The sequence below is a fragment of the Arvicanthis niloticus genome, unplaced genomic scaffold (assembly GCF_011762505.2).
Source record: "Arvicanthis niloticus isolate mArvNil1 unplaced genomic scaffold, mArvNil1.pat.X pat_scaffold_468_arrow_ctg1, whole genome shotgun sequence".
Lineage (NCBI taxonomy): Eukaryota > Metazoa > Chordata > Mammalia > Rodentia > Muridae > Arvicanthis > Arvicanthis niloticus.
The window spans coordinates 1-71,764 of record NW_023046104.1 but is presented as its reverse complement, the minus strand read 5'-3'; the positions used below and the strand labels follow the sequence as shown (position 1 = coordinate 71,764).

The following is a 71,764-nucleotide window of genomic DNA, read 5'->3' as shown; positions in this document are numbered from 1 at the left end:
AGCACCCACGTGGCAGCTCAGAGTTGTCTGTAACTCCAGTTCCAGGGGATCCCACACCCTCACACAGACACATATGCAAACAAATAAAATAAAAATGAATATAATAATTTCAACACCCCCCCACAGAGAAAATCTTTTTTGAAAATTTGAGAAGGAGGGGGAGAAGAGAGAGAGAGAGAGAAGAGAGAGAGAGAGAGAGAGAGAAGAACAAAATAAAACCCAAACAATTCTTTTGAGAGTGTGTGTGCATTCAGCCATGCACACACGCATGAAGGGCTACACTATGGCCAGCTCATCCCTGGGTCTCCTGTCTTCTTCTCAGCCCTGGGTTGCAGATGGACGTCTGTGTCTTGGCTTTCATGTGGGTGCTGGGGACCTAAACTCAGGTCATAATGCTTGCACAGCCAGCAACTTTTACTCACTGAGCCGTCTGCCCAGCCTCCTTTTCCTGGACACACTTAATTCTTTTAATTTAGTTGAATTGGGAGAGGTGATAATTTGTAAGTTTATGTCTGTTTTTGTGTTTTCAACAAAGTGTTCCTGCTGAACTAATGTTCAGAGAGGGTTCAAGGATACTTACTGATCTGTTGTTCACGTAAGGACAAAGCACAGTCTATTGGTTTTGTAATGCTGGAGGTCAAGCCAGTGCCCTGTTCTTCCACACACCTTACTGAAATCTACATCTCACCCTTGGGCATCTTTCTGAGGAACCACGTGACCACCTTTCCACACTCCTATCCTGATTTCCCTTTCCTACCGCAGGAGCAACAGTACCTTATAGAGCATTTGCTCCAGCTCTCTCAGCTTCTGTCGGAGAACCTTAATGTCTGTCTTGAAGCCTTCTACTTCCAGGATTCGTCGATGCTCCAAGGCCTGATAGCGTTTTGTCATTATCTGTAAGCGCTTGCCCATCTTGTTGGAACGGTCCTAAAAATGGATGAGGAAGAGTGCATGAAGAGGAGGCTCTCCTCAGCAGCCTGCAGGGTCTACTCAGCCCAAGTGTCAAACACCACACACCTTGAAGATCTCTCTCCTCACTCCTTCCTCCTCCCGAATTCGAGCAAGTTCCTCTTCTAGGGAAATGCACTGTTCTTGGTACATGTTGGAGAGCTTTTTCTCTTGCATTAGCTTATCCTTAAGAGACTGTAGGCCAAAGGGATGAAAAGTTTCAATGTTCAGTCCTATAATCAAATTTGTAATTCAAAAGAGCACTGGGGTAAAGAAGGGAGGAAAAGATTTTCAGAGCAAATCTGCAGAAACAGATGTGAGCCCCAGAGTCCTGCTATAGCTATAGTTTCCTGTCTGTCCTTTCTCCAAATTACATAAGCAGATAGTCTTTAAAATGCAATGATCCAGGTGTCGAGTAGGATTACTATTACTGTAATGAAACACCATGCCCAAAGCAACTGGGGAAGGCAAGGGTTTATCTGGCTTACATGTCCACATCCTGTCTGTCAACGAGGGATGTCAGAACAGGACATTATGTATTTTAGCTCTTTATTTATTTATTTATTTATTTTTATTTTATTTATTTTTTTTTTTTTTTTTGGTTTTTCGAGACAGGGTTTCTCTGTGTAGCCCTGGCTGTCCTGGAACTCACTCTGTAGACCAGGCTGGCCTCGAACTCAGAAATCCGCCTGCCTCTGCCTCCCAAGTGCTGGAACTAAAGGTGTGCGCCACCACTGCCCAGCCCAAAAGCACCAGACTTAAGAGGATGTCCCTAGGTCCTTTTCTGAAGCAGAATTCCAACAAGTAATACAATCCTTATATAAGTTTCTTATTGATATAAAATTACATGAATTTCCTTGTTCACTAAAATATAAACAAAAAAAAAAAAAAAAAAAAAAAAAAGACTAATTTACAGTGCTATACCCACAGTCTATTCCATAAGTTGAATCAGGAAATGAATGAATGAATGACATGTGATATTTTGTCTTCTTTTTCAGACAGAGTCTTACTCCACAGTCTGGTCTTGAATTCTGTCTAGCTTAGTATCGCAAATTCTCAATTACCATCATGATCAGGTACTCTTGGTTATGTATTTCATGACATTATTGCTAGTTAGCTTCATCAACTGAATGAATCTTTACATAACAATGTATAGGCTCTTTGAAATTCTCCGAGTCTCTAACAGACTCTCAAACTCAACATGCAGCAAGGAGGACCTTGAATTTTCAATCACCTGTCTCTAATCTCTCAAATGCTGGGATTACAGGCATGAGTCATCACACCTGGTTTTACGCAGTGCTAAAGATCAAATCCAGGGCCTCAGTATTTTATGCACGAATTCTATCAACTGAGCTTTAACTTAACTCCAAGGAATTCTGAATTTCTCAACTGTTCCAGGAAAAGAATGACATTACCTTAATATATTCATTTTGAGCGTGATGACTCTCATGTAAAATGGGAACAACTTTTCCAAGTTTGTCTTCTTTCCTCTTACACTGCACTCTACATTGCTTAATCTTTGACAGCAGGTGATCCTTCTCAAGCATCCAGACCTTCTCTTTATTTTGGTTCTCAAATTTTAGTTGTAGAAAGTCCTTGGTGCTCTCATAGAGCAGTTCTTGGGTGTGATGGAGACTATGAAAGAAAGAAGAGTTGTGAGCATGGGTGCACTGCACGGCTCAGTCACTGCACAGATCAATCCAAGGCCATTCCAAAGAAGACTGCAGTTCTTTAAAAACTGTACTTTTTTTTTTTTTTTTTTTTTTGAGACAGGGTTTCTCTGTGTAGCCCTGGCTGTCCTCGAACTCAGAGATCCACCTGCCTCTGCCTCCCAAGTGCTGGGGTTAAAGGCATGCGCCACCACCACCTGGCAAAATTGTACAATATGAACTTTGAAATACTAGCAGTTTTTAAAACATACATACAGTTTGATCACTGACACCCTTACATGCTTTATTAGGTGAAGTGTCTGGTATATATTATGCTCCCTGGTTCAGATTCATCTTTATAAAAACTTGCTTGAGTGTTAATTTGAGAATTCAGCTTAAAAAGATGGTTATTTACATACTGGAAAACTGATAAAAAATATAAAAAATTTGGGCTGGAGAGATGGCTCAGTGAGTGACTGAGACTACATACTGCTCTGACCTCTTGTGGATGTTATAGGCAATTGCACTCATAAATACACAGACTCATAGATACGCATACAGTTAAAAACTAAAATAAATCTTATTTTGCTTATTTTTGAATCACATTTTATGAGCTGAGAATATAGCTTTGTGGTTTAGTGCTTGCTTTGCATATGTGAAGCCCCTCATTTAATACCCAATATTCTCCCAAAAATAAATAAACAGCCAGGCATTGTGGTGTGTGTCTTTAATCCCAGCACTTGGGAGGCAGACAGATCTCTATGAGTTCAAGGCCATCCAAGAGTAAGACCCTGTCTCAAAAATACCCCAAACCCAAAAATGAATAAATGAATAAAATTAGGGCTGGGAATATAACTCAATTGGTACAGTGTTTGCCCAGAACATACAAGGTCCTGAGTTCAATCCTCAGCACTTCATAAATGGGCTATAGAGGAGTGTTCCTGTAAGCCTCGCACTTGGACGGTAGAGACCGGAGTCTAAGTTGTTCAAGGTAATCCTTGGTTACATAGGGATTTTGAGACCAGCCTGGCTAGAGACTCTGTCTCAAAAATAAACAAATTTGGGGCTGAAGAGGTGGCTCAATGGTTAAAACCATTTGCTAATTTTCTAGAGGACCCAGGTTCAATTCCCAGCACCCAAATGGAAGTTCACAACCATCTGTAACTCCAGTTCCATGGAATCTGACATTCCTTCTGGCCTCCTCAGGCACCAGGCATGCAAAGTGATACACTGACAAACATGCAGCCAAAACATGCATACACAAAAAAAATAAATCATAAATATTAAAAAAAATAAAAAAGCTCAGAAGGTAAAGTGCTTGCTGTGTAAGCATGAAGACTTGAGTTTTCCTCCAGAAGCCAATAAAAACCTAATAACTTTAGCAGGGGAGATGAAGACAAGCAACCCCGGGGGGCGGGCTTCCTGGCCAGCAGCTGAACTTAATCACCCTGCTCCAGGGCAATGAGACACAGGGGTCTCAGAAGACAAGAATCAGCACCCAAGGGTGACCATTGGCTTCATACAACATACACATATATCCCTATACACTTATATACACACCCACATTTTAAAGAGGAGACTAGCATGGTGATGGGTGCCCTTAATTGGGAAGGCAGAAACAGGAGCCCTGTGTTTTCAAGGCCAACCTCCACTAAATAGAGAGTGCTAAGCCAGGCAGAACTACATAGTGAGAACCTGTCTGAAAAGTAAAAATAAAATAAAAATGAATTAAGCATGTTTAACGGGGAAAAGAGATGGTTAGGAACAACTTAACAAAGCTCGTCAAGCCAGGGGATGGTGGCGCATGCCTTTGATCCTAGCACTTGGAAGGCAGAAGCAGGCGGATCTCTGAGTTCCAGACAATGGTCTACAGAGCAAATTCCAGGACAGTCAAGGCTACAGAGGGAAACTATCGAAAACAAACAAACAAACAAACCCAAACCCACATCTTGTGCCTATGCTACACATAGGGTGAGACTGAGGCCAAACAGAAGGAAGCTAGGGAACAGAGACATGAGAATGCCACATGGTGGGAGGGAGGCTGTCATAAAGACATACTAGTCTTTATGGAAATGTGGATTTGGTCTGAGTAAGTCTTCAGCTCAAGACTTGCTGTGCCTAGTCATGTCCCTGCTAAAACCAACTGTTCCTTAAATCATTAGTCTGACCAAAGCACAAACTAAACTAAAGCAACACAGGAGAGGCTGAGGCAGTAGGTGCCCAGACTTGAACTGGGTTCTTACACAAAAGTAGTGAGTGACTGCTCTTAACCATTGAGCCATCTCTCCATCCCTATAACCATCAATCTTATTTTTATTTCTGATGAACCCAGAACTCAATACACGCTAGGCCAGGCCACTACGACTGAACTCACACTGAAGACAACGTTGCCACTGAACTCAGAGATCACAAGCCTCTGCCTCCCAAGTGCTGGGATTAGAGGTGTGTGCCACCGTCACCTGGCTAAGATTTTTTTAAATGTGTACCTGTGTGAGTTTATCTGTATGATGTACTTGTTGAACACCTCTGGAGATCAGAGGTGCCAGATCCCCTAGGAACTGGAGTTACAGATTGTGTGAGCCACCTAATGTATGTGCTGGGAACTGAACCCAGATCCTCTGTAAGAGCAGTGCTTACAACAGCTGAGTCATCTCTTAAGCCATTCAGAAAAACAAGATGCCTGTTAGCTCGGTATTTCTTGAGTCCCCACCTCTTGGTCAGCTCCTTGATTTTCTCTTGATGTCTCTGGTGCTGAACTTGGATCTCCTCAATTTGGATCCGTCTGTCCTCCATGAGCCCTTCAACTTGTTCTCTAGAAAGCTTTGTCTGCTCTCCCAGCTGCGCCTGAAGTGCTTCCACCTACATGGGCCGAGAGGAGTGAGTTACCATTCCTGCTTCTATGACTTCGGATCTTGGATCTCTGAAGTGAGCCCTTCCTAGACACAAAGGAAAACCGGGGTGGTGGTGGTGGTGGTGGTGGTGGTGGTGGTGATATGTGGACCAAAAAAGACAAATCTCAGTTCTGATCTATTTGTGTATGTATGTTGTACATGCTTGTGTTCTGTTCATACCTGTGTGTGTACATGTGAATGGAAGTAAAGTGTCTCCTCCAGTTACTCTCCACCTTATTTCTTAAAACATGGATTCTCACAGAACTAGAGCTCACCAATTGCCCGAGCTGAATGCCCAGTGAGCTCCAGGGATCTGCCTTTCTTCACTCCCCCAGGACAGGGTATACACATGTGTTGCCAGCCCGGATTTTCCTAGATTCGTTCTCATTCATTCTCTCTCTCTCTCTCTCTCTCTCTCTCTCTCTTTTAAAAAGTATGCAAATGAAATAAATGTGTGTGTGTGTGAATGTTTTGCCTAGGCATATGTTAGCCTCGGGTGTGCCTGGTGCCTGCCATGGAGGTCAGAAGAGGGCATCAGAGTGACAGGAGGTTGTCAGTTGTCATGTGGGTGCTCAGAATTGAACCTGGGTCTTGTGCAAGAGCAGCCAGTGTTCCTAACTGCTGAGCCACTGCTCCAGCCCCACCTTGGCTCTTTGCTGTGAGTGCTAGGGACTTGGGCTCAGGCCCTCACACTTCTTGACATGCACTTCAGCAGCCGAACCATCTCACTAACTCTTAGTCCTTTTTATTTAATGCCTTATAAATGGTATTAATCTGCACAAGCACCAACAATTTGTTCACACCCAGCTGGTCTCTACATCACACACAGTGAAAGCTGTAGCCTACTTCTCCCAACCCCAGTATTCTTACTTCATTGTCTCCTTCTGGACTTAGAGGACTCTCTCCCTTTTAAGATGCCCTACTTAGTTGGGCAGTGGTGGCACATGTCTCTAATCCCAGCACTTTGGAGGCAGAGGCAGGTGGATCTCTGTGAGTTTGAGGTAAGCTTGTTCTACAGAGAGAGTTCCAGGACAGCCAGGGCCACACAGAGAAACCCTGTCTCAAGACAAGACAAGAAAAGACAAGACAAGATGTCCTAGTTACACAGACACACAGTGACAAAATGGGTGTGATGTAATTTCCTTCTTGGGGTCTGGCTGTATTGACTTTTGAGAATTGGCCAAAGGTAGAAATAATGTTTAAGTTAATGGACTGCTCCCCCAATAGGGACAGGAACTTTCCTAATGACATACATGTCCTAGTAGTAAGATAATGGTTTATTATTTTCCTAGATTTTAGAATACATGCACTAAATAAATGAACATAACCCCAATGCTGACTTGTCAAACAGACACATGTCCCTGTGCTATTCTCTCTATGGTCCTCGAGCTGATCACAAAGTAAATTCTAGCCAGGCACGGTGGCCTCAGCACTCAAGAGGCAGAAGCAGGAGGATCTCTGTGAGTTCCTGACTAGCCAGGGCTATATGATGAAACCTTGTTGCAAAACAAAAAACAAAACAAATGGTAATTCTTATTTTAGAATGGTTTGTTAGATAGGACTTAGCATATGAACTAAAAAGGTTGCTGGAAGCATTCTAGAATGTTCAAATAAAAAATAATGATTTTAAAGTAAAGTATAAGTGCTAAGAGGTTATTTATCCTCTCTTGAGAAATCCACATCTATGGCAGGGCATGCATTACTGTTTTCCCTTGCCTCCTTCCAAATATACAACCACATACAACGCACCCATATGAACACACACACACACACACACACACACACCACCACCACCACCACCACCACCACCACCACCACCACCACCAAAATCCTACACTAAACAAAATTTCATTCCCTGTATACTTCCAGATCTGTACAGTGATGGGCTACCTGCAGCAGTATAGTGGACTACTGAACTATAGTTTTCCAGTCTTGTGATGATATTCCTAAGAATATTTTAAGTCTAAGAATAAATGAGAAAACCATCTTGGGAAAGCTGGTCTCTGCACACTCAGCTCAACCATAAATTCCTAGTGTAAACTGTCTGGACCAGTCATAAATTCTATACACTGTGTCTATGACCTAAAGGTTATGAGAACTGCCTGACCACTTAACTGCTATCTCTCTGCTTCTGTAAACAATACTTTCATGTCCACACTGCCTTTTTGTATATGTGCACAATTGCTTTTAAAAACTCCAACAAATTGGAAGCAGTGAGTAAAGCTTCCATATGACTTAGTCAGGTATCTTGAGAGTCTTGTTCTTCACGTACCCCAGAACAGCAGAAATAAAGCTTCCACATGACTTAGTCAGGCATCTTGGGAGTCTTGTTCTTCATGTACCCCAGAACAGCAGACTCCCTCCTCCCATCTCATATCTCTTAGAGGGGAGGAGATAGATAGACAGAGTTTGCTAGGTAGCCATACTTGGTCTGCTGTTCCCTACATAGAGCCCAGCAGACCTTAAATTTATGTCAATCTTCCTGCCTCAGGCTCCTACGTGTTGGGATTACAGGAGTGTGCCACTATGTAGGACTTTCTCTCCTACATTAATGTTCAGACTTAAATCTGTATTAAAACTACCTCTAAACCAGGTGTGGTGGCACATGTCTTTAATCCCAGAGGCAGGTGGATCTCAGAGTGTGAAGCCAGCCTGGTCTACACAGTGACCACCCAGGGCTGTGCAAAGACCTTGTCTCAAAACAAAAGAAAGCGAAACTCAAAACAAAAACAACGAAAAAAACCATCTCTAACTTTGCTAGAAAAGAAAGTGCTTAAATATTAAGAATGATCTCAATTGTCTTGGCTTCATCATGCCTGAATGCAATCCAGGTGCAAAGGGATAGTTCTCATATAATAACAGTAAGGATACATTACACACTGCTCAATGTGTGGAGAGAAACCGCCTTGGTCTGTCAAGTTTAGGGTGTCACCTGCAGGAGGAGTGTCTCTATGTCCCTCTGGTAGCGCTCAGCAATGTCCTCCTTGTCCTTTATTCTTACTCGTCTTTTGCTTACTCCAGGATCTAAAATAGGAAACAAAGTTCATCAAAAACTCCACTTAGCTCTTCTTTCTGCTTCTGCTACTCAAGCACCAGCATAGACCTTGAGGGAGTTTCGTTTCCTTTACCTGCAAGAGAAGGAAAAGAACACACCAGAGACCTACAGTGCTTGATTCCCAGACAGAAGTTTCTTATGGGAATTTTGCAGTTGCAAATTTTGGAGTTGCAAATAGTTCCTCAATAAAAACTCAAATTTAAACACTTAGGTTTTGACATACTACACGATTTTCCGAAGGAAGAGTAACAAGCAACAAAAAGTGAATATGTTTGCTAGAGCCTGGGTAGGGCATGGAGGAGCAGTTGGGAGGATGGCTAATGGTGCAGGGGTGTGGCTAGAGCCTGGGTAGGGCATGGAGGAGCAGTTGGGAGGATGGCTGATGGTGCAGGGGTGTGGCTAGAGCCTGGCGAGGGCATGGAGGAGCAGTTGGGAGGATGGCTGATGGTGCAGGGGTGTGGCTAGAGCCTGGGAAGGGCATGAAGGAGGAACGGTGTGGGGAGAATGGCTGATGGTGTAGAGGCACCTAACTTGCTGGAAAAACGTCTAATGGTTTCTAGCACAGTAGCATAACTATGGCAAACAACTGAATATGTAAAAATAGCTAGCAGTACACAGTGCTTATACAAGGTGATGGCTATCTACCAGTTACCCTGTCATTAGTACACTGTCTCAACAAGGTGAAGACACCAGACACAGATCTCTGGCGCTGACACACATCCGTACATACATGCTTCCATATGAACAACACAACAACAAACCTCCCTGCATTAAACAATAGTTCACTCCTTCCATAGTTGTAGAAGTGTATGGTAGTAGCCTGCCAGAGACATTGTTATGAATGCCAGTCACTCTCTCTGTCACTCCACAGTGGGATTTTCAACTCAACGTCAGAGAAAACGTCTAGCATGGTGTTTACCTGCTTTGGCAGCTGAAGGCTCACACACATCCACAGCCTGGATAGTCTTCTGGAGAATGCTGACCTAAAGAACGAGGTGTAAAAGTGGGTTCAGTGTCTGTGAAACTGCAGGTTTTAGCCTTAGCTTTACAGATCTAACATTTTTAAGTTAAACAGGTCAAAACTAATATATGATCATGTAAACACATCACATGGATTTGAAAGGTAGCATGGTCAAAGTAACATTTTTCTTTCTTTTTTTTTTTTTTTTTGCTAAAATCCAATGTCAACACAAAATAATTACCAATAAATAAATTCACACTGCAACTTAACAAAATATATTTTTAAAAGTGCTTTTGAGCAGGGTGTGGTGGTGTATATCTTTAATCCCAGCATTTGGATAGCAGTCACTATGAGTTTGAGGTCAGCCTGGTCTATATATCGACTTCCAGGCCAGCCAAGGGGTACAAAGGGAGTCCTTGTCTGAAAATATACCCCTTCCTCAAAAAAGTAAAGTGCCCTTTGATAAGAACATTAGGAAAATAGTAAAAAATATGCACATTAGGTATATACCATAATGCTACAGATGAACTTTATACAACTTTATACAGATGAAAGCAGCCACGCAAGGAGGTGTGCCCTCAGATTCCAAGTATGAGGCCACACTGGGTCACCTGCTGGTCAGATTTGCTGGGGCTACATATTTAGACTGTGTGTGTGTGTGTGTGTGTGTGTGATGTTGTTTTGTTTGTTTTAACACAAAAAGTAAAAATTTGACCCACATCTTTACTTATTTTATGTGTGTTTTGCCTTCATACATGCATGTGTACATGTTCATGCCTGGTATACTCAGATCCTCTAGAATTGGAGTTATAGATGGTTGTGAGCCACCATGTGGGTGCTGGAAACTTCACCCAGGTCCTCTGCAAGAATAAGTGCTTTTAACAACTGGGCCATCTCTCAAGCCCCCAAGGTCTACATCTTTAGTCCCAGTACTTAGGAGGCTGAGGCAGGTGGATCTTTGTGAGCCTGAGACCAGCCTGGTCTACAAAGGGAGTTCCAGGACAGCCAGGGCTACACAGTGAGACAGTGTCTCAAAAAATAAACCCATAAAATGTAACAAAACAAACCAAACAAACAAACAAAACCCAAACCTAAAATAGGGGGCTGGAGAGATGCTCCAGTGGTTAAAAGCTTTGATTGTTCTTCCAGAGGTCCTGGGTTCAATTCTCAGTACCCACATGGCAGCTCAAAACTGTCTAATAAGTCCAAGATCTGACACTTTTACATAAATATAAATGCAGGCAAACACCACTGCACATAAAATAAACATAAATTATTTTTAAAAATTGGAATATGCTGGAAGTGGTGGTGCACGCCTTCAGTCCCAGCACTCATGAGACAGAGGCAGGGAGATTTTCTTTTTTTTTTTTTTTTTTTTTTGATTTTTTTGAGACAGGGTCTCTCTGTGTAGCCATGGCTGTCCTGGAACTCACTCTGTAGACCAGGCTGGCCTCGAACTCAGAAATCCACCTGCCTCTGCCTCCCAAGTGCTGGGATTAAGGGCCTGCGCCACCACTGCCCGGCATGGCAGGCAGATTTCTTGAGGTCAAGGTCAGCCTAGTCTACAAAGCAAGTTCGAAGACAACCAGATCTACACGGAGAAACCTGTTTCCAAAAAAACAAAAAGAAAAGAAATAAAAAATTAAAATAGTACATACATACTCGTAAATATTTTACTAGGAAAAAAGATATATATTTATACTATTCTATAATACATATATGTTATATAAATATTGTATTATTTATGATTCCTCTCTGGGGATAGATTAGGGGAACTATCAGTTTTATATAATGGACTTCTGTCTGTGTGGGGTTTTGTTGTTGTTGTTTTGGTTCTTTTGAGACCAGATCTCATAGAACGCAGGCTGGCCATGAGCTCCTGATATTTCCATCTCCACCTCCCAAGCGCTGGGATTAAAGTGTGTCTCACCATCTGTGTGTTTTTGATAAAGACCATTATTAATTTATAATAAGTATAAAAATATTTGAAAAGAAATTAAGTATTGAAGTGTCTCCTTCACAAAGACTAGCTTTGCTTTCCTCTCTAATCTCCGCAAAGGCACCTGCGGGTCTCAGCTTTAGTTTGCCCTTGTTCTCTCTGGTACAGTCCTGGGGATGAACAAGAGCCTCGCGCTTGCACAGCAAGGACTCTGCCAGTGAGCTGTGGCCAAACCCTAGGCTTTAGGTTTCTTTCTTCCTTACCAAAAAAACCCAAAGTACACTTATTCACCAACAATGATATAATTTGGCATTAAAACATATAATGAAATCAAATCAACATTTTTCTCCGTGTTTTCAAATTCCTGGCAAGTTACTCTCAAGTTATTCCTGAGAGTCGGGACTCATCAGTATCTATAGGGATTCTGAGTTTTCAGAATTATGACACTTTGAATATACTTCTAATAATGTTTACAATCTATTTTCAATAGCAAAAAGTTTAGTAGCATTTACAAAGAACTACACACAAAAGCATAATATAAAATTAAGGTCTCCTAGTAATGTGACAGTCCCCTCCCCTGCAAAAATGACTATTGAAGACTTATTTGCACTGAAAATGTGTTATACCTTGACAGAACATTCAGATTTTTTTTAAATTTTATGTGTACAGGTGTTTTGCCTGTGTACATGTCTAAGAGTGTATCTGATTCCCTGGAACGAAGTTACAGATGGTTGTGAGCTGCTATGTGGGTGCTTAGAACCAAACCCAGGTCCTCTGGAAGAACAGAATGTGTTCTTAACTGCTAGACCATCTCTCCAGTCCCTTGTCATTTTCTTCATATTAAAAGAAAAAAATCTTCAAAAGGTTTTTGCAGAGAAGAGCTTTAAACCTCCAGCAGATACTGGCTGGCTCACTGCTCTCCGTGACATGTCTGTGGCAAGTAGAGATGTTCTGACTAAGGACCCTCACCTGTGTCTTGCAAAGGTCACACTCATTATACCACAGCAGAAATACTTACTTTGTGGGGAGGCTCCTTATGAAAATAGGTCACTTCACCAGTGTCTGGTCCCACAAGAGCTAACAGATTCTGAATCTTTTTCTTGTCTTCCAGTTCCCTGCAATTCTCATTAAAAAAAATAATAATAAAAAAAGATAAACATTATACACCCCAGTAAGTAACTGTTTCTATTTAAAAGGTTTCCCTTCTGACCAGTTGTGGTAGAGCACGCCTTTAGTGGCAGCACAAAGGAGGCAGAGGCAGGAAGATCTCTGGGAGTTCAATGCCAGCCTGGTCTACACACTGAGTTCTAAACTAGCCAGAACTATACAGTAGTCTAAAACAAAACAACAAAATAGGATTCAAAAGATTTCTTTCCTTTTTTTTAAAAAAAAAAAATTTATTTATTTTATGTATGTAAGAACACTGTCACTGTCTTCAGACACACCAGAAGAGGGCATCGGATCCCATTACAGATGGTTATGAGCCACCATGTGGTTGCTGGGAATTGAACTCAGGACCTCTGGAAGAGCAGTCTGTGCTCTTAATCACTGAGTCATCTCTACAGCTCCAAAAGATTTCTTGATTTTTAATTTTTTTTGAGACAGTCTCACATATCCCAGGTCATCCTTGAGCTTGTCGTGGAGTCAAGGATAACTCAGATCCTTGATTGTGCTGTCTGCCTTAGAGATAACAGGCCTATGCCACCATACCCAGTTTACACAGTGCTAGGAACAAACCAAGAGCTTTGTGCACCCAATGTAAACATTCTACAACTGAGCTATATCCCCAGCTTCCCATGTTTAAAAATGACTATACCCACAAGTTAAAAATGAAAAAAGATCTATACCTCAGCTCCAGCTATTGAAAGATTAAGTATTCCAATTCAGGAATTCAAAGACAGGGCCAGGGAATAATTTCTTAGCTGTTTCTAGAAGAGTACATTAATTGGTCTTCCTTTTCAGCACTGATTGGAAATACAGCCTGCACATGGCTCACAGTCCACTCTCCCTTGAGAACTGCTCAAGAGAAAAGAAACTTGCTTCCCTGCTTGTGCCTCCCATTCCTCAGGGACAGCCTGCCTTCAGTGCCTTCAGTGGGGCTGGGAGGGGGAATAAAAATCCATTCTTTTTGCCTCAGTTCAGATGGCTCTGAAAAGCCATTCAGCTTCAGAGCCCCTGTGGTATCAACGGGGACCTGCTGTAACCAAATCACAAAGTTCTCCATCTGCCCAGCCAGTCTCCAGTCTCCCCTTGTTTCCTCAGAGGCAGATCTCTCTTGTTCCTCTCCTGCTAGCATACTCCCAGCAAACATCCTGGAAAAAAATCCCACAGTGCAGTTTGTTTCCCAAGGTGTTTCCCAAGGCACGAAACCTAACAGCTAATGTCAGGAACAGTTCAAGGAAGCAAACTCTGAACAGGGATTTTTCAGAGCTAATGACACAGATGATTATAGAACAGCCTGTTCCTAAGAGCAGGGAAGGGGAGGAATTAATGGGTATTGGCTAAACAATTAGAATAATCAAGAAGGAAAATAGGTGGCCACCCTCCTCCAAAACAAACAAACAAACAAACAAACACCATAAAGATAACTCCACAATCTGTGCCCAGCAAGATGACTCAGTGAATTAATGTGCTCATTGTACAAAACTTGGCACTGGTTCATTCCCCGAAACCCATGGTAGAAGAAAAGAAATGATTCCTAAAAGTTGTCCAGAAGAGTCTTATCTTTTAGGACAAGACCCTGTTTTTCCACAAGTGCCTCATTAAAGGGTCTATGGCTATCTATATCTTCTAGTAGTCACACTAGGGAAAATACAAGACTCATGTACTTCAAGGCCTGCTGGGTACAGAGCCTCAGGAGATGCTGTTACCTGGTAACCTAAAGCACTATCATGGCACCAGGTGTATGGGGACCATCCTAGTAATCAAATTTTGGCCCAGATCTAGTTCACAGTGAGTCTACTAGATTTTCAGACTCATTTCCCAGTTTCCAATGTCTAATTAGAAGGCACACACTTGGTAGTTGGCACAACTTCCAAATTAGGGAATTGGGGTTTTTTGGTTGTTTGGTTTTGTTTTGTTTTTTTTTTTTCAGAGGTATGCCAATGGGAAACTTCTCAAACTAGCCTTCCCTACTTGGTCAAAAAGACAGAGGATAAAAGACTCTGGAGGAAGTGCACACAAATTCTTTTCTTCATTCATTACATAACCTATACAAAAGCAAATGGATTCTGGACAACTCCAAAGGAGGTTTCAATGCCAGATGAGTTTTTGCTAGAGCAGATTAATTGGGTCTCAGGTACATGGACTAATGAGGGAAATGCCTTAGTTTCGATCCCCTCCCCCAACCACGAAGAAGAGGATGACTGTAGATAAATTTCATCATTTAAGTGTAACTCAGAGTTTTCATTTTAACATTTCCCTTCTATTCAATACCTGATTCTTTTCTTTTTTAAAAATATTTTTATTAGTGCTTTGTATACATGTGTGCATATTTACAATGTCCTCAGAGGCTAGAACATGACATGAAGTCCCCTGGAGCTGGAGGTAAAGGTGGTTATGAGCTGCAGAATATGGATGCTGGGGACCAAACTCAGGTCCCTTGCAAGAGCAATACACACTCTTAACCACTGAGACAGTACCTGATTCTTAGTCGGTCATTTTCTGAGTAGAGTCGTAAAACATGTTCCCTTTCCTGGAAGAGGCAGACCTGCATATCACTTAGGGCTTTCTGCAGTTCAGCAATCTCTTCCTCCCTTTGCTGCAAGTTCCACTCAAGTTTATGCTGGGAAAAAAAATAGAGTAGTTGAAAACATTAGGTCTCAAAGGAAACTTCTTAGTGGATATGAAGGAGTTGGTTGAAATTTGATCAAACTGTGAGCCCCAAGACTGTGTTATTTACTGATAATAAAAACAAAAATAAAACCAAAACTGTTCCTAGTTGTAGTGTGGCTCAGCCCTTAGCACATACCTTTAATCCCAAACAATGAAGGCAAAGTTAGTTTGTAGAAGGAAGCAGCTGTGTTTGAAAATGTCTGATTGAATGGTGGACAAAATGACAGATTAGAGACGAATCAGAGAAATATGAGACAGAACAGAGTGTGCCCAGCTCTCGAGGAGAAAGAGGAAAAGGGAAGCCATTTAAGAGGCAGTGAAGCAAAGGAGAGGAGAGCAGTTTTACTGGAGAATTTTACAGAGACAGGTTTGCAGAGAGAACAAGCTAGACACAGATGAGAACAGAATGAGCCAGAGAATGAGAAGGAACTACAAGATTAGAACAGATTGCCAGAGTTAGTTTGAAGCCAAGCAGAGCAATTAAGGAGAGGTAGAGAGAAAGAAGACAGGTTGAATCAGTCAGCTTGGAAAGGAGTTTGAGATAGAACAGCTAAGTTGAGCCAGCCAGCCAGAGAAGAACTAGAAAAGGTTAGCTTATTCAGCAGCAAGTCTCAAAGGCTGAAAACATTCTAGGCTTAGACTAGATTGTACAGAGGCTAGAAGCTTCCAGGACTAGGCCTAGGTTAGCAGAAGGAAGCAGTAAGTTTCCAATACAACTATTAATACAGGAGAATAAAGATACTTTTACAGGTTCGTGTAGGAATATACCTGATAGTTTCACCAATAGAGAAATTAAGTAGCAGTATTTGTACACACATTTGAGCTAAAAAGCAAAAGGATGAGATGGGGGTATATCTCAGTGACAGAGCATCAGGTAAGTAGGATTCACCCTAGGTTCGATATCTATCACTAAAAGAAGGGAAGATGGAAGGGAAGGAGGGCAAAATGAAAAAGACAAGGTACAGGATTTGTGTGATTGGGAATTTCAAACATTAATGACTATGCCCTTAAGTTTTCTTTCATACCCTAATAGCATCAGCATTGAGAATGCCACGTGCTTCCTTCCTTCCCCACCCCCCTCTCTCTCTCTCTCTCTCTCTCTCTCTCTCTGTGTGTGTGTGTGTGTGTGTGTGTGTGTGTGTGTGTGTGACTCAGAAGTTGTCTTCCTCCCTTGCTTCACCAACTTATTGTTTGGGACAGGGTCTCTCCTTAAACTGAGAGTTCAGCATAGCCGTTCATCAAGGCTTGGTCAGTTGAGCTCCAGGATCCATGGGAATTTTCTCTCAATCTCTCTCTGTATGTCTCTGTCTCTCTCTTACCTGCTACTTCGCAAGCTTCTCTGTAGAGCTCTAACTTCTTCAGCAGGTCTTCATTCTCTGCCTCACAGCTGGCCATCTTCTTCTGATAATACTCCAGAAGCTCCTGAGACGGGCAAAGGACAGCCAGACGATCCTCCAGTGAAGGCAGGGGAGTTGACTCCACTGAGTCTGCCATTTTCTTCCACCTGTTGGTATCTGGCAAAGCCAAAGCCAGCACCACGTTTGGAGGCAATTGTTGTATTCTATGTGAAATTAGAACAGGCAATATAGTAAGTCCTCTGAACACTTGTAAAACATAATTTTTTAAATAAAAGAGGTGTTATAGGTGTTTTGTTTTGATACAGGGTCTTTCTATGTAGCCCTGGCTGGTCTAGACCTGGCTATGTAGACCAGGTTGGCTTTGGAATTCACAAAGACAGACCTGTATCTATCTTCCAAGTGCTGGGATTACAGCCATCAGTCACCAAATCTAGTGGTGTTAAGTGCTCATATGCACTGAAAGTTTGAGTCAACTGGTTAGTGAAAATTTTTATGAATTGTTTTTTAAGTACCAATGATTTAAAACTATATCTAAATAAAAATCTGAGACTAAAAAGAACATTTAAAAAAACAATATAAATGGATACTACGTAGTACTGTTGCAGGATCTTTGATCACACTGTGAACCCTGAGACTGTGCTATTTACTGGAAAAACCTGTTTTTAGTTGTGGTTTGTCTCAGCCTTAGCATACCTTTAATTCAAGAGCTTTTGCTTAAATATTATAAACAGGAACAAATAAAGTCAACCATAGGGCAAGAGGCAGAGTAAGCAACCAGAAGACAGGAGTGAACATAGGATTATTAAGAAAACTCCAGAGACTAAGAGGGAGTCAGGAAGATGGATGGAAAGACACACAGGAAGTAGAAGAGAAGGGCATCAGTTTGAAGGAGCTTTTTGAAATGTAGTGAGATGGGGGATTGCTTCTGGGTCGTCAGTTGGGTACTTTCTCTGCCTCTCTGAGCTAGCAGGCTTTCATTCCAACATCTGGTTCATGAGCCTTCATTGGTAGAATCAAATAATTGAGATTTTATTAAAAAAAAAAAGAACATAGTAACCCATTAGAAAATCTAGTATAAGACAGATACATAGCACGGGAAACAAACATGTCTCCAGAAGCTACCTAAGCTCTAGCTTCTGAAACTGAACTGCAGATATTAGGACAAGATGGCATAAATGATAAAAGTATCCCAGTGCTCAGGAGGTGAAGGAGGGTCAGAAATCCAAGGTCATCCTTGGCTATACTGAGTTCCAGGCCAACCCAGAATGCAAAAGAAAAAAAGGAATGACTGGAAAGGAAAGTTTAGTTTCTTTGTTCTTAATGATCAAGAGACTTGGGGGGTTGGAGAGATGGCTCAGCAGTAAGACCTCTGCTATTCCAGAGGTACTGAGTTCAATTCCCACCACCACATGGAGGCTCTATAGTGGGATTTGATGCTCTCTTCTGGCACAAAGGCATACTGCAATGGTACACCATTAAAATAATAAAATAACAATCAAGAGACTTAAGCTAACACAGTAAGAGCTAGAAAACAAATAGTGAGGCATGTATATCTGAGGACAAGGCTAACCTGGTCTATATAGTAAGTTCTAGGCAAGCCAGGGCTACATATAATGTGACTTTGCCTTAAAAGAAAATCAAGCACCAAGTACCACTCCCTTAAAAAAGAACCAACCAAAATTTTTTTAAAAAAGAAACGGTGCAGAAGTCCCCATATGAAAACCAATCCAATTTGGCATTCTAAAATTTACAATATATGGGGCTAGAGAAATGGCTCAGCAGTTAAGAGCACTGGCTGTTTTTCCAGAGGACCCAGGAATTCCAGCAACCACATGGTAGCTCATGACCATCATCTGTAACTCCAGTTCCAAAAATCAATTGTTCGAGAGGTGCACAAACCACATGCAAGCAAAATATCTATGCAAATAAAAAACTCTGCATGACAAAATAGACATTAGAGTGCAGAAACTTTGCACGAGAGTTACAGCTAGTGAATGTGGATAATATACATGTTCATATCTAAGTAAGCAAGTGTGTGCAATAAACACTTAATAATAAAATAAATAAAGCAGGGGTGTAGTGCACAGTAGAGCGGAAACCTAACACTTCCCTCAGTTATTGACAGCTTTTAGGGACTAGACCTGCAGCCCAGGAGCAGAGCAGACGCTTGGCATGTATAAGCCCAACACCCCAGCATAACACATCCCTAGCATCCTACACAAAAGCCCATGATAGAAATAATATTTTTATTTTCAGAGTGAAAAAGAGGCCAGTAAATATAAGAGCAACTTGAGCTTGAGAGTTGGCTCAGCGGTTGGGAGCACTGGCTACTCTGTCCCAGAGTACATGGGATCTATTCCCAGTATCCACATGGCTGCTCACAACACAACTGTACTCTAGTTTCTTAGGATCCAAAACCTTCACACAGACACATATGCAAACAAAACATCAATGCACATAAAATAAAAAATAAGTTATTAAAAAATAAGAGTAACTCTTACATTCTGCAGGAGGGGAGCTTTGGCTGTGAGGGATGAGGCTTTGTGGTAATCCATCTCATATTTACTTATTGGTACCCTCCCATATGACCAAAGACCCACCATCACTGGGACCCCTCACACTGAATGAATTCTGGTAGTTCCACAGAGAGGCCATTTTTAAAAATTTGTTTGTTTTGTTTGAGACAGGGTCTCTCTATGTAGCTATGGCTGTCCTAGAATTCAATATGCTGACCAGACTGGCTTCAAACTTAGAGATCCACTTGCCTCTACCACCTGGGGTTAAAGATGCTTACCACCACCATTGGTAAGCTATTTTAAGGTCTAGATTCTGAGACAGGTGGTGGTGGCACACACCTTTAATCCAAGCACTTGGGGCCAGTGGCAGGTAGATAGATATCTTGAGGCCAGCCTGGTCTACAGAGTGAGTTCCAGAACTGTCAGATTGTTAGGGCTACACAGAGAAAATATCTTGAAAAAACAAAACTAAAATACACACACACATCACCTCCCACAAAAAAAAACTAGATTCTGAATAAGAATTGAGAATTGAGATTTAGAAAGTATGCTGTCCCCTTAGCTCCTATACCAACTGGATAAAACCTACAGAAGTACTGATTAATTAACAACTCATAAATAGGCAAATATCTTACTTTCTGCAGACAGGTGTATGTGTCGGGGTAAAGTTCATTCTGTCTTATTCACACCTATCAAATATACAAAATGATGATGAGGGCCATGAAGAGTTAAAATAAGTAAATAAATATAGGCTATACAGAGCAGTTACCGCCTCAGTTACCATATTTGACTCCTGAAGAGAGTGTGGCATTTAGACCAACATTGGATGTTTCTTAATTGCTTATCCAACTTGTAGTAAAGAAAAACTTTTTTTTTTAAGTGGGGGAAAGGTTTAACTTGTTTTTATGTGTATGAGGCAAACATTTACCACTGAGCTACATCCCTTAATAATGTTTTTTGGTTTTATGTTTTTCTGAGACAGGGTTTCTTTTTATGTAGCCTTGACCTAAAACTAACTCTGTAAACCAGGCTGGCCTTGAACCACATCCCAGCTGGGTGTTTGGTTGTTTGTTTGTTTGGGACACGGTTTCATGTAACGTATGACCTTAAATTCCCTATGTATCTGAGAATGACTTTGAACCTGTGATCCTTATGCCTCCAACCCAGAGTGCATGTGCCACCAAACACAATTTGTGTAGTTCTTCGGATCAACTTCGGTGTTTTGTGTATACTGAGCAAACAACTACGCTGTACCTCCAGTCCTCCCCACCCATACCCTAACAGGATCTTATAGTCCAGGCTGGTTTCAAATTCACTATGTTGCTTAAACTGCACTGAACTTCTTATCCTCCTGCCTCCAACTTCAAAGCCCCATGCCTAGTACACTCAAGCTCACTAAAACTGTTTGTGTTACAAGATCTTGCTATGTAGTCTAGGCTTGCCTAGAACTGGCCTGTCTCACTCAGCCTGCCTGCAGTGACTACAGGCTTCTATCACTGTATCCATCCAGTTTCTAATCAGCAAAACAGGGGCTGCAGAGACAGCTTAGCAAGCTTGGCAACCTGAGTACAATCCCTGGAACCCACCCAAAGTTGTCCTCTGACCACTACATAAACACACATAAACACAATAATAAATTAAAAAACAAACTTTTAAAAATAAGCAACATAGTCCATGGAAATAAGGTAGGCTATCACACCAAATTTAGAATGAACAGAGAGCCAAAAATACTTTATTTGACTTGCTTTTTCTATTCTTGTTTGTTTGTTTGTTTTGTTTTGTTTTTCAAGACAGGGTTTCTATGTGTAGCCCTGGCTGTCCTGGAACTCACTCTGTAGACCAGGCTGGCCTGGAACTCAGAAATCCACCTGCCTCTGCCTCCCAAGTGCTGGGATTAAAGGTGTGTGCCACCACTGCCTGGCTTTTCTACTCTTTTTATCTTTAACAAAGATCACCCAGGATATGTGAGGCCCTGGGTTCTAATCCCCTAGTGCCAGGAAAACAAAACAAAAAGTTATAAAATATATATTTGGGCTGGAGAGGTGGCTCAGTGGTTAAGAGCACTGACTGCTCTGTCAGAGGTCTTGAGTTCAATTCCCGGCAACCACGTGATGGCTCACAACCATCTATAATGGGAGCCGATGCTGTTTTCTGGTGTGTCTGAAGACAGCTGCAGTGTAATCATATAAATAAAAAAATAGATAAATCATATATATATATATATATATATATTAAAATAGCAAAAGAAAAAATTCTGTAACATTATAATCGCCATCATCTCAACTAACAACATCTAACTAGGGAGAAAGATCATCTTGGTTTTTGATTTAAAAAAATGTGTGTGTGTGTGTGTGTGTGTGTGCATGTATATATGTGTGTGTCTAAAGAGTCAGCTTTCTCTCCCTACTCCCTGGAATCTCCAGGAGGGTCACCTCAAGTTGTCAGGCTTGGCAACACCTCAGCCTACTGAGCCATCTTATACTGTTTTTATAATTGGCTCTAATAATTTTGAAGAATATATGTGTATGGGTGTTTTCCCTGCATGCCTATTGTGAGCTGCCATGTGGGTGCTAGGACTCAAACCCAGGTCCCTTGGAAGAGCTGCCAGTGTTCTTAAGCACCGAACTATCTCTCTAGCCCCTGTCTAATGATTTTTTTTTTTTAAAAGAGAAAGATTAGGCCAGTTCTTTTCTTGAGTCTCCTATCCAGCCTGAGTTCCAGGACAACCAGGGTTATATGGTGATAGATACCTTGTTCAAAAAAAAACCCAAAACCAAAAACAACCAAAAACAAAACAATTATAAAACAATCAGTAGCTACTTATAGACAGTAACATTAATAAAGTCTAGAATTCAAAATTTTCTATTCTAGAGCCAAGCCTCTCCCCTGATTTTTTTTTTTTTTTTTTTTTTTTTTTTTTTTTTTTTTTTTTTTTTTTTTTTTTGGTTTTTAAAGACAGGGTTTCTCTGTGTAGTTCCGGCTGTCCTGGAACTCACTCTGTAGACCAGGCTGGCCTTGAACTATCCACCTGCCTCTGCCTCCCAAGTGCTGGGATTAAGGCATGTGCCCACCACTGGCCAGGCCCCTGACTTATTTTTATGTCTTTCCCCAAACACATCCTGTTTTCTATAAAATCTTCTTTTTGTTTGTTTTCGAGACAGGATCGAACTCTCCATTTTTGGCTGGCCAGGAACTATGCAAACCAGGCTGGTCTAGAACTTACAGAGATTGCCTGCCTCTGCCTCTTGAGCACTGGGATTAAAAGCTTATACACCATGCCAGACACATAATGTTCTTGGTTCTATGCCTTTGTTCATGAGCTTCCTAGCAGTTTAATTAAGACTCCTTCTACTACTCTAGTAAATTCACTTAATCAAGTCTATTCTGCATGTAAAATTCATCTTAAATTCTATTTCCTTCATCTCTTTCTTGAGTTTTTTTTTTTTTTTTTTTTTTCCAAAATGATTTAGAAAGCCAGTTGTGGTGTCTTCTGCCAGTTAAAAACTAGCATTGGGCAGACCACCCAAAATTGAGGGCAGCCTAGGGTACAGAGTTAAGCTCCTGGAACAGAGCGAGGTCTTGTCTCAAATAAACAACAACAAAACCCACAAAATGATTATGCACTTGTACTCCCAGCACTTGTATGACTGAGACGAGGCATACTGCCAAGAGACCAGTCTGGTACATACAGTGAATTGCAAACCCACCTGGGCTGCAGAGTAAGATTCCCGTCCTCAAAAAGCAAAACGAATAATTAAAATTAAAAAAAAAAAAAAAATCCTCCACAGGAAAGTGACTGTATTTGCAGTTTTACTATGATAACCAATCTTCCAGGCAGACAGAAGCCATCTTAACACTACCTTCCAAGGCAGGAATGCCTGTGTATATAAAAGGTTTCTGTTTTGTACGTGTAAGAGATCGAATTCAAGGCCATGGGCATGCTAAGCAAACACTCTACATAATGGCCACAACTCCGTCCCTAAAATGTCGTGTTTATCTGCATACATAACCACTTTCTGAAGTATTTGTATTATCCCTTATTTTACAAACGAGGAAATCGAAGGAACCGGAACTCTGTTCATCTCCAGGACCTTTGGATCCTATTGCAACTTCACACAGTTCTTGACCAGATCTTAGATCAGTCATTCTTATAGCTCTCCGAGTCCCAGAAACTTCTCTTTTTGCAGACAATTTTTCCTTGACTGGTCCTAAATCTCCTATGGGCCCCAGGTTTAGTCTTCTGTAGCTTCCGTCCGCACTGATTATGAAGGCTTTTATCTCACCAGATTTACTTCCCAATCTCTGTCCTAAAACCCTTTCACCCTTTCCCTGAAATCCACACTCACCAAGCGCTAACCCCAGGCGTCCGGCAACGCAACCGAAAAACAACTCAAATCAGCGAGCGTCTACAAAACCCTACCAATCGCTCACGAGCTCAGGCGGCCTTTTAGATTGCACACCAATAGGACGGTTGTTCACCAGCACTTCCCATCTTGCCTTGCGCCTCACCGGCAGAGGTTCCTGGGAAGTGTAGTTTCTTTTCTGCACACATCGTTGCGCAAAGACAGAATGGGGAAGGGGGGTTGCAATGTGTGTGTGTGGGGGGGGAGTTAAGTATCCCTTGACTGTTGGAACTCATCCATTTTGACAACTCAGTATGAACTCACGTAACTATTTTCCTTTAATGAAATCTGTTGCATAAATGGCATACATAATCACGAGCAGATGACAGGAACTTCCCAGAGTATCTTGTACACATTGCCATTTGTTTCAAGTGAGCCTTCAGTTTGTTTCAAGTGAGTCTAAGAAAAGTTCCACAAATCCTACGGAGTTGTACAAGCCTGTGATCCAACACCTGGGAAGAGAAGAAAAGAATCAGGAGTTTAAGGTCACCCTTGGGCAATTTAGAAGCATGGGCTACATAAGGCCCTGACTCAAAAAACAAAAACAAAAAAACAAAACCAGGAGGAAGGAAGAGAGAAAGTAACTTCTATGACTTGGGTTAGATGTAGTTAGGGAGTTGGGAATGGTTGTGAGCCACCATATGGGTGCCAGGAACCAAATCAGGCGAATGCTTTTTACTCTTGAACCATCTCTCCATTATGTATATGTATGTGTATATGCTTTTGTTTTGTTATTTCTGGTTTTTTTTGAGAAAGCCTCACTATGTATCCAGGTTAGCTTGGATCTTGCTATGTAGAGCAGGCTAGCCTGGAACTCACAGAGATCCTCTTGCATCTGCGTCTCAAATTCTGGGACTCAAGGAATAAGCCCAGTGTATGGGAGGCAGAGGTGGCCAGCCTGGTCTACACAGCAAGTTCTAGGGCAGGACTACACAGAGAAACCCTTTAAAAAACAACAAACAAACAAACAAAACAAACAAACAAAAAATGTATAACCCATCAACCCTGACCCAAAACACACTTTAATGTCATTTGCTTGTTTGCTCATTCATTGGATACAACCTGGGACTGAACTCAGGCTTCAGGAATCATGGTTACTTAACGGTAAACAAGTATTCTACCACTGAACTATTCTCCCCACCTAAGCCTGACACCAAGAATTTCCCAGAGACTAACCAAAATAGAATAACAAAGAAGGAAAAACTATAAACGTTCTCCTATGGTTTCCTGTGACATGAATAGGAAAATCAATGTTATTTGAACTATCACATTGAAAAAATTGTGTACACTTATCAGTGAGCCATTGAAGTTGATGTAGGCATGAAAGCTTCAATTTTCAAGCTTTTCAAAGTTTAAGGCAATGATACTATACCTTGCAGAATTAATCCTTTTATAAATCCTCTTTTGTTACTGAGATAGGGTTCCCTGACTAGTGTTGGGTTTATGGCATGAGCCACCACTCTCAGCTCTTCATATATCCTCCTGATGTTTAAATGAGACTGGCTAGACATAACATTTGAATATGTAATCTCTTGACTGGAGACAAGTTCTGGTCTTCTGGCCTCCTTGGGAACTCGGCACAATAATACATGTAGACAAAACACTCATAAACATAAAATAAATCTAAAATGTTAGTAACATGGTGTAAATTATAGCATAAGCACTAATTTTAAAAGCATGATTCACCCATTTCTATACATTTCCAATTTTTAAAAAGGAGAGAGAGGAAGAAGATGAGGAGGAAGAGGAACCTTAAACTCACTATGTATTCCAGGCTGGTCTTGAATCCTTGATTCTCATATCTTAGGTGTCGCTCTGCTGGAATTATGGGATATCCTGCCATGCCAAGTGTGCTAGCTTTAGTTGCTACTATATAGAAAATATAAGTATCCATACACGCAATCTATGTAAGTAAAAATTTTGGGATCTTTCAATAATTTTAAAATGTATTCATGTTATTTTGACTTGAGACAAGATCTCATGTAGCCCAAGCTGGTCTTGTACTGAGTATGTAGCAGAGGATGACCCTGAATGCCAGGTATGGCTAAACTACAGTGAGGTCAGATTACCAGGTCTGGCTATCCTACAGTGAGATCTTTAAAAATGTATACACGTGTGTATGTGTTACACGTGTATGTGCCATCATAAGTTTAAATTGAGCATTAGATCTCCTGGCTACAGACAGTTGTGAGCCACTCAACGTGGCTGATGTGATCTGGACTCAGGTCTTCTGAAAGAGCAGAAAGTGCTACTGGCTGGTGAGGGGATAGAGCCATTTCTCTATCCCTTACAATGGGCTTTTTGATTGTTTGTTTGTTTGCTTGCTTGTTTGTTTTACAGTGTTTCTCTATGTAGCCTGCTGTCCTAGAACTCACTCTGTAGACTAGACTGCCAATGTACTCAGATATCTGCCTGCCTCTGACTCTAAGTGCTGGTATATTAAAGGCCTCCACCACCAGCTACAATGGGCTGTTAACAAAATGTTTGAGGACCAACCTGGTATGGAGACCAAGGAAGGAGAAGTCAGCTTAAAGATAGCACACAGGGCAACTTAGTGAGTGAGACCCTGTATTAAAAATAAAGTTTAAAGCAAAGGATAAGGGGCTTCTGAGACGGCTTAGCCAATGAAGGCACTTTCTGACAAGCCTGATGAGTCAATTCCTGGAACCCATATGGCAGAAAGAGAGAACTGACTCCAGCAGGTTTTCCTGTGATTTCTACATGTGCCTCATACCACGAAGCTCTACACCTACACACAGCATTGTATTAACTGCTTAGTGGCAGTACTTACAGGTAAAGCCCTGGGTTCAACCCTAGTATTGTAAAATCAAACAACCCCAATACTGTTGAAACTAAAAGGCATTTCTCTAGAAATTCAGTATTTTTTAACCTTTTTCACCCGATGAGATTTGCTCACTCCTGTTACTCTGGTGTGAGGTTTTGTGATATTAAAAAATAAATTTAGAAGTGGTATATACTTGTAGTTCCAGATACTGGAGAGGCCGAGACAGGAAGATCATTTGTGTCCAGTACAATAATAGCCTGGATGAAATAGGGAGACCTTGGCTCAAAAGTAAAATGAAACATATGAGAGGCCATATTTTATAGCCTTGCCAAATAATTACCAGACATAGGTATTAATTTCATTCTACTCTAACACTGATAAATTACAGATATGTGGTACTTGGAATGTATTTTTCCTCAATTTACTTGAAATGAATTATTTTTTCCTCAAAAGTTGCTTATTTTGTTGACATTTTTTTTTATCCCAGGGTAGCCTTGACACAGATAGCTTAGGATGATCTTGGAATTGTGATCCTTCTGTTTCCATCCCCTAAGTGCTGGGATTACAGGTCCACTCTCTTACAAGTGGTGGTGTTAGGGGTCAAACCTAGAGCTTTAATTCCCAGCCAAATAACACTATATTTTGATTGCATATGTAATGAAAAAATTATTTTGATGAGTTTAAAAATTTTAAGTATGCCAGGCAATAGTAGTGCATACCTTTGATGTCAGCACTTGCAAGGCAGAGACAGGTGGATGTTTGTGTGTCTGAGGCCAGTCTGATCTACAAAGAGAGTTCTAGGACAGCCAAGGATATACAGAGGAACTCTGTCTTGAAAAACAAACAAACACAAAATTAATAAAAAAAAAAGTCTTTTGAATTTTACTATTTCTCTTTTTATGTGCAGTTTGTTTATCTTCTGATTAAGTACTAAGCTACCTAAGTCTTATTATAAATTATTTTAGTAATTGCATATAATTCATCATACCTTCCTGCGTCCATTTTTCTTTCTTTTTATAGCACCTTTTTTTCCCTTTTCTTTAAGCAAGAAATGGAGACTAGACTGGAGCCCATTTGCCTAATATGTGCAAGGACTTGGGTTCAATTCCTAGTACAGAAAGTAATTGAACAAACTAGCCTGAGTCTATTTCCTTGCATTCCTGATCTTGGGCCCTTTTTTTTTTTTTTTTTTTTTTTTTTTTAAATTAGCAGAATAGATCCCTCCCCTCCCCCCTTTTTTGACACAGAGTTTTACCTCGAAGTCTCCCCCACCCCTTTTGTTTACTTAATGTGTGAATATGCATACATATGTGTGCGACCCGTGTGACCCCGTGTGACGGTCTGATGACATCTCTCAGGAGTTCTCTCCTTTAACCATGTTGGTTCTAGAATCAAACTCAGGTTCCAGGTTTGCTGGCAAGTTCCACTGTTCTGGCCTTTACCATGTATTCTTGAGTGATCTGGAACTCGATATGCATACCAGGTAGACCTTATGGTGCTCTTTCTACACCTCCTTCCCCGGAATTGAGTTTATAGTCCTGTGCCACCACAGAGGGATTTTCTTTATTTTAGACAAGGCCTCCTGTAGCCTAATCAGGCCTCAAATTCATATGCAGCTCGGACTGTCCCTAAACCGTCTATCATTACTTGTGGACGTATGGATGTGAAGGGCACAGGATAACTTTTGGAGCCGGTTCTTCCCTTCAACCTTGTAGACTCTGGCTTAAACGCATACAGGAATTAAAGGAGCGTATACCAGAAACGTGGCTTTTTTTTTTTTTTTTTTTTTTCTTTCTTTCTAAACAGCCCTTGCTGATTGGAACTTTATGCGTGAGCAACCATGCCCGGCCTTACACGTAGAGGTTTCTGACAAGGTGACCGGTTTCATAGCAAACTGAAAAAGGGTTAACAAAGCAGGGGGGTTTCAGGTCCTGCTTACTTCTCCAATAAGGTTTCGGGATGACTGCCAACAGAAGAGCAAGGCCAGGAGCTAGAGAGCTCCCGGTGTGGTGAGGAGAAAGCGATTCGCAACTGCTGGTTAAGGCCGGCCCACGTAATGACGGAAGAGGGCTGAAACCAATTGGTCACGGAGAAGCGAGAGACCCGTATGAAAGCGACCGAGTGACATTATTCGTACAGGACTAGCATTTGAAAGAAGACAGAGACACGGAAACTCTGCCAAGGGTTAGTTGCTCGCCCAAACGTAGACAACAGTGTTTATAAACGGGTCTCGGGGGGACAAACAGGGTAGAGCAGCTGCAGCGGGGCCCACCTTGTTTTCGTGTCCCCACCACACAAAGAGGAACAGGAACCACCTCACCGGAAGCAGTCCCTCTGCTCTCTGAGGCATTACACATTCCTCCGCGCGCCGGAAGAGCGCGTTCAACCTTGCGGGATTGCTTCTCCCTCGCCTCTCCTCGAGGCGAGGTCGCGCAGCCTTCAGGGGCCACGCACCCGGTGTGGACGGAGAGCGCAGAACTTTGACGGGCAAGCAGAGGAAAAGGGGCACGCCGGCTGTCATGGAAGGGAGGAAGGAGAGAAGACCGGACTAGACGTGGCGGCGGTGGGATTTTGTTTCCTGCCGTGGCGGACGGATTTAGCAGTACGTTAACTTCCGGAAGCGTCCTGTCCCTGAGAGGAAAAGCCCTGAAGGAAACAATAACAAACGACCTGGAGGAAGCGCTTCTGGGTCTTCTGTGAGGACTCGTTCTCTCCTAAGAAGATGCGCTGCGGCCCCTGTGAGGAGACGTGAGAGGGCTTGGTGGCCGTCAGCTAGCCTTTCCCCGCTCGTGCACCTCAGGCGCCCCCCCGACCCCCGGCTTTGACCATGGCGGGCGTGGGCCCGGGGGGCTACGCGGCCGAGTTCGTGCCGCCGCCCGAGTGCCCGGTCTTTGAGCCCAGTTGGGAGGAGTTCACAGACCCGCTGAGTTTTATCGGTCGCATCCGGCCTTTGGCTGAGAAAACTGGCATCTGCAAAATCCGTCCACCCAAGGTAGCGGAGCCTGAGGGCCCGGGGTGGGGGGGGGCGTGTTGGGGCGGCGGGGAGGGTCGTTACTCTTGCCGAAACTCTCCTGTTTCGGTTCTTCTGTGCCCTCGTGGGGCCCCTCCCTCATCTCCTGCCATCCCGAGGCTACTTTGGAGGATGTTTTGCCCTGGTTTCTGAACCCACGTTCACATTTTTATTTTATTGTGTCCGTGCGTGCGCTCGCGGAGAGGTCAGAGGACATTTTGTCGGGAGTCGATTCTCTCCTGCGTTGTGGGTTGTGGGTCTCGGGGCTCGACCTCAGATTGTCAGGCTTGGGCCTTACGACTGAGCCATCCCACCAGCTCTCAGGTCTGCCCTCAAAAGAAAGAAATAGGGATCTCTGGGACTTTTTCCTTCCGGAATTTATTTGAGCATGGATATTGTAGTGTGGATTGAAGGAAAGGATAACGAAAGGCTTCAGGCCCTTCCTAGGGAAAGCCGTTTGAAGTTTCTTGTCGTTCGCTCATGTATGAACTATTTGCGTATTTTTTTTTAAAATGAAACAACGCACTTCTGAGGACTGTTTCTGTGTCCAGAGCCAGCTAATGCTCAGTTTATCAAACTTTCACAGGTCACTAGTTAGGTTTCTGAAAATGTAATCTGACCTCAGGTTGTCTCCAGGGTGATGTCACTATACTAGAACCCCCACGCTAATTATTACTCCAACAAGAAAGGCATCCTCGAAGAAGATAAAGAGCATTAATTAGTTTTTTTAATGTTGTTTAGAAAGAATTGGTCAATAAATAGGGATGGAAGAAACTGTTGAAATCTCTAGATGTAAGAAAGTAAGGGACAAAGATTCCCGAACTGTAAAATAAATTATCAACTTTGCCTATAAATTGGTTAATTACCCTCACTTTTTAAGGTTAGAAAAGCAGATGATACCCCGTAATGAGTGGAATTAATTCCCTAGGAGGTTAAGTGGTATATATGCTCAAGGTCAAAAGGGTTTGTTTTGTTTTTTTAAAATTCATTAGGTGCTTTCCAGATAATGTTGGTGGTGGGGGAGAGTGCTGCAGGGCCCAGGCCTCCATCCTCAGTAACATGGGAGAAAAACCTTGTTCAAATGTTGCTGAAAAATCAGCACCAGGGTCAACTGGATGTTTTTAGATGCTATCCCTGTTCCCTGTTAAAGGAGAACCAGTGTGTGGATGCAGATGTTCTGCAGTAAGGCTTTCTTTCCTAGCAAGCACTCTGATGATTTTGTCCTTGTTGTTAAGATGGTCAAGCTATCTAGTCTAGGCTGATTTGGAACCCTTAGCCTCCTGCCTCTACTCAGTACTCAGTCAGTGGATTTTTTTTTTTTTTTTTAAAGTTTTACTTGGTAAACTTGTGTGTTTATTGGACACTGTTTTGCATTTGACAAGCTCATTGTATTCTTCTGGATAACCTTGGAGAGTACAGTTTTGTATTGTGGGATGGTAAGATTTGAGAATTGTTTTTCCAAGTAATATTAAAATGGAAATTATAAGAACATTACTTTTTTTTTTTGCCTTTATAGTGAAGACTTACATATGCTATTGTATTGTCACTATGATTTGTGACAGCTCTGTGCTAAATGACCAGAATAATTCTTTCTATTTAGGATTGGCAACCTCCATTTGCCTGTGAAGTAAAAACCTTCCGATTCACTCCCAGAGTCCAGCGCCTGAATGAACTTGAGGTGAGTATTAGACCAGTATTTCTGCTTTCTGTTTTGTTTTTTTTTCCTTAGTGGTGATGGTGTTTGGGACTCAGACTAAGCAAATTCTCTGCCATGGCTTTATATAGCTCCAGCCTCCTGATGGCTTATCTTAGAATTTTATTTTTTTTGCCAAAACTTAATTTACTTTTACTATTAAAATCTTAGGATTTTAGATAGAGAACATTGAAAAGCTTATGTACCAGGACCCAGAGTTTGTGTTAAATGAGAGTTAATGAATAATAGTTACTTGATATTTGAGAATAGTGTCTTTTAAGACTGTTTCAAGTAGTTACTACATTTTTTTTTCTTTGCTTCTTCACTCAATGGGATAATAGAAGACTTTTTAAACATATTTTTTTAGTGGAAATTCTAGTGCTTACCTTTTAAAAAGTGGAAATCCCTTCCTCCTTCTCTTTCTTCTTTCCTTCCTTCCTTCCTTTCTTTTTTTAAAAGCAGAGTCTCATGTGGCACAAGATGTCAGTTAGCTTGATGTATAGCCCATGACTACCTGGATCTCCTAATCTTCCTGTTTCTACCTCCTGTGTGTATGTTGGAATCACAGGTGTGCACCATCATGCCCAGTTTATACGATGCTAGGGGTAGAATTTTGGGTTCAAGAAGCTAGGCATGTGCTCCACCAGTTGAGCTACTTACCCAACCCTCTTTTCCATCCTCCCATCTTCTTGAGATAGTCTTTCTTTGTAGCTAATAAGTGGTCTGGTCTAGAGTTTACTATGTAGCCCAGGCTAGCTTTGAACTTATGGCAGTCCTTCTGTCTCAGCCTCCTGAGTGTGCTGGGGTTACAAAAGGTTCTTGCTATGATGCCCAGCTCCAAACTTGGAATTTTTTTTCCCTAATTATATGTATGTTAGATAACACACTCAGGAAAGATGACTCAGCAGTTCTTTCAGAGGTCTTGAGTTGGAATCCCAGCATCCACATGGTGTTTGACTACTCTCTGCATTTCTAGTTCTAGGGGGATCAGATGTCCTCTTCCAGTATCAGTAGGCATACTACACCCATACAGAGCCAAAAACGCAAAAACAACCAAGAAGAACATAATAGAATTTAAATGGAAGGAGAAGCTTTCTTTTTTGATTTCTTTCTTTTTTTTCTTTTTCTATTTTTCTTTTTTCCTTTTTATGTTTTTTTTTTGTTTTGTTTTGTTTATTATTTTTTACACTGGGTTTCTCTTTGTAGCCCTGGCTATCCTGGAACTCACTCTGCAGACCAGGTTGGACTTGAACCCAGAGATTACCTTCCTCGGCCTCCAGAGTGCTAGGATTATAGGTTTGTGCCACCACTGCTCAACTGAGGCTTTCTTTTAACATCTAGCAAAGAACTTTATTAAAAAGGATACCTTGAAGTGAGAATAAGAGAGACAGCCATCACAGACAGGATGATGGGGAAGAAGATGGAGTTGAGGTAGGGATAATTTAGGCAAGGATACTTTTCTCTGGATTGGAAACAAAGATAGCAAAATGTTGTTTGCATTTGGTCAGTAAGGTGTTGAAGTGTTCCACCTGGATATGCTCTACCATTATTCACAGTTGTGATTGTGCTTACATAGCAGATACTTCATTTCTGTTGCTGTTTTTGTGTCCAAGCCTGCTAGACTGTTTATTAAATTTTTCCAAATAGCTGGACAACTCAGCCAACTGAGTTCAACACTTAGAACCATTCATCACTGTCCCCTGCTTTATCCCCAGTCCTGTGGTTTTTGATTTCTGTATTTTAATCATTTTAGGCAATGACTAGAGTAAGATTGGACTTCTTGGATCAACTGGCAAAATTTTGGGAACTTCAAGGATCTACATTGAAGATCCCTGTGGTGGAGAGAAAAATCCTGGATTTGTATGCTTTAAGTAAGGTGAGGCCAATACTTGTCTTAGAAATTGAGCAGAACAGTTGAGATATAGCTCAGTGGTAGTTAGTAGTGCTTGGTTTATACCAGGTCCTCTCATGAGGAAATTGAACAGAGGTTGGTGATTCATGAAATTAAGAATTTTAAATAATCTTTTCTGTGTGTAATAGCCCTGACTGTCCTGGTACTTGCTTTGTAGATCAGGATGGCCTTGTATTCAAAGATCTGCCAGCGTCTGCCTCTTAGGGCTTGCACCAGAGGCATGAGCCACCATGCCCAGCAGATTTTTTTTTCTTTACTTTTTTTTTTTTTTAAAGATTTATTTATTTTATGTATATGAGTACACCATTGCTCTCTTCAGACACAACAGAAGAGGGCATCAGACCCTATTGCAGATGGTTGTGAGCTACCATGTGTTTGCTGGGAATTGAACTCAGGACCTCTGCCAGAGCAGTCAGTGCTTTTAACCGCTGAGCCATCTCTCCAGCCCCAGATTTTTTAATATAGCCTAAAAAATAATTTTTTGCACTGCTGGGCAACCACTTTGCTATTGAGCCATATCCCTGGTTTATATTTAATTTTTTTTTATTTACTTGATTTTTAAAAAAGATTTATCTTTATTTTATGTGCATTGGTGTGTTGTCTGCATGTGTGTCTATGTACTGTACTGTCCATGGAAATCAGAAGAGAGTGTTAGATGCTGTATTGTTAGAGATGTAACTAGAGTTACAGATGGTTGTGAGACACCATGTGGGTGCTAGGCATTTGAAACTAATAAAACAGAAAATTCAAAAATAATAAAAGTGTCTTAATTCAAAAGTCACAGCAACCACAGAATTTTATTGTGTTGGAAAACATGGAGCTCAGTGTGCAGTTCATACTTTTAGTCCCAGCACTTGAGAGGCAAAAACTGATGGGTCTTTCGGATTCCAGGCCAAGCTAGGACTACATAGTGAGAGATCTGTTAAAACAAACAAGTGGGTCCCCTGGAGTGCTTTTTACTGCTAAGCCATCTCTCCAGCCTCTTAACCTGTTTTTTGAAACATTCTTGTTATGTCTATTGATAATTTCTTATATGTGTGTATGGAGGCCAAGGCCTGGGGTTCACTGGTCATCTGTCTCCATGGATCTTCTGTTATTCACCAACCTGGGATTATAATAGGCCACTGCATCCAGTTTTTTAAGTGGGTACTAGAGATTGAACTCGGGTACTTATGTTTTTTGATAGCCACTTTAACAATGGAATCATCTCCTCAGGTCCCATCATCTCCTCAGGTCCCACCATCACCACTATCCCCTATTTTGTTTGTTTGTCTTTTGGGCTTTTTGAGACAAGATTTTGCTTTATGTCCCTGGATGCCCTGGACTATGATGTGATTCTCCTGCTATAGCATCTATTTGAATGTTTCAATTACAGGTGTATGCCACCATTTATCTATCAACCTATTTATTCATAGATTAATCAATTAAAACTTTTAAGGCAGGATCTTGCTTTATGGCTGGCCTCAGACTTTGTGTTTATACATACATGTAGCATGTGTACATATGGAGGTCAGAGGACATTCTTGGGTGTTGGTCTTCATCTTCCACCTTGTTTGAGGCAGGGGCTACTACTTCGTGTTCTCTACTGTGTATGTCAGGCTAGCTAGTCAAGTTTCTTTATCTCCTTACCATACTATAGGAACATTGAAATTACAGACTCAATACCTTGCTCAGTTTTTGCATGGATTCTGAGGATTTGAATTCAGGTTCTTACACTTGGCTTGTGTGTTATATTAGTGTCTTTTATTTTTACTGGGATTAACTACTTCGGCAAAGCAACTTCAAGGATAAAAGACTTATTTTGGCTTATAGTTCTAGGTTAGAATGCTATAGTGGAGAAATCAGAATTAAGGAGTATGAGAGAGGCTTAATCACACTATATCAACAATCAAGAGCAATGCAATAAATGTTCGTGCTTACTTCCTTTCTGCATTCTATATAGTACAGGTTCCCTATCCAGGGAATGGTTTTCCCGTATCAGTTAACTTTAACAAGATTCTAGATGGTGTTGACAGTGAATACTAATTGTCACATATGGCAAAGCTGAACTATATCCCCAGCCCTGTCTTTAGTGGCTTCAGACTTGCATAGGCATACAATGCATGCCTGGCCCCTAAAATTTCTAGTGTGTGCATGTGTGTACCTGTGTACATTTGGAATACTGAGGAGGACATTGAGTGTCCTTATCTATCACATTCTGCCTTACTCCAGTAGTTTTCAACTTTGTGGGTCTCATCCCCACAGGGATTGCATTTCAGATATCCTACATATCATATATACATTATAGTTTATATAACAGTAGCAAAATTACAGTTGTGAAGTAGCAATGAAATAATCTGATGGTTGGGAGTCACACAACATGAGGACTGTATTAAAGGGTTTGTAGTATTAGGAAGGTTGAGAACCACTTCTTTGAGGCAGAGTCTTGAAAACTAAGTTCTTGAACCTGAACTTAGTTTTTTCAACTAGGTTGAAAGCCTTCAAACCCTAGCAATCCTCCTGTCTCTGCTTTCCACAGGATCAGGATTACAGGTACACATGAGAGTATGCCTAGTTTGTTACATGGGTGCTAGTAGCAAACTTAGGTCCTCATGGTTGCATGGCAGTTGATCATAATCACTGAGCTATCTCTGTCCCCTAAAAGTTTCTTTTAAGAATTGTATTTTGGGCCAGCCTGGTCTACAGAGTGAGTTTCAGGACAGCCAGGGTTACACAAAAAAACCCTGTCTCGAAAAACCAAAAAAAAAAAAAAGAATTGTGTTTTGGCTTAGTGGTGGTGATGCTCCCCTTTAATCACAGCACTTGGGATGCAGAGGCAGGTGGATCTCTGTGAGTTTGAGGTCAGGGCTACACAGAGAAATCCTGTTTCAAAGGAAGGAAATAGCCGGGCGGTGGTGGCGCACGCCTTTAATCCCAGCACTTGGGAGGCAGAGGCAGGCGGATTTCTGAGTTTGAGGCCAGCCTGGTCTACAGAGTGAGTGCCAGGACAGCCAGGGCTACACAGAGAAACCCTGTCTCGGGGGGGGGGGGGGGGGGGAGGGAAGGAAATAAAAATAAAAAAAGAATTCTCTTTTGCCTGGGTGTGGTGGTCCATACCTTTAATCCTGTCACTTGGGAGGTAGAGGTAGATCTACTTCAATATGAGGCTGTATAGTAAGACCCTGTCTTTAAAGAAAATGAGAGGAAATCCCTTACACACACTCTCACTCAGACACTTTTAATCAGGTACAGTATTGTATATTTGTAAGCCCAGCACTCAAGAGGCTTTTTGTTTTTTACAAATTTGAGGATTCTTTACCAACCTGGGCTATGTAAGTAAGTAAGGCTGTTTCTGAAACAAACGGGCTGCAGAGATGGCTCAAAGGTTAAGAGTGCTTATTACTCTTGGAGAAGACATGAGTTTGGTTCCTAGCACCTACAACTCTAGCTTCAGGGGATCTGATACCCTCTCTGGACTCTGTAGGCACCTGCACTTGAATATACTCCCACATAGATACACATACACACATGACTAAAAAGCACTAAAATAAAATCTTGTAGGAACAAAAAACCAAAAAAACCTAACCAAAAATTCCCAAACACTGTCATCAAAAATTTAAACTTCCTGTGATTTTTTTCCCCCCAATTAGAAAGCCATTACTGGTTTTAATTTGAGGTTAGATTGCATTTCTGTTTGGGAGGCAATGTAATCAGAACGCCAGTGTCAAATTTGTCGTCCATATGTTTAGCTACATCTTGAGAAATCTAATTCCTTTTGTTGGGAATAGATTTTTTTTTTTTTTTTTAAATATTTGGCGATGGGTCTGAGTAATAGGCTTTTACAAAATGAATAAGACTTAAAATGAAAATGATTCTCTTTGTCCACATCCATTCCTGTTTCTCATGCTAGTCACTTGCAGTGCTTTTGGCTGGTTCTGATTTTGTACCTTTATGTTTCCAAACAAAGGGTTTATGATACTTTTCCCTGTTTGGTTTTGTGTATTATGTGTGAATTTTTACTCTGAGTTGTAGGTCTAAAAGATCTTATGCCTAATGAAGTGGCTCATTGATTAAAGGGTTTGCCGTGCTACTTCATGATCTGACTTTGATCCCTGGAACCCAAGTAAAGGAAGGGAGGGAGGAAGAAAGAATAAACTTCACAGAGTTGTCCTCTGACCTTTATGTGAGTGCTGTGATACACATGCACCCCCTTAGTATAAACACCAATAAATAAAAAGATTTTTGTTTGTTTGGTTTATGTTTTTTTCAGACAGAGGTTTTCTGTGTAGCCTGGATGTCCTGGAACTCCCTCTATAGACCAAGCTGGCCTTAAACTAAGAGATTCATCTGCCTCTGCCTCTCTGCCTCCTCTCTGCCTCCTCTCAGCCTCCTCTCTGCTTCTCTGCCTCTTTGCCTCCTCTCTGCCTCTGCCTCCTGAGTGCCGCTGGGATTAAAAGCCATGCACACATAAAAAGATCATAAATTTGGAATACTTTATGTTCCATATATCAACTTCTCTTTCTTTTTTTTTTCTCTGTCTCTGAGGGACAGGCTTTCATCTGTCTCTAGCTTGATGAGAGCTAAGGAGGATCTTGAAATTCTAATCTTCCTATCTTCACTGATATTGAGCCATCTTTCCAGCCCTTTGTTTTAGGATTTTTGTTTGTTACATAACTATATTTATGCCCAAACCAAATCTAATGTGACTCAAAACTACTTAAGTATTCACTATATAGTAGAGGTTGGCATGGAACTCTGATCCTCTTACCTGAGTGGTGGGATACATATAACTGGTATCCTCAAGGTTGGAGCATACTCTACTCAGCACCCCAGTCCCGGTGTGTGTGTCTGTATACAAATCTGCATATGTACACACACATATACTTATGTGTGTGTTTGTGTTCTGTGTATATATGCATCATGTGCATGCAGCTGCTTGTGGAGTTCTAAAGAGGAGAGCATTGGATCCGTGGAACAGCTGGAATTAGCTTGTGACTTTCCCAGCATGGGTGTTAGGGATCAAACTCAGGTCCTTTGCTAGAGGAATGAGCTCCCTTAACGCTGAAATGTGGCCAGACTTGCAGCAGCTTGATTCAAAAAAAAAATTTTTTTTTTCCTGGTTTTTCGAGACAGGGTTTTTCTGTATAGCCCTGGCTGCCTTGGAACTCACTCTGTAGACCAGGCTGGCCTGGAACTCAGAAATCCCACCTGCCTCTGTCTCCCAAGTGCTGGGAGTAAAGGTGTGTGCCACCACTGCCTGGCAAAATTTTTTTTTTTTTGTGGAGTGTGGGACGGGTTAATTTTTTAGGTTAGTGTATATTTTTTCATGCTGCATAATGTACAAAGTATAAATTTACTAAATGCTTTTGAGTATCTTGAAAGTGGACCCAAGTAACATTAAATTTTAAGGTTTGATATTTGTAAAAATCATTGTCTTCATTCCTTTGTATGCAACAGTGTCAGTTTAATAAAAGGAAATTTACATTTTAAGTCCAAAATAATGTTTATATTTACAGACAACATACAGTGTTAGGATGCTGAAATTTTACTTACCTAGTGAAACTATTTTAAAACATTAATTTTGTGCATATGCATGGTCTCAGACACGAAGTGTTTGTGGAGGTTAGAAGACAACTTGTCGGAACTGGTTCTCCTGTTGTGTTGGTTCTAGGGATGGAACTCAGATCATCAGACTTGGAAGCAACAGCCTACTGGAGGAACCATCCTACTGACCCACTGTTTTTATTTTTAAAGTCAGATCTCATGTATTTCAATCTGGCCTCCAACTTACCAAGTAGCAGAAAATGACCTTGAATGTTGAGTTCTCCTGTCTTCACCTCCTGAGAGCTTGAACTACAGGTGTGCACTACTACACCTAGGTTTTATGGTACTAGGTGTCAAAATCAGTGCTTCCCTGCATACTAGGCAAACACTCTATCAGCTGCTCTGGGGGAAAAGGTTTTATCTTTTGAGATTATACAAGTTAGGATGCTGAGCTTATACAAGTTAGGATGCTTGCAATTAATCTCTTTCCCTAAAGAATTTCTACTTTTTTCTTTTTTCTTTTTTTTTTTTCAGATTGTTGCCAGCAAAGGAGGCTTTGAAATAGTCACCAAAGAGAAGAAATGGTCTAAAGTGGGTAGCCGGTTGGGATATCTGCCAGGAAAAGGAACTGGGTCTCTTTTGAAGTCACACTATGAAAGAATTCTCTACCCATATGAGCTTTTCCAATCTGGTGTCAGCCTCATGGTGAGATCATCATAGTTCTTAGAGTGGAAAATTTAATTTACCAAGTATAAACTTCAGGTGATATTCATTGTAAATGATATGCTTAAGCATAGGAAAGTGGGATAGCTGTCTAGGCACCAAGATTTGAGAAGAAAAAGTGTGTTAAAGTTTAAAAATTAGAATTATTTCTAGTGGTTTGCTGGGTAAAGGATAATGGGAATGAAGGTTGTCTTCATATTTAATATAAATCTTCATTATTTCTGGAAAAAAGGTTTGGTCTAATTTGGATTTTTTGAGACAGGGTCTTACTGTGTAGTCTGAAATTCTAGGCTAGATTGGCCTCTAACTCATAGATACCTACCTGATTCTGCCTCCTGAGTGCTATAATTAAAAGTATGAGCTGCCACTGGGCAACTGGGCAGTGGTAGCGCACGCCTTTAATCCCAGCACTTGTGAGGCAGAGGCAGGAGGATTTCTGAGTTCGAGGCCAGCCTGGTCTACAGAGTGAGTTCCAGGACAGCAGGGCTACACAGAGAAACCCTGTCTTGGAAAAACAAACAAACAAACAAAAAAAAAACCCCAAACAAACAAACAAAAAAGCTGCCATACCCAGCCTGAAAACCCCACTTCTTAGTGTTGGCTACACCTCAAAGTGGGCATTTCAGAGGTTTCTGTTTTGAATTTGAGCCTTAAATAACCTCTTATTCTTACCTCTTTAACCAGTTATGAGTCTTTGTATTATCCACCACACACTGTAAAAAGAAGCTTTTCTGATCAAAGAGGATGGCAGCACTAATATATGATCATAAATATTTAAAATCCAATTTGACAGACATATCTTGCCTATTTAGCAAAATAGCAGTAAATTTCTCACTAGGGACTATCACTTTTTCAGCCATTGGCTTTTTGATTATGGGCATAGTATCAAAGGTGACTTCCCTTCTGTGAAACAGACCTCAAATCTAAGAAGGGACTGGTTAGGTACCAACTGCTATGGCTGTTGTGCCTCCTGTATAGGCCCATTGTGTCTGGCAAGTTGGTAATGCATCATGCAGGGTTAACTTAAAGCTTTTTTGTGAGAATTGTAATGGATCAATCTTGTTCTTTTTTTCTCACTGGTTGTCTTAGTTAGGGTTTACTGCTGTGAACAGACACTATGACCAATGCAACTCTTATAAAGGACAACACTTAATTGGGGCTAACTTACAGGTTCAGAGGTTCAGTCCATTATCATCAAGGTAGGAACATGGCAGCATCCAGGCTAGCAGAATACTGACTTCCAGGCAGCAAGGATGAGGTTCTTAAGCCTACACCTACAGTGACACACCTGCTCTAACAAGGCCACACCTCTTAATAGTGCCACTCCCTGGGCCAAGCATATATAAATCATCACGTTTTACTCCCTGGCTCCTATAGGCTTGTTCAAACACATGAGTCTATGGGGGCCATATCTAGCAATAGCATGATAAAAAAGGACATTTATTCCAACTTCAAAAGTCCCCATAGTCTGTAGCAGTCTTAACACTGTTAAAAGTTGAAAGTCTCTTCTGAGATTCATCTAATCACTTAACTGTAATTCCAAATCAAGACAGGAAACTAGCTGGGCAAACTCCAAAGTCTGTATCTCCATGTCTTATGTCAGAGTGATCTTTAGATCTCCGACTCCTCCTTCATCTTTGTTGACTGCAACAAACTTCTTTGGCATAGGCTGATTCCACTCTCTGTTAGCAGCATTCCTCAGCAGATAGCCTATGGCTCTGGCATCTCGAAATCTTGGAAACACAGCTTCTTTGTGCTCTCAGAAAACACTTCCCAGAAGATTTCACCTCAGTGAAGCTGGTCTCTTCTTAGTCACTGCTAATTTCCAGCTACACTAGCATCAATTGTCCCAGTGGTCCATTTTATTCTTCACTCTAAAGCCAGAGCCACATGGCTGAAGTTGCTGAGTTCTATTGCTTACAAGAGCTGGAACATGACCCCCTTGTTCGGTTATATTATCACTAGCTTTCTGTTTTCCAACTCCTTCACTGCCTAGGCTTGGTTGTCCTAGATCTTACTCTGTAGATTGACCTTGAACTCAGAGACCTGCATGCCTGTCTTCTGGGATTAAAGTTTATACCACCATGCCTGGATCTGAATTTAGCTGGGTAGGATCTTGCCCCCAAATCCCACTCACTTAATTTGCTCTCTCCTAGAACACAGGATTCAGCTCCATTTCACTTCCTGGTGCCCCTTTAATACTCGAACCATATGTTTTATATTTTTCCTTTCTAAGCTTGCTACACTTGTTCAAAATGCTCTACATGAGACCTAACTAGAGAACAAAGTCCCTGCTGGGCTTTTTTTTGAGACTTCCTTTGTCAATTTATTTAATATAAATCTCTTTACCTTAGCCTCTTATGTAGGCTCTTCAGACAGGGCAAAAAAAAAAAAAAAAAAAAAAAAAAAAAAAAAAGCCACATTGTTCACCAAAATAGTCTCTAAGTCACATACTGAAATTCTTCTCTACTGAAACCTCTTGGGCCAGGTCTGCACAGTTCACATCACCCTCAACACCAAAGACTTACATATTTCTACTAGGATAGCCCATTAAGCCCTACTTAAAGCATTCCACTGCTGTCCAAATCTAAAGTCCCCAAATCCACATTCTTCCAAACAAAAGCATGGTCAGGCCTATCATAACAATAGTCCAGTCCCTGGTACCAACTTCTTTCTTAGGGTTTTACTGTGTGAACAGACACCATGACCAAGGTAACTCTTTTTTTGTTTTGTTTTGTTTTTCGAGATAGGGTTTCTCTGTGTAGCCCTGGCTGTCCTGGAACTCAGAAATCCACCTGCTTCTGCCTCCCAAGTGCTGGGATTAAAGGCGTGCGCTACCACTGCCCTGCCAAGGAAACTCTTATAAGGACAATACTTATTTGGGGCTGACTTACAGGTTCAGAGGTTTAATCCATTATCATCAAGGTGGGAACATGGCAGCATCCAGGCAGGGATGCTGCAGGAGGAGCTGAGAGTTCTACATCTTTATCTGAAGGCTGTTAGCAGAATATTGACTTCCAGGCAGCTAGAATGAGGGTCTTAAGCCTATATCTACAGTGACACCCTGCTCTAACAAGGCCACTCCCTGGGCCAACCATATTCAAACCATCGCACATATCTTCTGAAACTGGAGTTACAGAGTTGTGAGCTGCCATGTAGATGCTGGAAACTGAATGCTGGTTCTCTGCGAAGTGTAGCATGTGCCCTCAACCACTGAACCATCTCTAGATTTCCTCCATTTTTGTGATTTTCTTGAAGTGTCTTTTCATATCTTTTTTTCATTAAAGTTGAGCTGTTTGCCTTATACTTGTAAAGGTTTGATATTTATTCTGGATACGCCTTTTTTCAGGTATATTTTTTGTAAATATTTTGTGATAATGTAGTTAGACATTTTTATAATGATGTCTGTTTGAAGATTTAGCTTCCTATTGATTTCTTTTATACATTGTTTTTGGTGTAGCTTTATTTTTTGAGACTATGTCTTGCTCTGGAGCTCAAAGAAATATAGAGTAATTGAAATTTCTTAGTAAAAATATTTTTTTTTGGAGAAACAGGTTTTACTATTGAGCCCTGGCTGGCTTCTAACCACTAACGGGTATCTATGTGCTGCTCTGTTCTCTCAAAGTCAGCAGGCTTTCCTTCCCCCCCCCCCCCCCTCTATTTTTTCTTTTTTCTAAATCTATTTTCTTTTGAGACAGAGTGTTGCTATGTAGTTCCAGCAGGCCAGGACTCCATATGTAGATCAAGCCATCTTTGAACACTAGTGATCATAGGTGTGTGTGTCACTGTACCTGGTTCTACCCCTTTCAAAAGAAAGCTCTTCCCATTGATTTATTTGTCACCTTTATTGACCAAGAGTTGACCCTAAAACTATATGCTTATGTCTGTATTGTTCTATAGTTCCACAGGACTCCCTTCCTTATGTGGTTTCATTCTCTCATTTCAGTTTACCTAGTTAAGTTCATACCACATGTCCAGATTAAGTTCAGAAATGTATACTGTGTCACTTTACATTTCATTCTGAATAGTGTGATTACATCTTGTTCTTTCTTGCCCTAGTAATGGATCATCTATTTCTGCCTTTTAGATAGTTAAGAGACATTTTATTTGTTACATTTTCTGTTGCAATTATGGTACTTGGGTGTAAGCCATTTTTATTTTACTTAATAATGGCCCAGAAATGTGAAGTTGACGGTTTACACCAAAAAACCCTCCAAATTTGGAGATAAATTTAGGTAAAAAGATGAAAGTACAGTAAGGAACTTTCAGTACTATAGGCCACATTAATATAACTTCATTATATTACTATAGTTCTGTTTTTATAGTCAGTTTCTTTCTTTCTTTCTTTCTTTCTTTCTTTCTTTCTTTCTTTTTTTTTTTTCTGAGACGGTATCTCTATGTAGCCCTGGCTGTCCTAGAACTTCCTCTATAGAGCCAGGCTAGCCTTGAACTCAAGGGATATGCCTGCCTCTGCCACCACTACCCAGCTATAGTCAGCATCTTACTGTTCCTAATTTACAAGTTGAAGTTTTGGGGTCACAGAGATGGTTCAGCAACAGAAAGACTTGATGCTTTTGCAAAGGACCCAGCTTCAGTTCTTAGCCATCTACATGGCAGTCTACAACCATCTGAAACTCCAGTTTCTGGTGCCTTGTCTGACCTTCAAGGATATTAGACACTTATATGTATGTATGGAGGCAAAACATTCAACACAGAATTTAAAATAAAAATTGCTACAAATTAAAGTTTACTCTAACTATAAATATACAGAAAAGGTATATAGGATTCAGCACTATGCACAATATTTTACATCTAATGGGGAGCTTAGAACAGATGCCCCACAGATAGGAGGAACTACTCTATTTCTACTCTATCACCAGTACTGTACTGTCTTTTTATTTTTAAAGGTCTTTTATGTTTATGCATGTCTAGTTTGGGTTGGTGAACCTACCCTTTAATAGCCAAGCCATCTCTCCAGTCTCTCCAGTCTATGTATGTCTCTATGTGGGTATGTGCAAATGAGTGCAGGTGCTTACAGAGGTCAGAGGCATTTTCTCCTCTAGGAGCTAGAGTCACAGGCAATTGAAAGCTGTCTGATGTGGGTGCTGGGAACCATGCTGGAGTCCTCTATGAGAACAATACTTAAGTCTTTAACTGCTGAGCCGTCTCCAACCCCTGCTGCATAATTTTCAGTATTATTTTATAGTAAATTTTGAAACCTCATAGTATAAGTTCTCTAATTTGGTTCCTTTTTAATATTTTCAAACAGTTTGCATTTTTACATAAATTTTTGTGTTTACTTTCAATTTCCATGAAAAGAAATCCTTCTGAGCTTGTTGAAAAATTCACACATTGGGAGCTTGGTTTGGTGGTGCTATATAGAGAGTTCCAGGCTAGTTCTGATATATTATGGACTGCATAAGATACTCTGAAGAACAAAGCAGAATTTGCTTTGTCAAGGATTGCTTTGAGCTTACAGATAGATGACTGTGAGGTCAGGATTACCACCTGGATTCATGTGGTGTTAGGGACTTTTTCACTCATTTTCATACTTGTTTTAGTGAATTTTCTCTTTTCTTGTGTCCTTCTCTTTTAGGGTGTACAAATGCCTGATTTAGATCTTAAAGAAAAAGTTGAGGCTGAGGTTCTCAGCACTAACATCCAGCCTTCCCCAGAGCGGGGAACAAGAATGAATATTCCACCAAAAAGAACAAGACGAGTTAAATCTCAGGTACCTGTCAGTGTTCATGGGCCATTTAAAATTCTAGTGTGTGTGTATTTAAGTACATACCATAGTATGTATGTGGATGTCAGAGGACAATTTTTTTTTAATGACTTTATTTTATGTATATGAGTATACCACTTCTCTCTTCAGACACAACAGAAGAGGGCATCAGACCCCATTGCAGATGGTTGTGAGCCACCATGTGGTTGCTGGGAGTTGAACTTAGGTACCTTTGGAAGAGCAGTCAGTGCTCTTAACCACTGAGCCATCTCTCCAGTCCAGAGGAAAAATTTTGAAAGTCAGTTCTTTCCTCCTACCACGGGGTCCTAGGACACAACTATGGCTGTCATGCTTGGCGGGAACTGCCTTTACTTGGTGAGCTATGTTCAGTAGCCCCATGAACCTCCCCTTAGTCTTCTGAGACAGGGTTTTTCTGGCTGTCCTGGAACTCACTCTGTAGACCAGGCTGGCCTCAAACTCAGAAACCTGCCTGCCTCTGCCTCCTGAGTGCTGGGATTAAAGGTGTGCGCCACCACTGCCTAGTTCCCATGGACTATTTTTAATAGAAGTTACTTGGGGTTTGGTTTTTTTAGAGACAGGATCTCATGAACTTAATACTTTAGGGGAGTAGTTTTTTTTGTTTTTGTTGTTTGTTTGTTTGTTTCTTTGTGTAATCTTGACTGACCTGGAACTAGCTCTTGACTGGAAATAGACCAGATTGGTCTCAAACTAAGAGATCTGCCTGCCTGCCTGCCTGTGCCTCTCAAGTACTGAGATTAAAGACCCAAGCCACCATTGCCCAGCTAAGACCCTATCTCTTTTTTTGGGGGGGAGGGAGGGTTGGTTTTTTGAGACAGGGTTTCTCTGTAGCCCTGGCTGTCCTGGAACTCACTCTCTAGACCAGGCTGGCCTCGCACTCAGAAATCTGCCTGCCTCTGCCTCCCAAGTGCTGGGATTAAAAGCGTGTGCCACCACTGCCAGGCAGGGTAAATTCTTTTTTGAACATTTTTATTATTTCATGTGTATCAGTGTTTGCCTCAGTGTACATCTATGCACCACATATGTTTCTGGTGCAAGATCCTATCTCTTAAAACTAGTTGTTTGATTCTGAGTAATAATGCTAATATTTATTTATTTATTTACTTATTTATTTTTAGTCAGACTCTGGAGAAGTAAATAGAAACACAGAACTGAAGAAACTTCAGATTTTTGGGGCTGGACCCAAAGTTGTGGGCCTAGCAGTAGGAGCAAAAGATAAAGAAGGTAAAATCTCTTACTTGTATATAATTGAAGTACAATGACATGGTAGTTACAAGGTGCAAGTGACATTTGAATTTCACTGTATGCTGGGAATTCTTTTTTTCTCTTTCCTTCTTTCTTTCTGTTTTTAAAAGATTTATCTATTTATTTTATGTATATGAGTACACTGTAGCTGACTTGACACACCAGAAGAGGGCATTGGATCCCATTATAGATGGTTGTGAGCCACCATGTGGTTGCTGGGAATTGAACTTAGGACCTCTGGAAGAGCAGTCAGTGTTCTTAACCACCGAGCCATCTCTCCAGCCCATATGCTGGGAAGTCTTAAACATTTGTAAACTTGCTACCTGGTTTGTAGGCAGACTGGCTTTTTTAATGGTAGAGATATTAAATGTAATGTGTAAGGAACAAATATTATACTGTATTTTTTGACTTTTAGAAGAATTGTCTGTCCTCCATGTCTAATACACAACATGGAAACTTCAATTAATATCTAAAGACTAAGTTTAGTTTCACTAATGATTAATTTATTGGTTGCCACATAGCCTTCTAAAAGTTATTGCTTTTAAATTAAAGAGATTCTCAGACTTTTAGTATAAAAATAGACTGAGGAGAGGTTAGAACTTTAAACTCTGAATATTATTTTAATTTTCTAAATAATTTGTCCTCTATATATTGTACCATTGAAATAAATTTTCTTCAAAGTGCCTAGTTTAGCATCATATTAGAAATGTTTGTGAGTAGAGCTCCTGATGCAAAAATCAGGTTGCATTATTTTTATATAGCATGTTAACTTAACATGTATTTTAACCAAAACTAGGCTGGACCATTTGAGTGTAACAATTGAATAAACTATTTAAAGTCACACATTGCTCTGCCTTTATTAGATGAATAACTAATATAATATGGATTATGGGCTGAACTGTAAGGGATCAGATAATATTGTTGAACTCTCAAGACTTTGGAAATGTCCAGGCCTGGTAATGTAGGTTTATTGTAATTCCAGCTATGCAGAAGGCTGAGACAGAATATAAGTTTGAGACTTGCCTGGACTACACACTGAGTTTCTGGCCAATCTGGGCACTTTGTAGAGACAAAATACCATTAAAGATAGAATAAAGATAAAAGGCTAGAGATATAGCTCAGTGATAGAATATTTACCTACATAAACAAAATCTAGTAACACAAAATGAAAAAAAAAACAACATACAGTTAGTATAATAATAATTACCAGTACTTCAGACATGAGGCCTAGTTTAAAAAACAAACCCTCATCTTTTTGTTTTGTTTTTGCGGGTTTCTTTTCTTTATTGTTTTTGACAATCTTCCTGTTTAGTCTCAAGGGACTGGGATTACAGATATGAACCATCATTCCTGGCTCTGTACTTTTGGTTTGTTTGTTTGTTTGTTTGTTTGTGAGTGACAGGGTCTCATTGTGTATCTGTGGCTGTTCTAGAACTTGCTATGTAGACTAATCTGGCCTTAAATTTACCTGTCTTTGCCTCCTGAGTACTGGGATTAAAGCCGGACACAACCATTCCTGACCTTCTGTTATTCTTATAGTTACTGCATTGCCTGATAAAGAAAAAACCATGACTAACTTGAGAGCCCTCTCTAAAGCATACATATACACAGTTTGTACTAAATATGGCAGTCATTGAAGGTTTTAACTCTCTGGATTTGTCTAGATTAGAATCCCAAATCTGCTATATATTTGGCTATATAATCTTAAACCAGTTATCTAATTTTGCTATACCTTAAGTTCTTTATCTTCATCTGCCAACAGTAACTAAGTTTATCTTTATCGTGTTGTGAGACTTTTTTTTTTTTTTTTTCCTCGAGACAGGGTTTCTCTGTGTAGCCCCTGGCTGTCCTGGAACTCACTCTGTAGACCAGGCCTGCCTCTGCCTTCCAAGTGCTGGGATTAAAGGCGTGCGCCACCACCGCCCGGCTAGTTGTGAGACTTTATTTAAGTAACTTTAAATAGCGTGTGGTTCATAGTAAGTACTCAACTTCAGTTTACTTTTATTATATAACTTTTTTTTTCAAGATGAGGTCACACGAAGACGAAAAGTTACCAACAGGTCAGATGCATTTAACATGCAAATGAGACAACGGAAAGGAACTCTGTCTGTTAACTTTGTAAGTGCTTTGGGATTTGTCAGACGGGAAAAGATTTATTTTTGTCTTGCTGTGTGTTGATATATGGTGTTCAATTAGCTTATTTGATTAAAAGACATGGTGAAAAATCTCAAGTTGCAGCTTTGGTTTATGTAATATTAACTTTGTTTTGTCTGATATACATTCCCCTAAATCATATGCCTGTGAGTAACTGACATAGAGAAGTGAATATAAATTTATATGTAGTTAGCCCTTTGTTTCTTCCACTTTTGCCTCCATTGGTTAAACCAAATATAGATCAAAGACTTTTTAAAAATTGTTTCTAGAACTGGAGAGGTGTTCAGTGGTTAAACGCATTGAACTCCCTTCCAGAAGACCTGCGTTCAATACCAAGCACGTACCTGGCAGCTCACAACTATCTGTAATTCCAGTTGCAGGGGATCTGATGCTCTCTTCTGACCTCTGCCGTCTGAGAACACTAGGCATGTACATGGTACACAGCAAAAAAACAAAACCAGCAAAAACAACAGAAGAATCCATATATGTTTTTTAAATTATAATAATAAATTGCTTCTATACTGAGCAATGCAGAACTCTTCTTTTTTTCTTTTTTTTTTTTAAACAGATCGGTTCTGGCTGTATAGGCCAGGCTGGTCTAGAACATAGGGTGAAGCCTTAGTGGCTTTAGATTTGAGATGATTCTGCCTTAACCTTTTGGGCTGGGATTACAGGTGTGCCTCAGCAAGCCCACCATAAAATAACCCTCTTTCCTTGGTATAATTTACCAAACAATATAGTGTTGCAATTTCTAAAGCATTTACATAATGTTAGTGTTAATAATCTAGAGATGACTTACCTGAGCGATGATATGTATAGAAGATAGACAAATACTAAGCCATTTTTTATTTTGTATGTGGGATTTAATCACCTGTAAGTTTTGATATTTACTGGGGTGGGTATGCATGGTTTGATCCTGGGCAAAACCCTGGCCAATTTCAAGGATTGAAAATTTAAATTTATTTATATTTATTTCATGTGCATTGGTGTTTTTTGCCTGCGTGTATGTGTATGTCTGTGTGAGGTGTCAGACCCCCTGGAACTGGAGTTAGAAACAGTTGTAAGCTGTCACATGGGTGCTGGGAATTGAAACTGGATCCTCTGGAAGAATAGCCAGTGCTCTTAACCACTGGGCCATCTCTCTAGTCCCCTCCAAGGATTCTTAAAAGTCACTAAGATGGGATATTCAGTAGCAGTTCTTCAGAATTCATTCCGTAGTATAGTATTTGTATGTGGAATGAGTGATGTTTTGGAAGTATAAGTTTACTTTTCCATTCCCTAGATTATACTGCTTTTTTATCTGACACCTTATATTTTTGTTAATTTGCCTCTAGAAGTTCTGGGGAGAATTGTTTGAAATAGATTTCTTTAAGATTAAGCTATGTTTAATTTTTAGTGTATATTGTTTTATTTGTTTGATGGAATAGTTCATGGAAAAAATACAATATGCTATAGAAAATAGAATTATTTTTATTTATCTTCATAGGTTGATCTCTATGTTTGCATGTTTTGTGGTCGAGGAAACAATGAGGATAGACTGCTTTTGTGTGATGGATGCGATGACAGCTATCATACGTTCTGTCTTCTTCCACCACTACCTGACGTGCCCAAAGGAGACTGGAGGTGTCCTAAATGTGTTGCTGAGGTACAAACTTAACCTTATGGCTTCACTTTAAACTAATGACAGTATACTGTGCATGTAATTTAAACACGTTTCCAAAAGCTTGTCTCTTGTTTATAGTTGTTGAAAAATCTCTAGGACTTTAAAGAGAGTATTTTGAATGGATGTGTAACAACTGTATTTTTGGCAGCTTGTCTTAACGTTTTTCTTTCTCTGACTATTGGTTAGATAATTTTATTGTTTTAGTTGAATGAGACTTTCAAAACTGTAAGTTATTTTATGTATAAATGGCAACAGTTTAAAATAAAATGTGACTAGAACTAAGGGAGAACTATACTGATGTATAAAACATTTTAAGGAGCTGGAGAGATGCTCATCAGTTAGAACACTTATCACTTTTCTTGAGGACCCAGGTTTGATTCCCAGCACCCACATGGTTAGCTCACCACCATCTCTAACTCCTAATTCCAGAAAATCTTACACCCTTTTCTGTCCTGCTTGGGTACTAGGCTTGCATTTGGTATACAGATGTACATGCAAGGAAAATATTCATACACGTAAGAGTTTTAAAATTAAATTACAAAGAACCACCAGGAGGTGCTGATGCACACCTTTAATCCTAGCACCTGGGAGTCAGAGACAGGCAGATCTAAGTTCAAGGCCAGTTTGATCTACATAGTGAGTTCTAGTCAGAGCTACACAGAGAAAACCTGTCTCAGGAAGAACAAAAATTACAAAGTACCAAAGCTCTTGGTTTACTTGAAATTATTAATATTTTAGATGACAGTTATTTCCTGGACTTGAAAGCAGTGATTAGCATTATATTTAAGTAGTCTCTGACATTGTGACCACTTTTAGGAGACCGCCAGTTTTCAAAATCAAGGATTAGCAAATACTTACAAAGTGCTTACCAAAAATCTTTGTGTATTTGTTAAAAAAACCACAAGTGTGAAATATAAAATCTCCTGAAATTATATTACTAAACCCCAAATTACTGAAATAAGACTCAGCTTCTGTGACAGTGTGTATAGGATCTTTTTATTCACAAAGCTTTGTACATAGATTGGCATTTAGAAACATTATTTTGAAAAACAGGACTTTTTTTTGGACAAGGTCTTATGCCATATCCCAGTCTGGCCTTGAACTCAATGTAACCCTCTTTCCTCAGTCTCCCGATTTATGATGCTAGAATAAAAATTAAGATAGGTTATAGATGTTGTCATGTGTTTGGGAGTTTTGTCTGCATTTCTGTCTTTGTGCCACATGCATGCTTGATGCCTGTGGAGGCTGGAAGAAGGCATCACACCCAGTATTAGTTACTTTTCTGTTGCTGTGATGAAACATTATGGCAAAGGGAGTTTGTAGAAGAACGATTTATGGTTCCAGACGGATAAGAGTCTGTCATGGCAGGGAGATAAACAACAAAGCAGCAGGCATGGCTGCAGGAGCAGAAAGCTGAGTATCCACACATTGAACCATAGCTTCAAGAAAATAGAATGAACTAAACAAAACAAGTGATTAACTGAAAAGCCTGCCTCCAGTGATACATTTCCTCCAAGAAATCCACACTTCCTAAGCCTTCCCAAATAGCCCCACCAACTGGGGACCAAACATTCAAATGCTTGCGAGTATGGGGAACATTTCTCATTCAGACCATCGCAGATCCCCTAGAACTGGAGTTATAAACAATTGTGAGCCACCATACGGGTTTTAGGGAATAAACCCAGGTCTTCTCATAAAACAGAACAGCTAGTGCTCTTAACTGCTTAGCCATCTTTCCAGCCCCTATAGATGTTTGTTAAATTACAGTGATAGTTAGACATGAAGCTCTAAAATTTGAGAAGTACCCATGTAGTATTATAAATGAACAGATGCTGTTTTTTAGCTTGTGCAAATGTGACTTGCTTATACTTTTATTTTATCTTTTTCCTTCCTCATTCTGTCTCTTTTCTTCTCTTTTTTTCTGTTTCCTTGATAACATCTTCTAGGTAGCTATGGCTGACCTGGAACTTAATATCCTCTTGCTCCTGAGTGCTGCAATTACAGACATGTACCATAATGTCTGGCCTTACTGAAAGATAATGTTAGGAAATGCCTCATCTGTGTATTTATTTTAACAAAATGTCATGGTACATCTCTGAAGAGAAGGAGTGTTTTGGATATCTCAATTCAATTAAAGGCTTTTATGGCTTTATAATTACTACTTGTTAAAAAACTTAGAGGTATTTTTGGTGACTGGTAATGTGAAGAAACCATTCTCCTAACCTAACAGTCCAGTAGATGTCCTATAACACAAGCTTTTCTGTCCTGTGAGTGCTAATAATGGTAGCATTCTTCTGTTTGGTTATTAGTTTGTATTCCTTTTGAGTCTTGTTTTGGTAGCAGAACATTACCTTAGAGGAGTGAACAGTCAGTTGAGATTCTAGTTTCCAGTAACTACTCTGTTGCAAATAACTGATATATGTTTTGCTTTGTAAGGGTGATTAGATTTGTTTCAGCTAAAGAAATGACCAAGAAAAACTATATTTTAGACATTTATATGCTGTCTGTCTGGATATCAAACTTAGGGCCTGAGAGCTTATTCCACTGAGTTACCATCCATATCTCTTAGTATTTGCAGGTTTTAATGCTTTTTCACTTTCAATGAGTTTACCTCAGGCATCTTTTTCCCTACAGGAATGTAACAAACCTCGAGAAGCCTTTGGATTTGAGCAAGCTATAAGAGAATATACACTTCAAAGCTTTGGAGAGATGGCAGATAATTTTAAGTCTGATTATTTCAATATGCCAGTCCATGTGAGTAACTATCATTTAGGTTGGGTTAGAGAGAAACAAAGATTTTTTTTTCTGTCAAGTTTTGTAGAAATTGAGAACAATATAAAAAAAAGATTAGAGAATACCAAATCTTAAAATTACGGTCCTAACAATGTTTTGTTAATTTCACTTTTTTTTTGTTTGGTTTGTTTTTTTTAAAGATTTATTTATTTATTTTATATATGTAAGTACACTGTCACTGTCTTCAGATACACCAGAAGAGGGCTTCAGATCCCATTAGAGATGGTTGTGAGCCACCATGTGGTTGCTGGGAATTGAACTCAGGACCTCTGGAAGAAGTCACTGCTCTTAACTACTGAGCCATCTCTCCAGCTCTCTTTTTTGTTTGGTTTTTTTATTGTTGTTGTTGTTATTGTTTTTGAAATGAGGTCTCATTATGTAGCATTGCCTGACCTAGAACTTATTCTATAGATCAGGTTGGCCTGGAACTCGTAGAGATCCTCTGCCTCCTGGTGCTGGACTCAAAGGTATGCACCACCACAACTTACATGAAAAGCATTTTGATGTTTAAATTTTAGTTATCCTTAGCTTTTCCCTATTCTCAGTGGGGAGATAATAGGAGTTAATTCTGCTCAGGAAAGTGGGGTGATTTGTTTTATCATGTTTTTGTTCAGTTGGTCTGTATACTATGTTTTAGGGGATTATAATTATAATGAGTTAATTATCATCTTTGGTTCTATTATAGATGGTTCCAACAGAGCTAGTAGAAAAGGAATTCTGGCGGCTAGTAAGTAGTATTGAAGAAGATGTTATTGTAGAGTATGGAGCTGATATCTCTTCAAAAGATTTTGGAAGTGGATTTCCTATAAAGGATGGTCAGAGAAAGATGTTGCCAGAAGAAGAGGTGTGGATACTGTTATGTAAACTTCTTACTCTGAAGCTCATGTTGCATTTTCATAGAAAACTTTCTTTCTCTAATCCTTAGTGACCTTACCAGTGTCAAATATGAAGTATGTAGAATTTAGACTATAAATAAACTTTAATTTTATAAACAATGATTTTGAACTGACCATGGGTGTGCATGCCTATAATCCCAATGCTCTGGAACCTAAGGTGTAAGATTTATGAGTAGTTCACTTGAGCTGCATAGTGAGACTGTTATAAATAACAAAGCATATTCAAAATATCTTTAAGAATTACTTTATCTCTAAAATTTAAAACTATTTAAATTTTAATCCAGTTTGAAAGTTGTTTTTAAAAAATTCATTATGAAACCAATTCTCTTTGTTTTGTTAGTGTGTGTGTCACATGCTGGAGGATTGTTTGGGGTAGTCAAAGGACAATGTATGAGAGTCAGTTCTCTCTGTCTATAGAGTGTCTCAAGGATCTGACTGAAGTTGTCAGATTTAGCAGCAGGTACCTTTACTCACCCAGCCTCTCACTGGCCCTAGTTTATAGGTTTTGCCTAGCTCTTTCTGTTCTACAATCTAAAAGTGGGCTAGAGAGAAGGCTCAGTGTTTAAGTATGTTCTAGAGATCCAGCATGGTCCCTCTGACCTCTGCAGGTGTGTATGTGTATATGTATATATTCCTAAAACAAAGGGAAATGTCAGTAGAACGTAGAAAAGTTTAGATATTTAGATACCAAATATTTATTTAGATTAGTTGTAGGTACATAGATTAGATTAGTTGTAGATTAGCTGTGGGTTACAAAATTCTCTTAAGATTTTTGTTTAGTAGTACTTGTAAACTCTGGTTTTTTGTTTGTTAGTTTGTTTAAATTTTTTTCCTTTTGTAGGAATATGCACTTTCTGGTTGGAATTTGAATAACATGCCTGTTCTGGAGCAGTCTGTTCTTGCACATATTAATGTGGACATTTCTGGTATGAAGGTGCCATGGCTCTATGTGGGGATGTGCTTCTCTTCTTTTTGCTGGCATATTGAAGATCACTGGAGTTATTCCATTAACTACTTGCATTGGTATGTCCAATCTTGTTACAGCATATATACTTAGTGACTTTGGCTTTTTGGTGGGTGGTATTAGGAGTTAAATCTAGGGACTCATGTTAAAAAGTTAAGCCTGGTTCTACCTCCCAGTCACATGCTCCCAGAAGTAAGACTCAGACTCAGAACACATTTACAAATACCTTGGTCATATGGCTAGGCTTTCTCTAACTAGATCATAACTTAGATAACTCAACTATTTTAACCCACATTCTGCCATGTTTCTGGTTATCTGTGAGTCCGTCTCCTCACATCTTCCTGGGTGGATCACCCTGCACCTGGCTCTGTCCCAGAATTCTTTCTTTTTCTGGATGTCCAACCTTCCGTTTTATGCCTAAGCCATAGGTCATAGACTTTTTAATTGACAGGTGATGCATCCATACAATACACAAAATATTCTCTTTCATATATGCCAAGTATTTGAACTATCATTGAGCTATACCCCCAGCCCTGACTTTTTTCTTTTTGGCCATAGTTTAATTTTTTTATTTATTTAATTTTTTTCAAGACAAATTATTCTCAAACTTGTGTGTAGCTCACCTTGAGCTGCTGGGTCTTCTGACTCTACTACTTCCAGAGTGCTAGAATTATAGGCGTGTATCACCATATTAGGCCTGGTCTTTATTTTTAAGATGTAATAATATTAGCTGATGCTTTAGGGAGAACTGACTTCAAAAGTATTTTTTAAAATAAAAGCAAAAAAGTATACTGATGAGGGTAGGGGAGTTGTCTCAGACTACCTACAATTTGGAAGTATGTGTAATTACCAGAACCTAGAGTGGGGTTTGTGGTTTGTTTGTTTTTTTTTTTTTTTTTTTTTTTGGTTTGTGTTATTTTTTATGTGTATGGTATTCTGCCTGCATGTATGTATATGGGCCACATGTGTACTATGCCACAAGGGCCAGAAGAAAGTACAAGATCTTCTGGAACTATAGTTACAGACCGTTTTGAGGTGCCATATTGTTTCAGGGAATTGAACTCAAATACTTTGAAAAAGCAGCCAATTTTCTAAACCACTGAATTATCTTTCTAGTCTCCAAGTTTTAAATTAAATGTTGCTTGTATAGTATATGAGAAAATTAATGATGACTTATTTTGTATATTAGGGATTAAAAGACCTTGTTCCTGTGTTTAGTATTAGTACTGATGTTCTGAGCTCTATACCCAGCAAATTTTGATACATATTTTTAAATTATTTGCATTTTATTTTATGTGTATACCTGTGTATGTGTGAGTGTGTGTATGTACATGTGTGTATGAGCCCTTGGAGGTCAAGAGCAGGAGGGCACCAGGTCATCTGGAACTGGAGTTGGGGTGTTTGTGAGCTGCCACAGGGATGCTAGAGACTGAGCGTGGGTGCTCTGAAAGAGGAGCAAGTACATGATCATAGCCGCTCCAAGCCGCCTCCATTCCTCCACTTTGGAAATATCTCGACAAGTAAAATGGTATATTTAAACTTCATAGCTGAAAGATTTGATTTAGTATTTGAAACTTAAAGCCGTTTTTCATTTTTGTAACATTTCCTCTAAAATTGCCTATGATATATATGCAGTAAATTCATTTACCAATTTTTTTTTTTGTCTCACTTAAAAGATTTTTTTCATTCACTTAGTTCCTTACCTGGCTGTCTTTTTTTTTTTTTTTTAATCTTTAATTTAAATATTAGTTAAGAGTAAGTAAAATTGAAAACGTACTGTCTCAGTTGGAGTAGCCACATTTCAAGTGCATTATGATTATATATGGTTAGGAGCTATTTGATTTGCCAGCACAAACAAAATAATACTTTTAAAAATATTACTTTTGAAAAGATTTAATGCAATTTTATGTGTATGTATATGAGAGAGTGTGTGTGTGTATATATGTGTGTGTGTGTGTATGTATGTGTGTGTGTGTGCATGTGTGCACATACCACATGAGTACAAGTGCCTCTAAAATCAGATGTCATCATCTGTCATCCAGGCATTGGATTCCCTGGAACTGGGATGCCTTATATAGGTGATGGGAACTGAACCTGGATATTCTTGCAGGAGCAGCAAATTTTCTTAACTGCTGAGCCATCTCTCTAGCCCCAAATATTACTATAGTAAATCCTATAGAGAATGGAATAGCTCTCATCTATAGTCTTCTAAATTAGGAGAACTAGGAAATGTAACTATCTTTCAAATAGCTTGATTAATTAAATTCTTTTCTATCTTAGGGGTTTTATTACTGTGATAAAAATACTATAATCAAAAACACCTTGGGGAGGAAAGGATTTATTTCATCTTACAGGTTGCAGTCAGTCATCCAGGAGCATCAGGGCGGAAATCTAGAGCTAGTCATAGAGGAGAAGTCTTTACTGGATTACTCCTCATGGCTTGTTCAGCCTGTTTTCTCATAGCACTTAAGACCTCCAGCCTAGGGTTAGTACTACCCATGGTGTGTTGGGCCCTCCTACATTAACATCAATCAAAGAAATGTACCACAAGCTTGTTCACTGATCAGTCTGGTGGGGGCATACTCCCAGTTTAGTTTCCCTCTTCAAAAATGACTAGCTTGTGTCAGGTTTACATACAACTAGCCAGCACTATTTCCTGAGTATTCTAAATGAATTCTAATGCATTAAAATAGATAATGATGCCTAGTTTTTGGTCCTTTTTGTAGACAACCCTAAGGTTTATAACCCTAAACCTTAAAGTTTGAATAGTCTGTAGTATTATTTCCATGGATAGGAAAACTGAACTGAATGAAGTTACTCATATGTACTTTGGAGATCATTGACTCTGCTTTAACCATTTGATCGTAATAGGGAAGACTCCTGCCGGGTGTGGTGGCACAAGCCTTTAATCCCAGCACTTGGGAGGCAGAGGCAGGCGGATTTCTGAGTTCGAGGCCAGCCTGGTCTACAGAGCTAGTTCCAGGACAGCCAGGGCTACACAGAGAAACCCTGTCTCAAAAAACCATTTAAAAAAAAAAAAAAAAAAAAAAAGAAGTCTCCTGAGAATCAAGAGAGTTTTGTCCATATCCTTTTGAACAGTGATTTCCATGTAATCTATTTTCTGTTCAGAAGGTACTTTTACTGATCCCTGTTTATGTACTTTGGGTTATTTTCCAGTGGCAATGAGTGTGTATCTTATCTGTCCATATATCCTGGCCTTATTTGCCATTTTAATAGTATCATTGACTAATGGAATGGCTGCCAAGTTTCTGGGCATATAACCTATGGCCAGGAATATGGCACAGTTAATTATAATTTAGTGGATTTGAATGAAAGACCCTGGCTTTATTTGGTACCATGTTCTACCTAGCTAAACAGTTATTTCTTTTGCTAGGGGCGAGCCAAAGACATGGTATGGTGTACCATCTCATGCTGCAGAACAACTGGAGGAGGTGATGAGGGAGCTGGCCCCTGAGTTATTTGAATCACAGCCTGATCTCCTACATCAGTTAGTAACCATCATGAACCCAAATGTGCTCATGGAGCATGGTGTGCCTGTGAGTCTTCTTGTGTCTTCCTTAAGCATTTTAAAAGATTTTCTAGCTTTTAATTAGGATTCTTACTTTGTTTTGGGGAGGGGAGTTGTGAAAGGCCCTGTAGCATAGCCAAACTAGAATTTATACTTTGAATAGGACTTAAATATGATTAAGAAGGGATGCTTAAAGTATGAGTCATATTTTATGTCTTACAGCTACCTATTTGAATAGCCTTCTATTTTTTCAATAAAAACTGTTAATTTGATTTTCTTTTTAAACTTTTGTTGTTTGGGTTTTTGTTTGCTTGGTTTTTTTTGTTTGTTTGTTTGTTTGTTTTTTTTTTAGATAGAGTATTACTTGGTAACTCTTCTGTGGTCTGCACACCTAGCTGGACTGGATTCAAATACATGGATATCTACCTCCTTCTACCTCCTAAATGCTGATATTAAAAGTACATACCACCATGCCCATCTCTTTTTGAGTTTAAGAATATTTTTTCAAAATATCTTATGTGGTCCATTTTCATAATTTAAAATACATTTGTATATGAACGTTTTGCCTGCAAGTATGTATGTACCCCATGTATATGCCTTGTACCTGAGGAAATCAGAAGAGGGCTTCTGATCCCTTGGAACTAGAGATGAGAGTGGTTGTGAACCACCATGTGGGTGCTGGGAGTCAAACCTAAGTCCTGTGCAGGCAGTAAGTGCTCTTAATGGAGGAGCTATTTCTCTAGTTTATTTTATGTGTATGAATGTTTTGCTTGCATGTATGTGTGTGCTATATGCATTCCTGGTACCTTCAGAGGTGAAAAGGAGACACTGGGTCCCCCAGAATAGTTATTATAGTTTGTTGTTAGCTGCCATGTGAAGTGATGAAAACTGACCTAGGTTCTCTAGAAGAGCAATAAGTGCTCTTAACTGCTAAGACATCTCTCTAGCCCCCTTCTAAAACTTTTTTGTAATTGCATTTTCTTATTTTGTGTTTTTGGTTGTGAGCCTAGTCTTTACCCTGTTGTGCCATGGTACATGTGTTATAGTTTGGAGAACAGTTTTTAGGATTCAGTTCTCTAATTATACCATGTGGATCCTAGAGATTGAATTCAGGTCATCAGGCATGGTAATGTTATGGTCTGACTCCCCCCAGAATAGCGGTAGCCATTTTGTTCCATGCCTGGTAGCTATTTCATATTGTTGCCGTAACAGGCCTGCCAGTCATCGACACAGAGAAGAAGTGACTTGATTCAAAGGCATGCTGACCGCATACCCTGTTTGTTCTGTATGTTCTGAGTGTTCTGTATGAGTTTGCTTATCTTAAGAAATTCCACAAAGCTTTATGTAGGACCCATCAAATAAGAGGTCAATGTGAACTGTTGTGTCGAAAAAGGTTTGAATCAGAGCCGACCACCAGGCAGCCCTTCCTACCTACATACAAACTCACTGTGGTTTTTGTGGCTGACACTGAAGAATGCTACTAATAAGTCAAAAGTTATGATTATGATACTCATGCTCTGTTACCTCAATGTTCTGAAATTCCCGTTTACCATCCATCCATCATCATCCTTAGCTTACACAGGACTGGTCAGCTTAAAGATTAGTTAGCTGACAATACTTTGTCTATTAAGTCAACTGTTCTCCTTCTTGCCCTTTAAACTTTTGAAATTGTTTTTTCATATAAAAAGCCTACCCTGAGAGCAGACTAATATTGCCATTAGCTTTCCCGTTCCTTTTTGCAGTTAGTTCTAAACATTCAGTTAAGTTGTGCATTCAATAAACTATTCTTACTTAGGTAAAATTGGTGTTAATGTGGTTTGAGTGGCGATTCCTGAATCCCAGTAATAGTATCAAGAGCCTGTACGCACTGAACTATCTCAGTGACTCACTAATCTAATCTAATGTTCTGTATTCTCCCTACTCAACTAGAATAATCAGGTTCTTAAAATGATAGCTGTTCTAGTTTTATTGTGTTGCTGTAATGAAACAACTTAAGGAACAGTTTATTTCAGCTTCTGCATAGTCCATCATTGAGGGAAATCAAGGCAGGAAGTTGAAGAGACACCTGCATGACTGTTGCAAACACAGCATTACCTCTGGCCAAAGAAATCAAAGCTAAAAGATACTGCTAAAACAATGGAAGATGCCTATTACTGGCTAAGATGGGCTGATGCTTATCTATCTTTTTTTTAAATAATCTATTCATTTATTTTTATTTCATGTGTATTGGTGTTTTGCCTTCATGTATGTCTGAGTATGAGGGTGTCAAATCTTGGAGTTACAGACAGTGAGCTGCCATGTGGTTGCTGGGAATTGAACTCAGGACCTCTGCAAGAACATTCAGTGCTCAGTCTTTCCAGCCCAGCTATCTTTTTAATATAGTGCAAGAATGGTACCACCACATGGAGCTGGGGTTGGTACACTGCCCAGCCTACATTAATCAAGATAGTCCTCTTTCACAGGCCAGTCTAATCTAGGAAAGTTTTCAATTGATGCACTCCTCTCTCTTGAGTTTAGGCTGTGCCAAGTTAACAGTTAAAGCTAAAGGAAAAGATTTTTGTTCCCCATAATTAAAGACATTTTTAAGCTTGATGTGGTAGTGCCTGCCTGTCCGGGAGTTCATTTCCAGGATATTTCACTTTTTTTTTTATTTTAATATTTTGTATTTATTTTTATTAGAGATAGGATCTTAACTATGTGGTTCTGGCTGGTCTGGAACTCACTATATTGACAAGAGGGTCTCAGACTCACAGATACCTACCTGTTCCTTCTTCCTGAGTGCTGGAATCAAAGGCATATCCCCTCACATTTCCATTTTTAATATAGAAGATAATGACATAAAAATGTACTATGGAATCACTGCTTAGCTCAGATATTGGTGGGTTTTTTCTTCTTTTGAGAGTGAGTTTTTTTGCTTTGTCTCAGGCAGCAGCTGGCCTTGAACTTGCTGTATAGGTTTGCTACATACAATTTGGCATTCATTACAACTTTTTATTCTGTTTTTGTTTGTTTTGGGGGATTTTTTGTTTTTGTGAGCTGCTGAGGCTGGAACTCAAGGCCTTATACACTTTGTACAGTTACTTTACCACTAAGCTACATTCCCTCAGGGATTGTTTGTCCAGGTTTGGCACCGAGTTTGTGATCCTCCTGTTTCTTTTTTTTTTTTTTTTTTTTTTTTTGGTTTTTCGAGACAGGGTTTCTCATGTGTAGTCCAGGCTGGCCCCGAACTTAGAAATCCACCTGCCTCTGCCCCCCAAGTGCTGGAATTAAAGGCATACGCCACCACTACCTGGCGATCCTCCTGTTTCTTTCTCCCGGGTTTTGGGTTTATAAGTATGTACTACTACATTCACTTCATAAAATGGTAATACAAAGATAGATAAAATTACTTATGTTACCTTTTCTTCAAAAGGTAAATTTCTGCTAGAACCCAGAGGATTAAGGTTAAACCTACTTGAAACAGTTGTTTCCACTGTCTTGCAGTGTCTTTCTTGTTTGCATGCTAATTCTGTTTGAATTAAAAACTGACGTTTATCAAGAAACACTTTCAGAATATATTTTTGAAGGTTGTAATTAAAACACCTAAGGCATAATGGTGCAAACCTTTAATCCCAAAACTCAGGAGGCAGAGACAGGTGGATCTCTGAATTTGAGGTCAGCCTGGTCTATTGATTGAGTTCCAGTACAGCCAGGGTTCTTACATATAGAGAAACTGTCTTGAAGAACCAAAATAATAAAATAAAAAAAAATGGCTTTAAAATTAATTTTAAATGCATTTATAATATCACAAAACAAAGTTACATTTGGGAAAACTGATTAGATGATATCTCATGATACTAACTGATTGATTTACTTCTAAAAATTATTCAATGATTGTAGGAAATTTAATCTTTTATTTTTATTTACAACATAGGAACAAAACTCAATTTTCTTAGTTTTTAAAGAAAAAAAAATTTTTTAAAAAGGTTCTCATTTAGCTTAAGCTTGTAGCAATGAATGATCTTGAGCTCCTGACCCTTCTGCTTCTATTTCAAGTGTGAATACAGTTTTCTGAGTTTCTTTTGGCTGCTAATTCTTGTCATATAACATTTTAAGAAAATAGAGTTTGCCAAGCAATGATGGCAGAACACTTTAATCCCAGCACTTGGAAGCAGAGACAGGTGGATCTCTGAGTTTGAGACCAACCTGGTTTACAAAGAGTTCAATGACAGCCAGGGTTACACAGAAGAAACCCTGTCTCTAGGGTGGGATGGGGGGGAGGAAGAAAAAAAGCAGAGTTGTAGTTGTTTCTTAAATCCTAATATTTTTTATATTTATAAGGTGATGTTCTGTTACTTTCAATTTTAGAAAATATTTTTGAAATGATCTGAGTTGGCCTGTCCTTTTTTCCCCCCATTTTAATCTCTGTTCCTATTTTACATTTAGGTGTACAGGACTAATCAGTGTGCTGGAGAGTTTGTGGTGACGTTTCCTCGTGCCTATCACTCTGGATTTAACCAGGGATACAATTTTGCCGAAGCGGTGAACTTCTGTACTGCTGACTGGGTCTGTTCTATAGCACGTGGCTGTTGTACGTCTACTAACACCCCTATAAAAAACAGTATTTTACTTAGCTGGGTTTTGGGTAGAGCCCATGAGTATCTCAGGGGTATATTGGAGTAGCTATTGTAATTTAGAATTTTTGTTGCATTCCTTATTCAATATTTTCCCTAGTATGTTTGCAACTAAATGGGCATTTACTTGTTTGTCTTTTCTGGGGGAATAGATGTGTTTCTTCTAGTCTTCATTTTCTCTGAGCTCTTTTAGATCTTAAAATGTATAAATGATGGGACTGGAGAGACGGCTCCGTGGTTGAGAGCAGTGGCTGCTCTTCCAGAGGACCCAGGTTCAATTCCCAGCACCTACACAGCAGCTTACAACTCCAGTTCCAGGGGATCTGTCACCCTCACATAGACATATATGCAGGCATGATACCCAATGCACATAAAATAAAAATAAATAAGTCTTTTAAAAACGTATAAATAAAACAACAATTGCTATATCAAAACACAACTAGTTGTGGCTTCATCATGTTGATTGAGAAAAAACTGGCAAAGACTGAATGAATACTTATACACACTGACTTTATTTTCAACCCCCAGTAATGCTGGGTTCTTTGGCTTTTAACACTTTTGGTGTGGGAACACTCTAGTAAAACACTGATCTTATATTTTCTGTGGACAATTTAATTTGTTACATTTCATTACTAGTCAGTCGTACAAAAAAACATATAATAATAAAATGGATAGTATTTTGAATTTGGCATGGAACCTTGCTGTGTTTCCTAGCCTGCCCTTGAACTAGGCTTACAACACTGGGCATGGACTATGAGCTGTCTTGTTTTGGTCCAGTATTTTAAAACTTTTCATATTTGGATGTGGAAACACATAATACAGTGTAATTAAAACTCAGTTAAGGATTTGCTGTGGGTGTGAGCTCTTTTGAAAAATAACTAACATTAATTAGGATTTACAAGATACTGGGTAGATACAGGGCAGGATACAGGATGATTCAGGTAAGAGGTGGGGATGATTTTTAGTGATCACTAATATGCATCTTTATCCCTCCATCCCTCCATCCATCCATCCATCCATCCATCCATCCATCCATCCGAGGCAAGGTCTTACATGTAGCCCTAACTGGCCTGGAACTCATTGTGTAGACTAGACTGACCTCAGACTCACAAAGATTCACCTGCCTCTGTCTCCTGAGTGGTGGCCACCATACCCAGCAAATACTGATACTTGATCTCAAGAGTCTCTCAATTTTAGTGGTCTTAAGATTTTTTAATTTTGTTGTGTTTTCTACATGTATTTAGTGTGTGTGCTGCAGTATGCATGTGGAAGTCAGAAGAAAAATGGTTCTTCTACCACATGGGTCCCAGAGATTGAATTCAGATTATCAAACTTGGCAGCAAAGTGCCTTTACCTGCTGACCCATCTTATCAGCCTAAAGGCCTAAGTTTCACCTTGTGTGTCAAGAGACTAATAGCTTGACTTAAACAACTTAAAATGTTAATAGTTGAGAGTTGTTCAATCTTTTAAGGTGAAGGTAGTGATATGAATGAAAATTTAACAGCTTCTATAGTTGTAATGAATATTAGTTCTGGCTTCCTCATATGTTATTATCATTAAGGACTGCAAAAAAGACCAAACAAACAAACAAAAAAACCCACAAACAAACCAGTTTGGTGGGTCTACTTTTTATTGTAGCTATGTAAGAAATGCTTAAAGAGTTAATGTTTAAGAAAAAAAAAATGTGAGTGAGGCCTAGTGGTTCTTCCTAGCACTTGGTGGGTTGAGGCAAAAGGATTGTTGTGACTTTGAGGTCAGGCTGGACTAAAGTGTAAGACACTGTGTCAGAAACCCTGAAGGGGTATAGGTTAAGATACAAAGGAGTTGTATGCCATTACTGGACAGTTATAGCCACAAGTTCAAAATATGTTTTTTTTGGATTCATTTATAACACTGCTTGGTTCAGATAACTCGCATACACTCTGTGAGTCTGATTCCTTTTTTTGTCCCTTTGTGTTACAGGTTTTAAATTTAAATACGAGCTCTAACCACCATAATTTTTCTGCTGAGCATAGGAAAGATGAAATGAGAGAGTGTGTAGTTTATATCATAATTTGGTTTACAAACTGGCTATAGAAATTTTCAGACACCATCTTAAGGACACTTTGTATTTGGCTTTTTATTCTTTGGTGATGTGTGTCTAACCCAGGGCCTTGTGCTTGCTAAGGCTTGCTGTACCAGTGAACTACATCTCCAACTACAGAGTATATCTGTTGATTTTTGAGAAGTGGTCATTTATAGTCTGTATAGATTTTACTGATAGAGAAAATAAAGCATATTATTTAGTGATTTCACAGTTTTGAAATCTCTTTCTACAAGGCTGGTTGTTACTAAAAGAATTTCTAGAGGCTAGAATCTAAATCAACCATTGCTATGGTTCTTATTTTTAAAAAATGACAAGTCAGATTATGTAAATTGCTTAAATAAATAAGTAAATCTTTTTTTTTCCTTTTTCATTTTTTTCCCCTTCTGATAATATTTTCTTTGTTCTGTGGATTCTTAAGTTTTGAATACTTTTACTTAATACTTTAGCCTGAACTTTAACATTTTTTTGCAAAATTTTTTCTTTGCACTTACTGGTAGCCCTGTGTTAGACTGGTTTCAGAGTTTGCTAACTCATATAACTTCATGACACTTCACTTTTGTATGTATGTATGTATGTATGTATGTATGTATGTAGTTATTTAATTTTTGTGGAGTCTTGTCTGCCATGAGCTGAGCTCAAATGAGCAAAGGATGGCCTTGAACCTTGAACTCATGATCTTTATACTTCCACTTTCCAAATGATGGAATTATAACTTTGTGCCACCCTGTTCTGCTCTTTCGGGGTTTTTTTTTTTTTTTTTTTTCCTTTTTGCTTTGTTTTTTGTTTGGTCCCCCACCCCCAAAAACAGAAGTGTCTCTTTATGTAGAAGAGATTTTTCTGCCTCTACCTCCTGAGTGTTGGGATTAAGGACCTTCATTACTAGGCCTCAGTCTCTTTAGTTTCTTCCAGTACACAGTGAGTTCAAAAATCGGCAGCTTCAGGCAGAAACTTAGCATCTCAGTTTATGGACATTATCTGCGGAAAAACCTGTGAAATTTTGTCTGGCTTACAAAGAATTACAATTAATGTTACATCTTTTGTTCAGATAGGATTTATTTTATCTTTATAATAAGAATGAGTACCTGAAAGTAAATTAGGGCCTGTGTTAGGACATATAATTTAATTCTGAAATCTGTTGTTTTCAGTTGCCCATTGGACGTCAGTGTGTAAATCACTATCGACGGCTGAGACGCCATTGTGTCTTTTCGCACGAGGAACTCATTTTCAAGATGGCAGCAGACCCAGAATGCTTAGATGTGGGCCTGGCTGCCATGGTATGCAAAGAGTTGACTCTCATGACTGAAGAAGAGACACGATTAAGGGAATCAGTTGTTCAAATGGTGAGTATGCTAAGTAGATTTCTTTCTTCCCTCTTTTAAAAAGCGGTTATGTTTTGTTTTTTCTTAGGAATTTTATATATAGGAACTGTATTTCCTTTATTACCTGCTCCTTTCAACTCCTCCTATATCCCCACCACCTGCCTCAAGTTCATGGCCTCTTTTTAAATTATTATTGTTACATATGTATAAATACAACCTGCTGAGTGCATTTAGAGTTGCTTGTATTGACATGTTTTTTGGGCTGACTACTTAGTATAAGATAACCAACTAGAGGACTCATTGCTTGGAAGACTGATTGTCCCTCTCTGAACAGTCATTAGGAGTCACCTAGGAGTAGGGCTTTGTGAGATTGCCCCTTCCATGTTGGCATGTCATCTGGTGGCGTTATTGTTTAGGTCTTGTATAGGTTATCTTGAGTGCAGCTTCTCTGTCATATTTAGAAGGCACAGAAGATACTTTGGTTATCTTCCTTTCCTTGCCCCTCTTCCCTGTTGTTTTCTGACCTCTTAGGTGCAGGGTTTATATTAATTAGGTCTGGGCAACGCACAGTCAACTGTTGTCTCCATTTTGTCTAATTAATGGCTTTAATAATGGTCTCTGCCAAAAAGAAACTTCTTTGATGAAGAGTGGAAGCTGCATTTAATCTGTGGATATAAAGCTAAGTATTTAGAAAGCAACTAGAAATTATCCTGGTTTAGGAAAGTAGTAGATTCTTTCCTAGCCAGTTGGCAAGGTTTACAAAGCTTGAATTCCCTCCTAGTAAGCAGGTTTTTAATTCAGTTAGGCAGCTGTTGGTTACTGTCAGGATATAAGTACCACTATTGAACCTTTGGTGATACCTGCTATGTTGGTTATTGTGCTTTGTAATTGTTACAGCTGGGTAGGACTATTGACTGCTTTTCTCCTTTGACAGTCTGTATGTATCCTTCTGGTACCATGAAAGTTAGGCCTCAGGGGGAAGGCTTCTGAGATAGATCACACTTGATTCCTCTTAGCCCTCTTTCTAAAGTGTATGGCATCTTCAGCAATAGGGACATACCTTCAACTTCTTGGAGGCAAGCAAGGACATTAGCCTATTTTCTTTTGAGAGTCACTTAGACTTACTTGACCAGCAACTCTTTTTCATGTCTAGTACTGGATTTCTTATTAGAAATGTGGCACTTACGGGGAACATTATCACTCCAATTGTCATGTAACTTTATTCAAACTGTGTGTGTATGTACATGTACATTTATCTATATTATAAACAGTTTGATTCTCTATGGCTTTTACAAATAGCCTTAGTGTTACTTATCCCTCTTCTGCTCCAGTATTGTCTCTGTTTTTTCCCCATGTTTCCCATTTTGCTTCTCATGACATGTGTACTGCTATTCTCTAGAGTTGTTCCCATACTGTCATCACCCTCTGTGATCCACCTGTACTTTCAGTGGTGCATGTTGAAGTCGGAGAACTCCGAAGTTGGTCTTCTCTTCCTGCCTTATGCCTTCATGCAAGCAACTCTACCTACTGAGCCATCTAGCTGGCCCTCTAATATTTTCCCTTGAGTTTTGTAGTGCAGTGTTTGTGGATTATCTGCTACATATCACACTATCTCTATGTTCTGTGAGGACAGTAGTAAACAAGACCCAGAAGGTCCCAATTCCTATATAGCTAATATTTCAGTGAGGAGAGAAAGGTAGATAAATTAATTTTAGATACTGAATATCTTGAACAAAATAAAAAGTTGTGATGTCTGGCCAGGTGATGGTTTGCAGCTGGGGTGGTTTAATCCCAGCAATTGAGAGGCAGAAGCAGGGAGATTTCTGTGTATACTAGGCCAGTCTGGTCTACAACGCAAGTTCCAGGGCTACACAAAGAAAGAACTCTATATCAAAAAGTAAAGTTCACCACAAAAAAAAAAAGGTGGTGGTATAGCTTTCTGGATCATATCTTAGTGCATGAGTCATGCCTTCATGCAAGCAACTCTACCTACTGAGCCATCTAGCTGGCCCTCTAATATTAATTATTTTAAATAAGAAAATTAAATCCACTTTGTTTGTTTTTCATCCAAGTTATGTGATTCTAGACTATCACATTGGACTTCTCTGTCTTCTCTCTTATTTCTTCAAATGCTAGTTGTTTTTAGGGTTTAACTTTTGACCTTTCTTAATCTTTTGAGTAGTTTGTATTGATAGAATTGTATATCTTGATTTGGTTTTGTTTGTTTGTTTGTTTGTTTTAAAGACACAGTCTCACTATGTAGTCCTGGCTGCTCTGAAATTCAGAGAGATCCATCTTCCTATCTTCTGAGTGCTGAGATTAAAAGAGTGCCTAATTTTTAATTTTTTAAAAGCTGTTTTCATTTTTAGTTGAGACCTGATCTGATAATCATAAATTATATTCTAGGGTGTTGTGATGTCAGAAGAAGAAGTCTTTGAACTTGTTCCTGATGATGAGCGGCAGTGTTCAGCATGCAGAACCACATGTTTTCTCTCAGCTCTCACATGCTCCTGTAATCCGGAGCGACTTGTATGTCTGTATCATCCAACTGATCTTTGCTCCTGCCCCATGCAGAACAAGTGTCTTAGGTATTTAAAAGTTACTGCACTTTTTCTTTTCTTTCCTTTCCTTTCCTTTTCTTTCTTTTTCTTTTCTTTTTCTTTTTTCTTTCTTTTTTTTTTTTAGATAAGGTCTCTCTGTAATTTTGGCTAGCCTAGAGCTCACTATGGTAGATCAGGCTGGCCTTGAACTCACAGACATCCTTCTGCCTTTGTCTCCTGAGTGTTGGTATAAGAGCAGTCCTCATTATCTATTAAGAAACCACCTTAATGTTGTTTTTTGCTTTCTTTTCTGTTCCTAAATAAATAACTTTATTGACTATCTACTTCCCAAGTTTTAAATTTCCTTTAAAATTAAACCTAACCAGCATTACTATATTTAGTTTCATGGCCAGTTAATGTCATGAGTTTCTGCACTGTCTGTATACCCCGGCCATCCCCACCCTCACCCCGTCTCTCTGTCTATCTGTCTCTTTCTCCATTGAAATCAGGAATTTGATTTTTTTCCCCTAATTTTCAGGTTGTTGTATTTTGAAGCTTTTACTTCTATTTTTTGTTTGTTTGTTCGTTTTGTTTTGTTTTAAATAGGTACCGCTACCCACTAGAAGACCTCCCATCTCTGCTTTATGGTGTCAAAGTGAGAGCACAGTCCTATGACACTTGGGTCAATCGTGTTACAGAAGCATTGTCTGCTAGCTTCAACCATAAGAAAGGTTAAGTTTCCTTCTTTATTATGAAAAACTATCACTTTGGGGGGGGGGGGTCTTTTCGAGACAGGATTTCTCTGTGTAGCCTTGGCTGTCCTGGAACTCACTCTGTAGACCAGGCTGGCCTCGTACTCAGAAATCCACCTGCCTCTGCCTCCCAAGTGCTGGGATTAAAAGGCGTGTGCCACCACCACCCAGCAAAAAACTATCACTTTAAAAAAAACTTATGTGTGTTTTTATTTCCATTAACAAGTGGAAATCCTAGCTTATAATGACAGAGTTGAATATACACTTAGTTTTCTCTTATCCATGTTCTTAGCAGACCTGGTATAACTTAGCTTCTGAGATCAGGTAGCAGGTATGGTCATTTGCTATGGCTGTAGTTTTAAGATTATCTGCTGTGATCTAGAATGTGCTTTGTTGCTCTGACTGGCCTCAGTCTCATGACCTTTCTTACCTTGGTGTCAGTGCTGAGATTATACGACACTGCCACCATACCTAGTGAGAATCTGTTTTAAATGAAAAAGCTGGCTTAAAGGGCCACAGGTAAGTTGTAGTGGACATATTTTAGAGAGCCAGATTTAGTTTAGTGACACTGAAAGACTTGTGATTGTTTTCAATAGAGACAAATTAGGAAAAGGGAAAGAGAAAGGGAGGAGGGAATAGGGTTAAGGAGACAGATCAGACATAGCTTATTTGAGTGAAGTCATCCATTGGCAATAAGCATCTGTAGACTTTGAAAGCCTCATTGTTTCTACTAGTATGTTAGTGACTCTTGACTGAGCTTTATGACCGTTGTAGAATGGCTTTTTTGTGTTTATTATCATATTTATCTTTACAGATTTGATTGAATTGCGAGTAATGCTGGAAGATGCTGAGGATAGGAAATACCCAGAGAATGATCTCTTTCGAAAGCTCAGGGATGCAGTGAAAGAAGCTGAGACCTGTGGTTCTGTGGCTCAGCTTCTTCTGAGCAAAAAGCAAAAACACAGGTAAACCAAGAAGAGTAGAATTCTCCTCTGGATTCCTATTTTTTTCCACTTTAATTGCTCTATGAGGCCCTGTGTTCTATTTTGCTCCAATGGCCATGTTTCTTCCATCCCTAGTAACTTTCATTCTTCTTTTCCACTCCTTCCCTTTCTCCATGTTCATAAATTATCAGAAGTTCTTTAAATTTAAGCTCGTTGGAAACTACACTAAGGAAACAGCAAAAGGCCTACCAGTTTCAATGCTGAAAATAATACTGAAGTTTATGTAGTATCTTTGGGACAAAGACCTAGCTGTATATTCAACTTTATCTGAAGTAACAAAAAACTTAAACACATAGGCTCAAATTCACAGAGCTCTACCTGCCTTTACCTCCCAAGTAGTGAGATTAAAGGCATACCACAGCATCCAGAAAAGGTCTGTTAACAGCATGGATCAAAATACTTAATAACAAAAGATTTGAATATGAATAAAATATTTTTAGTTCAGATGATTAGCTTTATTTTCTACCTTTTGTTAGAACTGATTTACTTTTTTGTTTTTTTGTTTTTCGAGACAGGGTTTCTCTGTGTAGTCCTAGCTGTCCTGGAACTCACTCTGTAGACCAGGCTGGCCTCGAACTCAAATCCAATTGCCTCTGCCTCCCAAGTGCTGGGATTAAAGGTGTGCGCCACCACTACTGGGCTTCTGATTTACTTTTTAAGGAGAAGTTATATTTCTAATTTCACAATTTTCTATTCTTCAATAAACTTGTTCCATTCTGCAACACTCTTTGACTTGCTGTTATTCATATGTACAAGGTATGCTCTTGTTTAGTGTTTGCATTTGCTTTTCATTCAGCTTGGAGCTTTCTTCCTGCCATATATTAGACGGCTTGTTCACTTCTTTTTCCTTCTGTCCTTCCTACTTTATAAACATTTTCTGTGGTATTATTTTATAGTTATTCAATACATTTCTTCTATCTATGTGGTTATTTCTGTAGTTCTTTACATTGGATTTTAAGTTTTTATTTTTTAGAATCTAATCAGAGAACCTTTGCTAGAGACATTTTCCAGTGTACATTAATTTGCTTTTAGGAAAGCTTGACCATTGACCATATTTTTCTGTGTCTCAGTATTATTCCATATCAGACAGAGCTCAGACATGTTTCAAAAATAAGTGTACATGTAAAAAGATTTTGGGGGACTGAAGAGATGGCTCCATGGTTAAGAGCACTGACTGTTTTTCCAGAGGACTCAGGTTCAGTTCCTAGCACCCCCTTGGCTTCAGTTCCGAGAGATCTGATG

At 39.6% G+C, this 71,764-nt stretch overlaps 2 protein-coding genes across 3 annotated transcripts in view; one reads left to right on the top strand and one right to left on the bottom strand.

Annotated features, from left to right (window-relative positions):
• Positions 1-16,786, bottom strand: part of LOC117702110 (coiled-coil domain-containing protein 77-like) — an 18,250-nt gene extending 1,464 nt beyond the window's left edge. Inside the window, exons 1-9 of the mRNA XM_034493418.2 lie at positions 16,604-16,786; positions 15,085-15,227; positions 12,462-12,558; positions 9,463-9,526; positions 8,421-8,512; positions 5,308-5,456; positions 2,364-2,583; positions 1,018-1,143; positions 775-927 (exon numbers count right to left, since the gene is read on the bottom strand). Of these exons, the coding sequence (XP_034349309.1) occupies positions 775-927; positions 1,018-1,143; positions 2,364-2,583; positions 5,308-5,456; positions 8,421-8,512; positions 9,463-9,526; positions 12,462-12,558; positions 15,085-15,227; positions 16,604-16,771 (1,212 nt within the window). The 5' untranslated portion in view covers positions 16,772-16,786. The remainder of the gene's footprint in view (positions 1-774; positions 928-1,017; positions 1,144-2,363; positions 2,584-5,307; positions 5,457-8,420; positions 8,513-9,462; positions 9,527-12,461; positions 12,559-15,084; positions 15,228-16,603) is intronic.
• Positions 16,787-28,458: 11,672 nt separating this feature from the next.
• LOC117702111 (lysine-specific demethylase 5A-like) lies at positions 28,459-70,515 on the top strand. Of its 2 annotated transcripts, XM_076706376.1 has the most exons (17): positions 28,461-29,331; positions 30,950-31,027; positions 32,796-32,918; positions 39,012-39,182; positions 44,797-44,931; positions 46,083-46,188; positions 48,236-48,327; positions 49,850-50,008; positions 52,661-52,780; positions 53,505-53,663; positions 54,557-54,738; positions 58,074-58,236; positions 62,634-62,753; positions 66,053-66,247; positions 68,633-68,814; positions 69,373-69,497; positions 70,333-70,515. In XM_076706376.1, exons 1-17 carry the CDS (start codon positions 29,167-29,169, stop codon positions 70,485-70,487), a joined length of 2,430 nt encoding a protein of 809 aa, XP_076562491.1. In that variant the 5' UTR covers positions 28,461-29,166; the 3' UTR covers positions 70,488-70,515. The 2 variants fall into 2 exon arrangements, with proteins under 2 accessions (XP_034349310.1, XP_076562491.1); XM_034493419.2 differs by lacking the exons at positions 69,373-69,497; positions 70,333-70,515 and having other exon boundaries at positions 28,459-29,331; positions 62,634-62,778; positions 68,633-68,772.
• Positions 70,516-71,764: the final 1,249 nt, after the last annotated feature.

What these genes read in the sequence shown, in the direction of transcription:
- LOC117702111 (XM_076706376.1), top strand. Translation starts at nt 29,167, where the DNA reads ATGGCGGGCGTGGGCCCGGGGGGCTACGCGGCCGAGTTCGTGCCGCCG. An exon ending in GCAAAATCCGTCCACCCAAG is followed by an intron (nt 29,332 to 30,949) that starts GTAGCGGAGCCT and finishes CTTTCTATTTAG; the next exon opens with GATTGGCAACCTCCATTTGC. An exon ending in ATTTCAATATGCCAGTCCAT is followed by an intron (nt 52,781 to 53,504) that starts GTGAGTAACTAT and finishes GTTCTATTATAG; the next exon opens with ATGGTTCCAACAGAGCTAGT.